This window comes from Hyposmocoma kahamanoa, unplaced genomic scaffold (genome assembly GCF_003589595.1).
Source record: "Hyposmocoma kahamanoa isolate Upper Pololo Valley unplaced genomic scaffold, ASM358959v1 92, whole genome shotgun sequence".
NCBI classification, from domain to species: Eukaryota; Metazoa; Arthropoda; class Insecta; order Lepidoptera; family Cosmopterigidae; genus Hyposmocoma; species Hyposmocoma kahamanoa.
In genome coordinates, this window is record NW_020654748.1 from 7,678,050 (window position 1) to 7,750,138 (window position 72,089).

The following is a 72,089-nucleotide window of genomic DNA, read 5'->3' on the forward strand; positions in this document are numbered from 1 at the left end:
TATTGTCCTTAAGTTAAGACGCACCGTGCGAGTGAGACAAGCGACGGTTTATGTAGGTGCGAATGAAAGAAAAAATATTGTAGAGATATCACGGGATATTGTTTTGTTTGTCAGTCTGCTTTTGTGCTTCGTACATAGTAGATGTGATATCGTTTTGCTCTTTTTCTTGACTTGGCTGTGATTCTGTACTGTTTTTTCCGATTTGTGACTACTGTGCTTGTTAACCGGACTTTGATTTGTATTTGTGCTACGGAAGTGTTGAAGATGACGTCGTACACACCTGAGGAATATGCTGATATGCTTATTTGTTACGGATACTGCGATTGTGTGTCTGCGCAAGCTCGCAACGAATACATAGCTCGATTCCCCGGTCGTCGAGTGCCGGATGTGGCTGTTTTTGACAGAGTTTATCGGAGACTTCGAGAAACTGGCTCTATTTTGAGACGAAATACAGACATGGGCAGACCACGAATTAATGACGACGAAGAACAGGACAATGAGATAGTGCAACGCTTTCGAGCGGATCCGACTACTTCCACTAATATTGTTGCCCGTGATCTGGGGCTTTCGCAATGGAGAGTGTCGTTTACAGTGCATACTGCTGGCCTATACCCGTACCATTACACGCCGGTACACACTATTGAAGAAGGAGACCCCGCGAGAAGGTTGGACTTCTGCAGATTTATGCTAAATGCTGACGTAGAAGACCCAGATTTTCTAAGAAATATCTTGTGGACAGATGAATCCAAATTTGATAAAGATGGCATAACTAATTATCACAATGCGCATTACTGGGCCCCAAAAGAACTTAGGAATCCCAATAAGAAAAGAGTGAAGGGTTCCCAACGAAGATTCAGCGCGAATGTGTGGATGGGTATTATCTCCAATCATTTGATTGGACCTTACTTTCTCCCGGACAATCTAAATGGGGAAAGTTACGAAAATTTTTTGAGTGGAGACTTGAGTGATTTGCTGGATGATCTGCCACTCAACTTGATCAGGGACATGTGGTTCCAACATGATGGCTGCCCTGCCCATTTCAGGAGAAGTGTCAGAGACTGGCTGGACACAAATTATCCAAACAAATGGATAGGACGAGGTGGGCCGTTGCCATGGCCAGCAAGAAGTCCGGACCTAACCCCCATGGATTTTCATGTGTGGGGGCGCATGAAAAGTCTTGTCTACAGCGAGTCAAATCCAGTTTCGTCTGTGGAAGAGTTAAAAGAAAGGATTGTTGTAGCAGCAAATCAAATGAGGACAACGTTGACCACTGGAGTAGTGAAGACTGGTCTCCGTAGAAGAATGCGACAATGTATTAGAAACAGAGGCGGCCATGTTGAACATGAACTGTAGAATAACAAAAAGTTGTGTGAAAACCTGATTTAATAAATACTTTGCATGCTTACGTTTACCTATTGTTTTGTTATACTTTTTAGGGCTAAGTATTAATTTTCTCCTCCACTATCGCCTATGAAACTAAGTTTTTTCAATGCATTTAAATAAAACCCTAGATTGTTATACCTTGTTAGATAGCTGATGAAACGTGGATATTTTATAACTTATCTGCCGATCAACTGCCATAATATTTTTTTTAGATATCCCTTAGAGAAAAATAAACTTTCTAATTTTTTTTTAATTTCTTAACTTTCTCTTTTCTACTACGGCGTATTGAATTAACTTATTCACTATTTTAATGATTGAGGTCCTAAAGCATCTTATCACACATGTAAAAATGCAATAATTATAATAATAAGACACACAAAATAAACAAAATTCAATTTAGTAGCCTAAAAATCGGCAATTTTGAATAAAAAAAATAAAAGTCAAATATCTCGAAAAGGGTTAAGTTTAGGGTAGGGTGTTTCATAGTAAAATAAGTCAGAAATGATGAGTACTCCACGCCCTTAACGGATCTAGCACGACTTTTCCTGTAACCCTGTATAATGTCTAATAGTTATTGTTTTCGATAGCAGTGGAAGTGGCTAACATTAAGATTTAATTTTATTTTTACAATCAGCAAAAATAACTTATTATCTATAGTGCATTTGTTTAGGTACTTAACTAAATATAAACAATCTTGAGATGTCTATTTAATAAAATATACATTTATAAAATTATTTTTACTTACCTTCAAATACAAATACTTAGCTTCTTATGAAAATGCACGCCTACTTTTATACCTATTGATTTGTAAAGTACATATATGTTTCAATAAAAATATGTATCAATATTGCTTACATTTAGTTAAGTACTTAAACAAATGGACTATAATGCAATAAAGATTGCTGTGATGACTGTGATTATGCTGATACAAAAACCTATATTAAAATAAACAATAAACTTTTGGTAATATTTTTTTGGTAAGATTTTATTTTGATTTTTCACATTATACAAATATTAAAATATTTTTTGTTATAGCATCATCTTTGTTTACGTTTTTGATCTCTAGTTCCATCGTAGAGTATAAAAGAAAATCTAAGCCTCGTCTCACTCGAGTTCTCTTTTCTGCATTTTATAATAATGTTTCTAAAATGCTTGAACTTAAACAATAGAGATTTGATTTTAAACAATAGAGAGCAAAAGTTGTGGTAGATTTTTGTTTATAAATGAAAATACATCATCTAACCCTATTTGGCGTGAGTGAAAGCAAAAGGACATATTGACACATTACAGATTGTTACCGAAAACAAAAATTGTGCATTTATATATGTAGTACAAAGAAAATTTAACGAAAAATATATTTAGCGGCGTGCCCGCAGAAATATAAATAAATATCCCAAAATAAGGATGTAAGGAAGAGTATTATAGTTTATGTAAGTAAGGCGATTAACACAATGCACCGCGCTACGCGACGGTGCGCGTGACGCGGAATCACGCGCGCGGCAGCGGCGACGCAGATCTGCGTCAACGCGCGGTTTAATCTGCGCGGGGGCAGCGGTCTAGCGGCCCCGCGCCACTCAAAGTACTCGCTTCGTAGTTGATCGCCGTAGTGATTGCACATGTAGCTGAGATCTTTCTTTGACAAGAATGGTTAATAATACAGAACTCATTCAGGACGCTGCAGTTATACTGTCGATTGTTTTTGTTTACTCCAATAAAAAGACACCGAAGATAACATTTAACTTCATTACAAAGATTTAAAAAAATATGAAGATTAATTTTTCAACTACACACGAATGTCAACTGAATCCTTTGATTATTTGTTAGGGAACATCCGAACAATTACTGGAATAAACACAAATTGATTATAAATCTGCGTGGTAGTGCGGAGCGCAGTGTGCCATACCCTACCGGAGAAGCATTGTCAGTGTGTTCGACGGCGCGTGTTTTCCATACAAACTGAGGTACTTCAGTACAACGTTAAAAAACGCAGCTCCGCGCTCCGTCGCGGGGCGCGGTGCAGTGTGTTAATTGCCTAAGAGTTAAAAATATATGTTGAACATGTATATGTAGCTGATGTTGCGTTATTTTTATGATTGTGGTTAAACTTCGGTTGTGCTCCATGAAGTACCATCTCATTTATTTAGATTTCTGTGAGAGGGCCTGAGGTAAAGAACAATGGCGAACTCTTTTGTATTATACTAACACCCCAAAACGATTAGACTAATGGATGGAAAGTATATGAGCGTTTTATTGTACATCCCAAAATAAGGAGGTAAGGAAATGTATTACAGTTTACGTAAGTAAGAGTTCAAAATATGTGTTGAACTTGAATAAGTAGGTGATGTTGCGTTATTTTTATTATTGTGGTTAAATTTCGGTTGTGCTCCATGAAGTACCATCACCAATAATGTTGCTAAATAAAACAATTAAAATACATATATTAAAAAAATAAAGTAAAATAATACCATCAGGCTGTTTCATGCCCGGCGTAATAGCTCGCAAGAAGTCATCTGGTGTCATATAAACCTCAGTAATGTCTCCATAGGTCAACTTGACTGTCGCAAAGTAGCGAAATATTTTGTCTGGAGTAGAATATGACCTCATACGATTTTCGTATTCTATAATCTGTTGCAATAATAAAATAAAAATACATAAAAAATAAACTGAAAATCAAGTATGAATCATTATACACTAATCATTGACAGTTGATTTATTTTTGGGTAACAATTTTTTGAACTACATTTATAAATTGAGTTTTATATACAGGCAAATTTTGGCTTATGTTCATAATTACGCCTGTATTTGAACTATCAACTAACCTAGCCTTGGCTTAAAGCCTATAATAGTGAGACAAGAATTACCCATTTTTAAAATATTTCTGTTACTAAAAGTAGTTCATCATTTGCCATTATTCATAATAACAATTCATAATTCTCCTCTAAGGAGATGGTTTAGGCATATAGGCCAATCAGTATTATTATTATTATTACTATTATTTAAGTAAATAGAAATGCTACCCTATTACATTGGGATGTTTCTGTAAAAATAGCTGTGGAAAATGAATAAATAAACATAGGCCCAGTGAGAGTTGCAGACTTCACAGAGTATTTTGTGAACCTTCTTTGGCATTATTCTATTTACAATAATAATTTTCTGACATGCATGTTTTACCAATAAGATTTCCTTTATAATGAAGCAAGCAAGTAAAAATTAGTACTAAACTGCATATGATTGAAATAGACCCAATGGTGCACACCCATGGTGTGAATAAACCCAAGATGTGACTAGGAGACAATGTTCTCCTAGAAAAATTAGTTCTACATTTTACTATATGATGAAGATACAAACATAGTAGATTATCTTTTATAAATCTTAGCAGCTTTTTATGTTTTTGACGTACCTTTCTGTCTCTAAATCCAATCTTTTCCTTTCTATATCTTTTCTTCTTTGTGTCTACATCACTGTCAGAGTCAGTGTCTGAGATTTCTTCAGCAGCTGTGATGTGTGGAAACACTTGGTATCTCACCCTATAAAAAAAAAAGGATACTATAACTTCTTATTATATTATACCACTTAAACAAAATACTTTTTTGTATCATGCACTAATGTGTGGAAATACTGGCAGATACGTGGAAAAGTTTTCAGTGTTTAAGCAAGAAAAATGGGCTTGTCAGATGTCTTTCTAAAACTTGATAATAATTTGTGTGCTGTGTATTTTATAGTGAGTAGTACTAAAATTTGACTACACATATTCATGCAAAAGTAAAGTATAAAACTCAATTTTGAAGCATGATTATATACATCATACTTAAAAATTGATTTTCTATTAATTGAAATTAAAGATAAATAATTTTTTGCAATAGTTTTTTGGCCCTGGTGTAAAGTCCTATTTTTCGATATATGACAAGACAAGTAAAGTTATCTTCTGATAGCTTTTTAAATATCATGTATTATTATTATAAGGATAGCTTCAATCCAGGCATATGTAGCACCAATCACTGCGACCATGAGCTGATCTAATTACTGTTCGGAGTCAAGGCCGACAGCATTGAAGAACTGAAGGACTTTACTGGCTGGATCCTGCAAATTTTTTATCCTCTGGTTGTGGCATGTGCCTTACCAGTATGGAGCGTCCTGCTCCCATCAGGGGATAGCATTGGGTGAGAAGATGAACAGGAGTTTCATCCACCTCATAGCAGAATCTACACTCTCTATTCTGTCTCTGCCCAATAATTGAAATCCGCTTGTTAAAGCCACACTTTTTTGTTAAGACTCTAGTGAGCATTCTGATGCCATTCTTGTCCAATCATACAGCTTCTCTACAGTGTTTGACACTGTAGGCAGCTATCAGGGCTCTTGAATGCTCAAGACCCTTGGTCTGTAGCCACACTTCTCGGGAGACGTGTGCGCTCTCCTTCAGCAGAGTGAGCATTGCCAAGCTCTATGCTATCCCTGTAAAGGGTTTGGGTCCAATAAAGATTTCCCTAACAGCAGCCTTGCCAGTTCACCTGCTGCCTCATTTCCCTCGACGTCAGAGTGGCCTGGAACCCAGCATAGGTCCACTTCATTCCTTTCCCCTTATGTAGTATGTACTTAACACATAATAATTTAATGTGACAATGCATCCGTCTTAAAATTCCACCAGAAAAATATCTTTACTGGTGGATCAAGATGTATGAATTATTAAGGATCATGTACACAATTAAATATAACAGGAAAACATTTTTTTTTAAATAATAAGTATTTATTAAGAAGTATTTAAAACTTCTTATATGAGAATACTAATACAGATAAGTAGCCTTTAAGTTCGTTTAATTGTTTGTTATAGTACAATAAATGTGTTATTCAAGGAACTTTCCTTTGAGATTTATTAGACAAGGCCAAATACTGCATTGCAGTGTCACCTAAAGGCTGAACAAATGCCATGATATTTAACTTAATATAAAGTATGAGACAAGCAGCATTGAAACAGAGTAATTTTTAGCACAAGATATTATTATAAATGTAAATTTATAAAAATATAATAAAAATCACTGACCACATATTGTACGAGGTGTAAGCAGCAGCACTGCATAATAATGAATAGCATAGGTATCTGTAGGCATTTTGATGAAGATTTTCAGCTCCATTGTGCTTTTTGTCGTTACTATAATTGCGTAGAAGGATAGTAGAGTTACGAGCCGACTGTGAAACTACAATTTTTGAGGGTTCACGAATCAACGTAAAATTCCGTAAAGGGGCTATCCTTTTAGGTATTTTCAAGAATCCCGGAGACATAGAATACATAATGGAATTTCACGAACTAAAAGAATGTCATCAAACACTTGAATAATTTCTATAAATTCGCACAACACCAAATTACGACAAAAACGGAAAAAATCTCATACTGAATTTTTGACAATAAGAATGAGAACGTGAGGGGAACCTTCAATGTCAAATTATCATTTTTTTTTATTTATTAAGCATTGGCTTCAAGGCCATCAGCTTAAAAAGATAACTAAATAAAAATGTATTACAATAAAAGTGAATGAACTAAAAACTAAACCTTAACTAAACAATAGAATAAATTATTTACAGAGGATTGAAAATATAAACACGAACGAATCAATGAAAAAATAATAAAACTTAAATATGGCCAAAAGTATGACTTACAAAACTATCAATAAATTTATATAACTCTAAATGCTGTAAAAGCTCCTGGGCAGTACTAGGAAATAAACAATCTTTTTTTAAAATGTCTTTACATTGAGCTATGAAAAGTAAACGTTGTAAATTAAAATTGGGACAAACAAAAAATAAATGATCTAATCAGAAAAGCTACTATGGCAAAACAAGCAAGAAGGATTGGATATTAACTTAAGTCTATTTAAATGAGCAGGAAATTTATGAAAATTATTTGTGAATGTCAAACAAAACAAAATAAAACATTTTTTTTTCTTAATGAATGGCTTGTGAGACTACAAAGCCTCAATTCTGCCAGTGTCCGTTTTCTAGGTTCATAAACGTTATGGAGGGTGTGTTAGAATTTTGTTCGGTGACTCGGAGAATCGAAGAGATTTTTGCACAAATTGAATTCTAGAACAAAGGAGATGGCACAAATTAGACAACACAAGTCGTTAGAAACATGTATATATGTTAAATATAGTGTTAGTGCATGAATAATATTTACAGTTTAATATGATTTACATGTATGAATTTAAAAAGAATATGATACATTTTTGGGTGAGAGGATAGGGCCAAAAGGCATTTAAAGGAAGTAGGACGAGGGATAGAAGGAGGGAGGGTGTCATATAGGGAATACCGTAGTTTAGGGCACTAAAAAAATATATGGTCCACGTTTCCTTCGTCTAGACCGCATTCACACAATGAGTTATCTTTTATCCTAAGTTTAGCCAAATGAATAGGAGTACACGCGTAACCTAAGCGAAGCCGGCATATTGTTGACGTAGTTTTTTTAGTTCTGCTGTACGGAATTTGAAAAACCATGGTGTTGTAGGAATTTGGGGTTGGATGTCCGCATAATATTTACCTTTTTCTTTTTGGGATATTTCCCAATACTTAGACCAACGATCACGAAGAAGGGATTCTGGGAGTAGGAAAAGGTAGTGGGAGTACAAATTGGAGTGTTCAGTTGAACCTATGCGGGAAGCCAATTTGGCACAGGAATCTACCGTCTCATTGCCTGGGATTCCAACATGTCCAGGTATCCAAGCTAGCACCACGTTTACACCTTGCTTGTAACACACAAACAGGACTTGTTTAATTTTAAGTATAACTGGGAACCGGAAGGAAGAGTGGAAAGGGTTTGACAGGATGGATTGAAGGCAACTTTTGGAATCAGTAAAGATGATGGAATTATTGAGTTTCTGAGACTCGACATAGAGAATTGCTTCCAGTAAGGCGATTGCTTCACCAGTAAACACAGAAGAGCAGGATGAGCATCTGAAGCTTAAACCTATCTTAGAAGAAGGGATCTATACTGCTGCTCCTACGGAACTTACTACTGAAAGTTTTGAAGCGTCAGTAAACATGCAGCGCCATCCGGAATAGTCGGAAGAGATCCTATGGTTGAAAATCCCTCGAGGGTTAGCGGAGTCCATCTCTATGTCAAAGTGAAGGAGAATGTTGGGCTGGAAAACAAGAGCTTCATAGGAAGTACAATAAAGAGGATTGCGAGGAAAAAATAAAACTTGGATACACGTACACTTGCCGTTGGGTAATTTTCCGAAAAATTTGAAATAGTGGAAATTTTTCCGGAAATCTCTCTAAATCTTCCAAAAAATTGAAAGTAATTATTTGGAAGGCTCATATGTTGTTCTACGTTTAGAAATATCCTTTGAAGTTCTATTTACGTGAATTATAAGATAAACTTGTATTGTAAAAAGCCAATAAAAACCTGTGTGAAAAATGAGGTTTAAAATGATTTCACAACAGCGAAAAAGTTGTTGTTGGAGGTTTTCCAACAACCACACCACCATAACTTATTGGTGGCTCCATCGTTTTCGTTCATTAGTTTCAATTTTTGACAGGTAAAATATGGAAAAATAGAGAAAAATATCCGGAAAAATGTCAATTTTATGAAAAATAAGCTTTGAAAAAAAATGGAAATTTTTCCACGACCCAGCATTAGATACACACATTATTTAATAATCTGTGGAATCGTTACGGGAGATTTATGTGTATTCGATTTATAAAACATAGACAAAGATGGACGGTTTGACAATAGTGATGTCATTAATTATGAAAGATAAAGTGAGGATCTGTTATTTGAGACTAAAATAGTCGTCTGTTATTTAAACTTCTTTTGATTCTCATTTATTACGAGAAAGAAATTCAGGAATAGGTTAACGGTTAGTCAATTGCATTAGCGAGACAATTATTGCATTACTTTACTGAGATTGATGGCAGGATTAAACTTAACGTTTCTTTAAGTTTTCGTCACAAAAAAACAAAATAATAATAAAAATACACAATAATAAATGGTACCTCCAAAATTTTATGCAGTCATATTTTTTTAATTTTTACTTATTTTCTATCACTTTGATCATTATTGAACGTGTCAACACAATTAAAAAACGCGCAAGAAAAATGTGTTTCCGTTGCAGAGTTTAGTACTAAGACGAGTCATGCGAATAATGTGTACTACGGCGAAGGAACTGCTACCTATATTGTTTCCCGACTAATAAACGAGTTATAGCTAGAATTATGCAACCACTAATACAAAAAGTAAATGTTAGCGCAAAAGAACTCTGGCGCCGCTGGGCCGCCCGCGCGCCCCTCACTCGATTCATTCCGCCATCGTAGCTAAACGTGCTCACACACATTACCTTTTACTGTAGCAAATTGGAATACACGCTCCAAAAGGTTTTTCATGTCGTTTTATTTTATTAAGTAGCTGAATCCTTAATAGTAAAGTATGAACAGTAAACTTAAAAATTTCTTTGTAAACAGCTTAATCAATTGCCATAAATTTGATTGTTTATGATTGTTTTTATCAAGTTTCTTTATAATCTTTTTTGTTAATGACAGTTTAGTTATGCAATTTACTTCAATATTATATAATGCTTTTCTGTTAACAAATTGAACATATGTTTTGTGTTGATACAGTTACCATTATTACAAACCTTAGTGGTTTAAAATGCGACTAGAAACATTGTTGTGTATTAAGTTTTAAGTGATAAATAAATTGGAAAAGAAAATGTAGGCAGCAATACTGTTCAATGTTACATCAACAAGTATTTCAATTGTCGCCTCGCCCATTTCCACCGAAGATGGGCTACGAGAGAATTGAAATTTTGTCATACTAATTTTAACAATGCCTCATGCAAATCCTCGTCTCGCCTCATTGATAGAAAACCACTTAAAAGTATGATTCTAGACATTGTATTGGTTTCCACACGTGTGCTTTTAGTTTCCATAATAACTAAAACTTTAAAGTATCGACTTAGAAAATAAGCGCACATAAAAACAATTAAAACCGTATTATTTCGTCATACCTTTTACTAAGCAAACAAGTTGAAATATAAAAAATAATCGAAAAATGTCTTGTAACGACTATTATAATATAACAGTATAATAGCATATATTATATGCAAATATAGATATTCCTGAAACAACTTCTGATTTGCTGGTCCTTTGTAGACAACTGGACAACCTACAACGTGTATTTTTAACAAACAAAACTTTCATAATAATTTAAATAATTCTCAAATAATCCCTATTACGTAATCACAGAATACGAATAGACATCACTATAAAATTGCCATAGACAAAGAAAAAAAATTTGACATGACTACGTCTAACGTCCGACAGTAGTACTGACTGATGAGAGCATATGCACGGGAGGCATGATAATTCTTTGAATTTTTTACAAAATTGACTGCACTTGCGAGACAACTTTCGATTAGTGTCACAGGTAATTAACGTTCAAGACATGAAACAAACGTAAAACGCAATTTATTCTGTAAAAAGTGTAATTACTCTTGCCGTGTCTCTGAAGTGCTAACATTTCATTTTGCTGTAGTGAGTTATATAACCTTGAATCACGGGACTGCTGTATTGATCAGATTCTGAATTTTGTTATTATTCCATCAGTGGACAAGTTTACAGCGGGTACGTATTGTGTTTATTCATTTAGAGCCAGAATCTTCGAGTACACGCGGACTTTCGCGGTCGAAATATATTGACCATCTTTAGGCATTACGAGCGTTTTACAGCAATCGTTTTAGGGCGATCCTGAAATTGATACATACGCTTTTTTACTTTTTGTTGGTGTTTCCTGAGTTCAATGTCAAAAAGATTTAAATACGGGAAAGTAACCTTGAGAGTTACATGCCATGACATAGATTCTGATACATTGCATTCACTTTTCATTATTCTATAGTGCTCATTATAAGAGGAGTTATTTATATTGTGTATCAATTTAATTACCATAATTAAAGTAATGAAATTTTTTTTTGTGTAGAATCAATGATTAATGAAATAAAGATGTTTATCTAGACAACTGTAATCACATTTTATGACAGTGGAAAGTTTGTAAGTAACAAATACCTCCTGTATATACAGGCTGTCCCAAAACTCAATGATAATCTGGGAACAGGATGTTGCCTAGTTTGTAACAACCCAGAAAAAATACATGATTTTTTGTGATATAAGCATTTTAATGAAAAATGTTGAAAATGTACACCTGTACACCATTTTTAGTACTACAATTACAAATTTGCTAATTTTGCTTTTTTAATTTTAATTTTTTGTAACAGTAACCCAAATAGCCCAGTTAATGAACACAATACCAAAGAAAACCCGAATTGATTCAGTTTCAGCACAAAAAAAAATTTCTGTTTATTTTTTTTCTTCAAATTTTTAACAGATTTTTTTCAAGGTAACTTTGACACCCCATACTGTAAAAAAATGTACCTAAACTACCATGGCAACTTCTTACAGAAGTTGGCGCAACTAATTAAGATTTTAAAATGGTATAAAACGTTCTACATCAAGCTTTTTGGAAAACAAATTTTTGGTTTTGCTAAAAACCAAAATTACCTATTCATATCTGGAGAACGGGGTGTCAGATCTACTGGAAGACGTGCCACTTAGCATAATGCGGGAAATGTGGTATCAACATGACGGGTGTCCTGCTCATTATGCCCGTACAGTAGAACATCTCAATGAAGAGTATGCAGGTCAATGGATTGGGCGCCTTGGTCCAATTTTGTGGCCACCCCGTTCTTCAGATTTGAACTCCCTAGACTGTTTTACTGGGATTGTCTGAAAGAAAAAGTTTATGCAAAACCGATATCAAACGTTGCCGAATTACGATGAAGATTCACGGAAGCTGTACATCAGATAAATTTACGACAATATGCACAATTGGTAAAAAGGTCATTGTTAAGGCATTGTCGTGCACATATTGATGCCGGTGGAAAACAGTTGGAGCACTTGCTGAAGTCTGTAATAAAATTATAATCATTTATTCATTACAAACTAGGCAAAATCTTGTTCTCAGGTTATCATTGAGTTTTGGGACACCCTGTATGTAAGGGCCATAGTTTTGAAATCTTAAAAGAACTGAAGTTGATAAACCTATCAAGTACTTATTATGTACAGAGGTTGTCTTCTGACTAAAACTTGTATTACCAATAAATCTCCAAAATCTTATTTTTTATGGTAATAAGTTTCATTAAGTAAAGTTAATCAGACATATTGGTTCTGCATTTGAAAACATTAGCAAAAAGATTTTTAGCCCTTGAACTATTTATTCATTTAAATAGAACATAAACAAGAATAGGCAAAGAAAAATTGATGCTCTGCCAAATACAAAAAAGTTATGTACTGCATTGTTATACACAATGCACGCACAGTGTACTCTTAAATCATGATTAGTGAAATAAAAATATTTTTACTTTGAAGATTCTACTTGTACAAACAATAAAATGATGATATACCAGATCTACTGTAATTGTGCTTGGCTTGACCTGGTTTTATTTAATTACCTTAATTCTTGTCATCAACTACCTATTTAATATAACAGCTTAATGGAGACATTAGTTGTATGCTAAGTGTGTAAGTGTTACATTGGTATATTGGTTTTTTTATGGTTTTCTGACGGTAGCTTTATGGCATTGCTTTTACACAGGGTTAAACAAGGTATGGAATAAACAAGAGTTTCCAAACCCATGACTCTGAACTTGATAATGATTAATAAGTTCTAGAGGGGCAATTAATAAAAATGTGTTTATGTAGAAAAAGTTTATATAGAATAGAGTATATTGTTCTCAGGATTGGCACAACATTATAACAGTACAGAGACACTGTAAGAATGCATCGAGCAAGAGCAGTCTTTGTAGTTTCAAACAAAGTTGGTAGCAGTGAGAGATTTGCATCATGGCTCCTCAACAAACCACAGGTAAGGGAAGCTTTTTTATACTAGTACCATTTTTTTTCACTACATCATTGAGTATTGCTTAAAAAATTTTTTAGCCCACCATACAAAACCGTATTGAAAAGGCAAAAAATTTATATAAAATTGACTAAAATGAAATATTTGAAACTGAATATTTTTTTTTTAAATCTTTGATATTGTAGTGACTGACCGCAATTGGTTTGTTATCATAATGAATCATTTTATTGCTCTTATCACTCTACAATTAAGTATTTGTATAATGAGTAATATTGTCGAAATTTTAGAGATTTGAATACCAATAAATTTGTAACACATTTCTTATATAGTATGTACTTTTATATAATAGTGTAATAAAACTTTTTTTTGGGTTTTCTTAATTTACCTTATGAGAACAGGTATTTTTAATATTTCTAGTTCCATATCCCTGGCTATAGGACTTGTAAAGCTCAAGACAGGATGATTTTTGTTAGCTCATACTAAATAAATGTGGATGTGTACTGTGTACCTGAAAACTGTACATGCAATAGCTAGAGGATCATGACTCCTGTGGAAACATCCTTTATGAAAGTCCTTTAAATAAGATGGGACAAATCAATACCAAGTTAATGTCATTCAAAACATAATAAGTATATAGTAGAATATCGAAATTATATTACTGAAGAGTATGAAACAATTGAAATCCTTGTATTTTAATCTTTAATAGCACAATCCGAAGGTAGTTTCCTTCACGGACGAGCAAGTTTTCCAAATATTGCTTTTGGAAGCTTTATAGAAATCAGACTAGTGCTAAATATTCCACTAGTCTATTCTCTCTAAAGCTTCTTTGATTAAACATATTTTTAACGTTTTTAACTTCCGTAAAGGAACTGGAAAGTTGTTATTATGCAGACCTTTCTTCTACCGTGTGGCTAAGTAACTGTATAAGATATTGTAAGGTACTTACATATTTGACGCGTTTTTTGAGATAAGAGTATCTTTTCACATCCGTCTGATATTGTTCTGATAGATCAAGAGTGCAAATTGTTAGTTCATGTTGTTTTATATCGCGATAAGACATAACTTAGTCATGCTCTGTCATTATTATCAGACCTTGAAAATATTATAAATTTGAAAGCAATGTTCTAAAATGTAATTTTCGCGTACACTTGCTAATGTGAATATCAATTAATTTACATTATATTTATTTACGTTACTGTGTTGCTTATTTACTTTATTGTTTATTTTCTTTATATGAACTATTTAGCAACTGTTTATCTCCTTTTAAATAATCTTATCATATGCTGAGGCGTTGGTAAAAAACAATAACAATAGATGATATCGGCACCTATGGGACGAGCCTCCGCTGCTATGTACTTTGGAATTGTGATAAAAATAAAGTGGGCGCTACTGAAATAGTAAGTTGTATGTGTCAGTGGAAATGAAATTTTTTGTAACATTTGCGTAGAGTGGTATCGTAATTTTTTTAGTGGGATTTATTCTAAGACTAGTAACAGCTGTAGTTAGACACTAGCTTGGCCTAATAATAAAGATATTAGGAACTATATGTAACGTAAAGATGAAATAAGGCATCAAAATATCAATTAATATAAAGAACGAATGTGCGCACGTACTTATTTGAATCACTTCTTATATTTAGATATTTGTCATTTCTTAGATGTACGGACAACAAAATTGTCAAGGGCATGACAAGCTTGACATTTTGATAAACAAATTCAACTCTATGACGCTTACTACGCTTAAGGACATATAATTCGAGCCAACCTGTATATTTATTCTTAAAAGGGCTAGAATACAAAAATAGTATTTTCACCAAAGAAGTTTTCCCCGCTGTTACAAATGCAAATTTTCAATAAGCACTTATGGAAATGTTTGCTAAACCAGTTTTAAAATGGCATAATAGCACATTGTTTAAACTTAGGGCATTTAATATTGAAAATGTTATTTATAAAATGGAATAATGGAATTTGCACCGTTAATTTCAAAATGTCAGGCTTCACGTGAATATGATTGTATATCTCGTATTCCACTTAATATTTAAAGGAACTCTATACGGCTTACAATAAAAAAGCAAAAATCCCAGCGAGCTGTTGATTTTACCTCAGCCGATTGTTGTCAAATTAACTAACATGTATATTGTGATTCTGCTACGTAATGCAAAAGATTTTTTGTAAACATGGGCTCTTAATTTTTATCATTATGGAGAACCCGCGCAATCACACATATATCTATATATATAATATCAAGTGACGGGCCGAATAAGTAGTGCGCCTGATGGTAAGCTACACGCATGTCCATAACACTAACAGTGCCACTCAGAGCTTTAAATCGCAAAGATTTGAGGGGCACTGCCGCTGCGCCCGTCACCCTGAGACATAAGTTGACAAGTTCCATGTGCCGGTTATTTCACCAGCACCTTTACCCTTCAAAACCGGAACACAGTAATGCTGACAATACTGCTTGGCGGCAGAAATAGGTAAGGTGGCAGTACTTCCCTGGGCGAAATGTTTCACAGAGAGCTCTACTGCTACTCTAATTAGGCTTTTAATAGTTTTAGGTTTTAATTGTTACGCATAATGTATTAGGGTCGAAACATAAAATTACGATGCGACGCCGCATAGCAGTCTACGAGCACGCACGACACATCGCAAGAATCAGCGAATTGCTCCGCATCGCGCATTCCTGCGATGTTATTCTTCTTTGCGTTTTTTTCCTGTACTTTCTTATCAATAACAGCAGTGCAACATTCTTTTACGATCCATGTTGCTACCTACTTTAAAAAATACGATCAGTACGGTTGATGATCGACGGAGGAATGGTTACCCGAACTCAGTGTTGGGTGTTAATCAATTAAATTTCAATCAGACATTCTATCAGACTAAAAAATCAATTAAATTAATTATTACAATTAAGTTTTTTGATTGTTTTAAGAAACAATTGAAACTAACAATTAAAACCTACATAATAAAAGTATCATTACGAATATGACACTCATTTCTAAATCCAAGATGGCGTGCACTATTTTGTTAGGGAGTTGGGTTAGGGGTGGGTACTCTTTCACCCACTCACTCACACACTCACTCACTCACCCACTCACTCACCCACTCACTCACTCACACACTAACCCACTCAGTCACTCACTCACCCACCCACTCACTCGCCCATTCACCCACTCACTCACAAACTAGCTCACTCACTCACCCACTCACACTCTCACTCACTCACCCACTCACTTACCCACTCACTCACCAACTCACTCACCCACTTACTCACCCACTCACCCACTCACTCACCCACTCACTCGCCCATATGAATTTATCATAATTGTCAGTTTTAATTGTTAATTGTTAATCAAAAACATTGAAAAGATTGAAAATTGATTAATTGTTAGTTGCGAGAACCGCAATTAACAATTAATCAATTGTTAATTGCTGTTTCGCAATTGACAATTAATTAATTGTCAATCTTTAATTGCCTGAACAATTAAATTTTGCCCAACACTGCCCGAACTGTGGCAGTGAGATGCTTTGCCGCATCGCGCCGATTCGTAGTTTCGTGTTTCGAACCTTAAGCCACTGCTTATGACAAGATAAAAGTGGCTGTAGTTAAAATACCGAGAAGATCTTTTACTTTAACCTGTTGTAACTCTAGTGACTAAATTAAATGTTCGTGTTAAATTCTAACTGGCAAGTAGTCAAATGGTTCGTCTCTGTTGAAAAAGACGCCGTCTCTATTGTATATATATTGCTGTATTAACGTAGTATTCTTAACGTGCGTTGGTCAAAATATCTTGTTATATCAAGTTTCTTGTGTCTGTGATTCCGTGGGCACTCACACAGAAAGTATACCTACCACTGTAGCAAACTGCATAATTCAAAACATGCCTTTCATGATTTATTCAATAAAGTTACTCACTTAAGGTTTCCCTAACATTTCTTTGCACTTGATAATGTTAATTTACGTTTGCGCAGACCGCCGCTGTGACAGTAAACGCCAATAGGCTGAAGAGTTCGACAGCGGCAGAACCCTTCCTCAATGGCTCCAGTTCGGCATACGTCGAGACTATGTACAACACATGGCTCTCAGATCCCAACTCTGTACACGCGGTAAGTATTTTAAGTAACTATTATTATTGTATTGCATGCTGTCAGCACTTTTATGTTGGGCGCTGTGAGGACTAAGGCAATGTTAGTTATTTGCTCTTTCATTCTTCCGTCAACTCGTTAAACGGTAAATTGTCACGTGTTACTTGATAGGACACAAATTATGGTGTTCCATGTCGGCCTCATTATTACTTTCTATGGCTTTAGTTGTCTTCATTCATTATTCGGTCAATCGCCTGATGAAGAGATAAATCTATTATAATCGGAACTTCGGTCATAGTCTAAAGTGCTCCTTAAAATGGGTAATTTTCAGGTTAGTGTCCTCTACTCCATTTCGGTGGTTATCATGAATTATTATTTAGAAGTAAAATTTAAATTTAGTATTCTGAAATATTATTTAATATTCCAGAATATTATACTCGAATATTAAATAAAAAAATAGTCACCGAAATTAAATAGAGGCAAATCATACTTTGTTTTTAACTGACTTTAAAAAAGGGAGGTTCTCAATTCGACTGTTTTTTTTGTTTGTATGTTACACGATAACTCCGGTATTTGTGAACCGATTTTCATGATTCTTTTTTTTTGTTGGAAAGAGGGTACCTCCATAGTGGTCCCATTTAATTTTTAAGAAAATCATCCACCTCTCAGAGTGGCTGTTCACGCACGAAGATTCATTTTTATAAATAGCGCCTTAATTTTATTATAAGGAGCAATTATTTTATTGGTTGATTTTGCTATTCTCCAATTCAAGGCGTTTTTATGTCTCAATATACTTTGAGTAGTGAGAACCGATTGTTATTATCTCCTGTGTCAAGTCCCGTATGGTGGCGAACTAGGGGATGAATCATGAGCGACCCGTGCCGGAGAGACCCGTTCCCAGCAGTGGGACGTATAAATGGGTTGATGATGTTTACAAAAGCTGTTATTCTTCATTTTATCATATCGTTGACTTGCATATAATAATGCTTGCCATCGTGGTGGAAGGATTTGCCTATCGGTGTAAGGTATTCGCCGATTGTAGCCCAGGGTGCGCCAGACGTATAGAAAAGGATGGTATACTTATGCTGGGAGGCTCCTTTCGTGCGCCCCAATACTCTTGTTTACACAGTTTGAATTGAAGGTATCGAAATCGAGTAGTTGTTCTATTCTTGTTTCCGAAATATAGGCAATCAACATTCTAACTGAATTGTCATATTTCCATGTAAATATCTCTATATAAATCAAATCATATACATTTATGTATAGGCATGTTTTCATTGGGAACCTTCTTCCTTCTAAAGTTGACTGTAGTCGAAAGAACACAAGGTATTTCAAAGAAAAGATAACAGGTAGAAAAACAATGATGAAATAATCAACGGTGTATCACAATGCTAACAATATGATACTGTTTTCAGTGGACCATGTGGGGTACATATGTTTATGGATTCATTGAATTCATTGTTGACCTTGCCAATGACCTGATCAAGTGTTGAGTGACAAACTTATCAAGTTACACATTCTTGCCATCGGAATTAGAATCAAAGTGCAATGTCGCTGTGCGACCGTGACACAGTAATAATGCAGTAACAGAAAAAGAATTGATTTCATTGACCTACCAAGTTTAAAAAACAATACTTCAGTGCATCACTTGTTTTAATCGGAGTTTATTCAAGAACACAAGGAACATTTCTACGAATTGAATCTGTATAGGCACTGGTGATTCATACATGAACTTTACCAAGGAGAAACGTTTTCCTCAAGCGTACGAATATATTATTAATTTCACGATTTTACCTGGCCATGTTACTGCTATAAACGTCAAATGTTTTACGTAGATATTTTAAAGAAACGTAGTTTTTTTCTAAAACACTCAATGTCGCATACTTCACGGTTGTGGACAGCGTTTAAAAATAACAGATTATTGACGATTTGCCTAGAACAATCTATCGACTGGAAACGACACCAGATACTGATGCCACTATACTGATTGCGATTTAATAACAATAATAGGGTCACTGATATGCTGTAATAGAAACGTCTGATAAAGGTCTAGACATTCCCGAGTATGCGACCGCCGCCGTTTATTACGTAAGCGTTTATAGAAACATTCAAGACGGAATGCCATGGCATATTTTTCAAAGTAATTATTGAATTATGAGGCATATTGACTTTGAGAATCTTCGCTTTCATAGAAATCACGATCGCTTGATATAAAGGTACAGATTCTTAACAACGTGCCGTTGGCGTGTAATGGAAAAACGACAAATTGTTTGTTCACGGGACGAACACTATTTGGCCGGATGAATGTACTTATAACCACATGACAGTAAAATTGAATAGTCATAGCGTGCAAGGTCACTTTGTTAGCTGGTCCTAATTTAATATGGTTATCACTCGAAACCGACATCTATTATGTAAAACCGGTAAATCTGATAATTAACATACTAGTATTGTTTGGAAATGATGATAACCATGTGGTTCAAGAAATTAAACTTTTTACGAGGTTCTAATTGGTCACAAGGCAATTAAAATGATAATATTTTTATACAGGGTGGCCAATTTACAGTGATCCAAAATTTTTTTTTTTTGATGGAGTACATTGTAACTACTCATTTAAAATAAACATTAGTTAGGCAAAAATCAACTGTTTAGAAGTTATGATTTTTTACATACTTTTTTGAAAAGTTTCTACTCGTCACTAAAACCACTTTAGTTTGAAAACTATTCCACTAAATTATTTTTAATATGGTATGGAAGTAGTGTGATAAGATGTAGATAGCATGCAATGGGCCATTTTTGTGTTTGTTCTCAGATTGCGTCGTTATTTTTGACCTTTAGATTTTTTGATTTGTACACGAATATAATGTTAATTTTCCAAAAATTCCTAACTGTGAAAAATGTACAATCACAATTTGCTAATGAAAACTACCATACATGTAGGGATTGTTTACAAATAAAATTGTAGTGTTGCAACTATTGCAACATCTTCATAAATTGACATGACGTGTACTGAGTCACAAAAAACCGTTAATATAATAATAAATAATCGTTATTCGAACAATTTGAACTTAATTTCTTAGAAGAAAATATTAGTACAACTCATATTTACCTTTATTATTCTCAAACCAATCTATTTATTATCAATCTACGAATAAACACAAAAATGGCTGCTAGACATGCTAGCTACATGATCACACTGTTACGGTTATTTGATATCGGGCAAACATGTAATAATTTATATTTAAAGAAGCAAAATGAACACACATATCACTCAGAGAGAATTTTTATATATTTTTGTTAAGTTTGACGTATAAAAGAGCGGTAACAAAGTAGGCAAAGGTGTGTCAATTATACAGCCTCTTCATTATTTAACACGCCCTCTTAATTGTCACATCTTTGTCTCATATGTAATACAAAGTACATATTCCTAATAAAAATTAACAATAGGGACTTATAAAGTTGATACAATTATATTAAATCTTAATGACAACTTATCTAAGTTTTATTACACATTATCTTTTACATTGTGACATTATCTTTTACAAATATTTTCAAACCAAGTTGGTATTAATACAATGTGTTATATGTTACTATTCTATAGTAGTCTATAGAATTTAATGTTATCTTTTAAATTGTAGAAATATGTTAGTATACAAAAATGTTTCACTTAATTACTAGTATTACACTCATTTTACGTGTTTTACAGTTATGTAAATAAATCAAATACTTAAAAATATAATTAAAGTAAAACTAGTTCAGTATTACATTTACAAACTTATAAAATTTTTCAGAACCCAAGCTTTTAGTCATTAAATCAGAGAAATTATCATTAGTACTAACATAATCAATCTGTAATAACTTCTTTTCAATAATATCTTTTAGAAAGTGATATTTTATATCAATATGCTTGGTTCTTTTTGAGTTTTCATAGCTTTTTGACATGCAGATGGCACTCTGGTTATCTACTAACAAAGTATTTACTTTACCAGAACATTGAAGGTGTTTAGCTACCCCTTTGATGTTCAGAAGTTCCTGAGCAGTTACTGCAGCAGCCACGAACTCCGCTTCAGCTGTTGACAGCGCCACGCAGTGCTGTTTCTTTGATGACCATGCCACTAGATTATTGCCATGAAATATCATGGAGCCACTAACACTTTTTCGATCTATGTTGTCACCTGCCCAGTCTGCATCCGAGTAGGCATATATATTATTATCTGATGATTTCTTGAATACTAATCCTATATCTTTTGTAGCTTTTAGGTATCTCAGTATTCTCTTTCCTGCTTTCCAGGTTTGTTCATTTGATTTGTCTAGATATCTGCTTAAATATGCCACAGAATATGCTATATCAGGTCTTGACATTGTTGTTAGGTATAACAAACTTCCAATGAGTTCACGGTACAAGTCCTTCTTATCTTCTTGTTCTATCTTATTTTCAGTTTTTACTTTAAAATTAATTTCCATAGGTGTTTTCATCTCTTTGCAATCTGTCATCTGGTATTTCTTTAGTATTTGGTTTATTAAGTTAGTTTGTTTCATTGTTATAGTATCTTTGTTTCTTTCAATATCCATCCCTAAAAACTTCTTTGCTTCTCCTAAATCTTTAGCTTTGTAAACCTTTTTTAAGTCTTTTATAGTATCTTCACAGTCAGCTCCAATTAAAAGAATGTCATCAACATAAATTATCATCCAACAGTCCTTTTTGTAGTACAAACAGGAATCATACTCTGATCTCTTGAAGCCTCTTTCTATTGCAAAGTTGTTTATGGTTTCATTCCAGCAACGGGGCGATTCAGTTAAACCATAGAGTGCTCTTTTAAGTTTTAATACTCTGTTCTTTTTTGTACTGAAACCTTCTGGAGGTTTAATATAAATTTCAGATTTTAATTCTCCATTTAGAAATGCTGTTGGTATGTCGAGCTGTCTTATAGGAAGATTTTCATTCAATGCTTTTGATATTATCATTCTTATACTTGGCATTCTAGCTACAGGTGAATATTTATCATACTGATTTTCATATTTTTGCTGAAATCCTCTTACGACAAGTCTAGCCTTTTTTTGTTCCATCCTCCTTTTCTTTGAAAATCCATTTTGTGTCTATAGCCCTTTTATTAATTGGTAGTTTCTCTTCAGTCCAAGTTTCTAGATCATTTAGTGCTTCTAATTCTTTGTTTATAGCTTTTCTCCATTCTTCATTCTCTACAGCTTCTCTGTATGTAGTTGGAACTGAATTATGTTCACAATTACTTTGTGCTATATTGGTTTCATAATTTTTTAGGTATGTTGGTCGTTTAATTATTCGTCCAAATCTCGTTTTCTGAATATCTTCATCTTGTTGTTTCTCTTCATTTGGTTCAGAGTCCCTCGGTTCTATTTCGTTTGGTTCATTTTCACTTAGTTCAGTTTCATTAGGTTCATTTTCAATTAGTTCAGTTTCATTAGGTTCATTTTCAATTAGTTCATTTTCATTAGGTTCATCTTCAATAGACTGATTTTGTTGAAGTTCTTTCTCCATATATTGGTTATTTGTTAGTATTATTATTCGATTAGATTGGTGTTCTTGGAATTTATTTTCTTTATTCTTTATTGTGCTAAATACAACATCTCGTCTAACAGTTATTTTTCTCTTTATAGGGTCCCACAATCTGTAACCTGTTGGAGCGTAGCCAACCATGATCAGTTTTTTACTCCTTTCTTCAAGTTTTTTCAATTGTGTAAGATTTTTAGTATACGCTTCACATCCAAAAGCTTGTATATTTTTAACATTTGGTCTTTTGTTTGTCCATTTTTCTATTGGTGTTTTTGTTTGACCCTGTTTTGGTGTTCTATTTAGTAAGTATGTTGCAGAATATACAGCTTCTCCCCACATCTCATGGTCAACATTAGATTCATAGAGCATAGCTCGTACCTTTTCCAAAAGGGTTCGGTTATAGCGTTCTGCTTTGCCATTCTGTTGTGGAGTGTGAGAGACCGTATAATCCAGTCTTATTCCTTGCCTTTTACACCAATCTTTTAGATCTGAGCCTGTATATTCTCCTCCTTGGTCACACCTGATTATACTCACTTTTTGGCTGGTGTGTCTTTCTATTTCTTGTATATAGCCTTTTAAATTTTTGAAAACTTGATGTTTATTTTGTATGAGATAAGTCTGTGTATAATCAGTATAGTCATCAGTAAAGGTCAGTATGTACCTGTTGCCGTCCCAAGTGGGTGGAGTGATCGGACCACAAACATCTGTATGTATAGTATGTATTATTCGTTCAGCTTTCTGACGCGTATGAAATGGCAACCTTGTTTGTTTGGCTCTCATACAGATATCACATGTTGAAGTAAGGGCCTCTATTTCTTCTTTAGTTATATTTATACCATCCACTGTTTTCAAAATGTTTTTTAATGTTTCTTTGCCTGGATGACCATATTTTATATGCCAATCTTTTGCAGTTTCCTTTTTATATGACAGGAAAGCATCATCTTTTTTACTTGTTAATTGTACAGTGTACAGGCCATTTTCATTTTTCTTACCTTCGAGTACTATAGCGTTATTTTTCTTTATAATTACTTGTTGTTTTGTAAATGTCACTTCTCCATCTTTATTTGTAATCGCTGCCACAGACAAAAGATTTTGTTTCAGGTTAGGAATATATAGTACATCTTCAAAATTCACATTTTCGGTGTGTATTGTACCTTTCATTGTACATTCTAAGGTATCATTTCTTTTGGCTGTATGTATTTGAATAGAACAATCTTTCTCGTCTCTTATCATTGTTTTAGTATTTGTCATGTGTGATGAACACCCAGAATCTATTATGAAGTTTTCAGTCTGAGCGCACAATGCCATTCTTTCTATATTTTCTGTCTGTGTGAAGAATGAAACAGCATTTTTATTAGGATTTATGTTCTTGTTATTTTTATTTTTGTTCCAGAAACAATCCTTTTCTGGATGATTAAACTTTTTACAAATGTTACATTGCTGTTTTCCTTTATAATAACAATCCTTCTCCACATGATTAGTTTTATGACAAATTGAGCACTTTCTCTTATTTACAAACCTTTTAGGTTTATTTGTTGATGCTTTATATGCAATTGAGTCTGTAGTTATACTGTTTTTATTTCTATTTTGCTCACTAATTAAACGGGATGATAAATTACTTAAAGTTTGATCTGCAGCCGGTGTAGACTCCCAAGCAGTCAAAAATGTTCTGTATTCATCTGGCAAGGTAACAAGTATCTTTGATATTAACATTTTTTCGTTTATTTCTTCACCTAAGCCTGTCAATTGATGTGCCAAACCTTCTAATATACTTATATTTTGTGTCATGTCTTTGGTTATGTCAAATTTATATTGAAAAAATTCTTGCAACAAATGACATTTTTGTTGATCGGTTTTTTGTTCATACAGTAATACAAGTTTGTCATACATAATCTTTGCGTTTGTACATGACATCAGCATTGGTAGAAGCTTTTTATCCACTGTGTTTGTTATAATTCTCTGAGCCTGTGCGTCAAGTTTTGAATCTTCTTTTTTGTCGGAAAGACCTTTCATGACGATATGTTCTATCCCTTCGCTCCTGAATAGGATATTTATTTGGAATTTCCATATTGGAAACGTTTTTTCGTCCACCAAGCACTCGATGGATTTTATATTTTCTGCTGCCATTTTACGGTATTATTACACCAATTTACCACTTCTTATTTATATAATTTTGAGTAACTACGCTCTGCTACCATGTTACGGTTATTTGATATCGGGCAAACATGTAATAATTTATATTTAAAGAAGCAAAATGAACACACATATCACTCAGAGAAAATTTTTATATATTTTTGTTAAGTTTGACGTATAAAAGAGCGGTAACAAAGTAGGCAAAGGTGTGTCAATTATACAGCCTCTTCATTATTTAACACACACTACTTCCATATCAAATTTCAATTAATTTAGTGGAATAGTTTTCAAACTTGAGTGCTTTTAATGATTAGAGTAGAACATTTTCAAAAAGTATAGCAAAAAAATTTACTACTTTAAATTATGAGAAATCTAAAATTTCGCGGAACTAATGTTTATTTTAAATAGGTTCTTGCAATGTCCTCTATCTAAAAAAAATTTAGACACTGTAAATGGGCCACCTGTATATACGCAAACTTACACCCACAGAACATAGACATACTATCAAACTTACACCCGCAGAACATAGACATACATTTCAAACTTACACCCACAGAACATATGTAGACATACATTTAAGTTATAATGTAGGTTTGTAAACTTAACATAAATTTAAAATTTTTGTTTCCTTATGTAAATTTTAGAATGTTACACTATACACAATTTTGCTCTATGATCGAAAAAAGGAACATTAGATTAAATGACTGTTTATATATATATATATATATATATATATATATATATATATTAATTTAAGATACAGGTTCGCCTAGTTTGAGAGACAGGGTTTTACGTTGTTAGCTTACCTGATCCACAAAGTGTCATGTTCACTTAATAATAGATTTTTTTTAGTATTTCTGTAATTTGCATTTCGTGGAAATAAATAAATAAATATTATTATATACTTTCGATAAATACGTTACAGGAAATTGGTAAAGTCTTCAAATATTATCAATGTTTGGCTATCCATTAGGCTGTAACAACACAGAGTATGCCATCAACACGCAAAGAAGTAATGTTACAAATGCAGAAAAAACTTTCCATAATTTATATTATCATTATTTAAACAGTCTACACTGCACTACGTATAACTACACTAACATATATATGCACGAACTACACTGGTATCGGCTGACATTGATAGATAACATATGTACCGTGTACACTGCATACTTGTCTACGTCTTTCATATAACGTTGTTTATTTGCTTAATTTTGTTATGCTACTCGGATACAGATTCTCTTCACTTTTTTAATTTATAAATATAGCTCTAGGCAAATAGTTTACAGGCAGACTTACATCTGGTTTAAACAGTGTTTTAATTGAGATTTTTTTTGTAGTCGTGGGATGCATTCTTCAGAAATGCAACCAACGGCGCTCAGCCCGGAGCCGCATACCAATCTCCACCAAATCTCGCTCCGTACTCCAAAAATGAAGTCCCTCTCACATCCCTTGTACCAGCGTCTGGTGGCATGCCTTCTATTTCCGCAGGTGATTATTAACTATCTGTTTTTGGATAAGAACACCGACAAAATAAACGGTATAACTGAAGTTATAAATAAAATATTTACGATTAAAGGTATGTGAAATGTGTTTAAATAATTGCGAAATTTCTCAGGATCTCCTATCAACGAAAAGATCATCGATGACCATCTTGCTGTTCAAGCCATCATTAGAAGTTACCAGGTGAATGACGTCATGGACTACCTTTATATTATTTGTTCTTGGTTGCACATTTTGTTTACATACTTATTGTATGTATTTCCCTAATATTTTGAATATGAAGTGACTTGTGATTGATCCCGAACCGTGAATATAGAGTAGAATTTGTAATTGTTGTTATGTATGCCTAGGTTTAGATTTCAACACATAAAATTGTTTAACAGTTACTTTTTAACATCCGTGTACACAATTAGGTGTATGATCCGTTGCTTTAGGTAGGGGTTTCATTTATACACAATTACACTGATTTATTTATCGCTGTGTAAGTAATTTTTATAGCATCCATTATGCACACCACTTTTACGTGTTCTTTTTTTAACACAAATTGTACTTTAGGAATACTCTTCTAGGTTTTCTAGCTGGGTGAAAATTTTGCAATTGGTCTTACAGTTGGTTGGTAAAAGTAGATGGCAATGACGCGTAACGTACCATTTATTGAAACTGCATTTAACTAGACATTGGCATTGCGCTCCCAATATTAATTATAATTATTTTTAAATTGAAAATTTACTTAGATTGAATGGCACTTTTAGCGACTTTACAAAATAAAGCCCCATGATGGGCGCCAATATTTCAATACTACCTGTGGATGTTGAACACAAACGTGTAATGTCGCTGGAGTGTGGCCTTTCGATTGGGGCTAAGTGATGACGTGGTGGCGGGTGCGTGGCAGGCTCGCGGTCACCTGGCTGCCGACGTGGACCCGCTCGGGATCACCACAGCCAACCTGCCCGATCTGGGCATGCGCGCGCCAAGCTCCGAGCTCATCATGAGGAAATATTTCAAATTCGGTACGCAGGCCTAAGGTCGCCGATTATTTGGAAGCAATCACTTGCGTAAAAGATCGTGTTGTTACTTATTACTAGTTGAACATTGCCTTGCGTGTCATTTATTGTTTTCCATGCGGCGATATTGACATATGTATGCAAGTATAATATACGATCTGTGTATTTAAATTTTACTACGTACAAGTTTCAAAGTGATAAATATATTTCACAATTTCCTACTTTTAAATTTACATCCCACACTGCCATATTTTTACTTTAACTGGTATCCAGATATAAGGTACTTTTAATACAGATATATAATATCATAAGCTTTTAAAAACTTGACGAAAGCTCGAGGTCGAACGAAATATTTTTTAATTATATTTGCATACGTATGATTGTAATCGCCTGCCATTATGGATTTGACTAATTTGTTTGCCATAGCGTTTAATTTGATAGTATTTTAGTTATATCTCACTTATTTGTGCGTACGTGAAGTTTTGAAATGATTTTGTCATTAACATTTTTCTTTTTTCAAAAGATCATCCAGCGGTTATTTTTGAATAATTCATGTTGTGTTAATTGAATGCTATCCAAATAATACTCGTTGATTTAAACTTAACAGTTCCTGCATGTACATGAAAATTCCGATAGCTATTCTTGGTAGCAGGTTTCAATATTCCTTTAAAGTAAAAGTGTTTTCTACGTGTTAAAGATTAACCAAATAATGCTGCATACGGTTAAGGCCGATCAAAAAATTGCTAGTCTCAAAATAAAGTTGAAACGTATTGCATTTTCCTCTAGAATTTATTTTGTTTGTATTTATTTATTGTAGATGGGATTTTTTTAGGAGTATACTTTTATTGCATTTCGATTCTTATTCGTTTGTTTTAATAAAGAAATAGTAATCCGAAACATTAGGAATATATCGTGGGGTTACAAATAGATTTTTTGTATTTACTCTTAACAACCCTGTTAACACAAAAATCTGCTTGGTTTAATCATCCCGAAATGACCCCGAAGAAAATATAAGGCTGCCAGAATACCTAAAAGCATTTATAAAGAATCTTCATGGCTGTGGTATTTATAATACGCTTAAGGGATTACGATAGATAAGTATTTGCATCAGGCACGGATCCATAGACTCTAGAAATGTTACGTTTTAATAATAATTGGCAATTTTAACATGCTTTCTTTATGTTGTACATGAAGCGTGCTAATATGAAGTGACGTACCTCCAAATTGTATGCGTACGTTAAACTTGTATATGGATCCGTCACTGATTAAGTGGATTGTTTTTCACGTGATGTAGTCGAGGGGTCACCTCGTGGCGCAACTAGATCCACTCGGGATTGCAACCGGGGATCCTGTGTCGAGCTGCGACTGGCACGGGGGCATGCGCGCCTTCGCTAACGAGGCCGTCATTAGACAACAGTGTCGTTTTGGTATGAACATATCCAGTCTTTCGCATTGCTATTGACGTTTAGCAGAATGTACATTCTCCATAATTTGAATTTTTACTTTAAACGCATTCTGCGTGCTATGATGTATAGGAAACAATGATCCATTCACCTAATAATTAAATTTCGCTTTTGTGTTAATACTGTTATTTGCATAATGTTTGTAAAAAATATATATCACTGCATTTTTATGATCATACACAATATATCAGATAAAACTTTGAATTTTACTTCAAAATAATACAATGTACTTTGATTGTGGTGGCATATGGTGTATATTCTTTTAAATTTCAATATGCAATACGATTATAAAATTGGTTTAGGGTTCTTAAGCTTCACTTACGCTCTTGATGAGTCTCGCACTGTGTATATTTTAACGTTATGGGGTTGTATGGTACTCCCCTAACTCCTAAGAGAGTTTTGTATCTTGTAGTTACTTAAAATGTATACTATGCTTTTACCCAATGCTTATTCTGTAGTTTAGCTGCTTTTAACTAGAACTTGCCAAGTTTGTTAAAACTAAAACTTGTAGTGTTGTTAATGGCGCAAGGGACAATATGATAATTATACGTAATTTTTATTTTATTTTTATTCTAATTTCTTTTATTGTTTTGGTATTTTCACACAGTTAATGTAGTTAATGTATAATATTATAATGTATTATTATTTACTTAATCAAAATTGAGACTAGCTTTTTGAAGTATTCGGTCAATTAACAATAATAAAATTAACATATCATATTTACTAACTTATCACCATATACATACCATACGCTTAAATTGTAATGTACAATTTCGCATTTTGGTACCCACACTATTTAGCAATGTTTATACTAACTTAGATCCATAGTTACCCAAATATAGCGACTAATGCCTTGTAGTCATATTCCTTTACTAGACCAGAAATGTGTTTTACATTCTATAAAACTATATGTGTTTAGTTATATAGGTCAATTACTCATGGTATTGTGCATATCTAGGCTATACTTTCAGGTCATGCAGATTACGGCGTAGGTCTGTGATATTTGCGCGGCAACGGTTCAGAAATTACACACGTATCGCATACGTAACACATATTAAAACACACCATCTACATTCAGTGCGTTGTAAGATAAATCAGCATTGTTTTATTATAATTAATTTGTTGCGATTTTCATTTGCTTTGAGTCGGATGTTCGTACACATAAGCTTGAAATTACTTGAAACAAATGCACATTGTAAACGAAATTAATTTTGTCGTACAATTTTTGTATACAAACATTTTACACGGTCACTAGCGAGTCTAGCGATTATTTACCCTTTAATCTCATAGTAGAGGTGCTGGTATTAAATGTTGCATTACATTAACTACTGTTGACGATTTCATATTATAGATTTAGAAACCACAGGAAGTCCCCGTATTTAATCGCACATTGAAACGATTTTGTTGCCTTTTGCAATGCACGTCAAAATGTTCTATTAACATTTAACAATAATAGCATATACAATTTTATCTATTCTTTTTACGTAAAGTTTTTGCAATCGATTGAAAATCACTTAGATTGCATTCACATGATTGATGTGCTATTTATGTATATCTTTTCAGTTGTGTTGTCGTGTGATAAATAATTGTCCCGTTTTAAAAGTTCTTTCTAGTGTTTGTTTTATGACTAACACTAACCAATATAGAGGTGTTTATATATTGATATAGTCACAATCATTGGCATTTGACGATGCAAATTGCAAATATATAATAATGAACAAAATATGTACATTATTCCGTTTATTTACTTATGTGCATTCGTAAGCACATAAATAAGCAGGTGTTTTTTTTATAACTTACAAAATGTTGTGTTTCTTTCTGCTTCTTCTATTATTTTTCTTCCAATTAACTGATAGGTGCTGAAATATTTTCACACACTAAACCGTTAACTAAAAAACAGATCCGAGGACATCATATAGCGAAACTCGACCCGTTGGGAATAGCAAACTTCGATTTTTCCGCTAAAAATCCACGGGAGGTGATTCACAACAGCTACAGGTTTGGTAAGAAGAAAGAACCAGTCGTATCAGCACCCTTGCCGCTCGATCTAGCTCATTTAGTAGTTATGGCGGCTCAGAATCTACACACGTAAATTGCGATCACAACTTCGTATCGGTGCAATTTGAATCTGTCTACCAAATCTGTTTTGAAACGGCGAACGGTCCACACACTTGTGGCTTTAGCGTTTCACCCTCTGGCGAATATAATTTTTCTTTCAGCAGATTCACACAATTATGTTTTATTTGCAATTATTTTAGTTTGTTTACCAACTGGACGCCATAACTACAATAGGGGTTTATGAATGTATAGCATACGGTCCTCGGCTCGCACGCCATTTACTCATCTCTCATATCTCCGTATCTCGGTGTAGACATTTTGCACATTATATTTTATAATCTCATATTTTTGTTGCACTTGTTTAGTCATTTGTTGCCCTGTATATGGATACTTGCCTAAGTTGCATGGTTGTTAACTTTTATGCGTAATTTTTCTTTTAAGTGGGTTTAAATTATTACTGCATTTCGTTTTTGTGTATCATAATTATGACTTAATTCATATTACTTGTGCGTAAAGATATATCGCTCATACCCAAAACGAACACTTAATTTTAATTGATGATTCCGATTTTTTAAATTTTGCGGACGCATTATTTACAGGATTATTTGTAAAATACTAGCAACCCCACAGAGCTATTAGTAATATACTGACGTGAGGACGCTTGCATGTTTGAACCTCCATTTGGGTAAATACAGATCAAAAAGTTTCAGGTACTTCGATAAAAACTGAAAAACTTTTTAGTTTTTATCGACGTACCTGGCTTTTGGTTAATCTATCATGTTTGTAAAAAGTTATGGAAAAACATTAATGTTTATGATATTAGTAATAAAGTCTTACGAGGTTGTTAATATTTTACAAATCATGGAAGTCTAATATATGAAATATTGAAAGTCAGGTTTTTCGTTTTTTTTTTAAAGAGAGGACAATTGGATCACTCAGGCAAACACAAACAACTGTATCGTCGAACCCGTTACTCTGTAAAAATGCAAAAGTGGATTTTAAGTGGATATGTCACCGTTGATTTGTTTATAAATTTCATTAGCAGTTTTCATCATAAACTTACTAATTTAAAGTTTCGTAACATGAATACCGTTATTTAATGTATAGAATGCGTTTGCACAATTTAAAAGTAAACCGGATCATTAATCATAATAAAAAAAAACCACCCTGTTGGACACAGAAGAGCCATATTGTATTTATTTGTATATATTCTAACATTGAGTGGTGAGGTTTATGAAAATGTACAGTTGAGTTGTTTTTAGGTGACTTTGAGCGGCGTGTAAAAGTCACGTGGAGGTACATCGTTTGCTTTGGCTGAAGGCCAAGTCACCTCGTCATACTTATAGTATCACTAACTCTGAATTCAGATTAGTACAGCCGCCAATACATTCGCTTTTGGAAAACTATTCTCCCATACTTCGATAACAATCAATTATTTATTTCTCTTCAATAGCACATCGATTTTTAAGTATAAACTTACGCACTGCAAATATGATATTTGAAGAGCTATATGTATATACTTGAATTGTATAAATTTATTCAGAATAAATGTACTTGAGATTGATAACATTATCTAGGTATTCGATATAATTATTGGCCCGTCACAACAAATACATAGTCATTTGTAGTATCTAAAATTTATTTTACATCATGTAAGAAACGTTGGACGCCTATATGCTAATCCACCAATTTATCTATAATACTAATAAGGAATAAAATCGTACTAACTCTCTTATATTGGAAAATTGACCAATGAAAAGCACCATAACTTTCAACATAAGTTCATCGTTCTGTGATGCAATGGAAATGGCGGATGAGAAAAATTAGGTTAAAATTTGTTTATATAAATAATATCGAGTTCTTAGGTTTTCGCGATTGTTACACATAGGAAATGAAACTATTTTTCCGGATTTAAATCGCGTATATTGTTTTTTCAAACAAACCGACGTTTCGGGCCCTTTACAGGTCCATGGTCACGGTTGTCGAAACGTCGGTTTGTTTGAAAAAACAAATATACGCGATTTAAATCCGGAAAAACATATTCATTTCCTATACATAATATATTCGTTATTGCCTGCTAAAATATCAAAACTACACTTAAGAAACATCTGTGATTGTATATAATATATTCATAATACTATATTTATTTAGCATAATGGGACTACATATAGGATAGTGCCATTTTCGGTTGTTTATACTTAAGTTTGAATGGGACTCATTGTTGTGATGTTAATAACTCTGTACTAGTAAAGGGATATGAAACTGCTTTTAATGTGCTTGTTATTATATCGAATTTTGCTGTGATATTATTATTATTATTCTTATATTCTTTACGAACTTTGTAATTGACGGACAGTACTGCTGTTAAGTTGACATTCAATCTCTTATAAGCACATTGTGTATTGTAGATGAAGCTGATATGGACAGAGTATTCAAACTTCCATCAACGACATTCATTGGTGAAAAGGAAAAAGCCTTGCCTCTAAGGTAAGTGTTGTAATCAGTAGGCTGGTCCAAATGGTTAGATCTACATATGATTGTCTACGTATGAGGTTGGGACGGGAGTGGTTTGTATTCCATGAATATAAAGGTATCTTCCTTGTGAAATTACAGGCACGTGGGATTTGTCAGCTTATGGCTCAGGGTGACGGGCGCAGTGGCAGTGCCCTTCAGATCTTTGCGATTTAAAGCTCTGAGTGGCACTCAACTGCAATGGACAGGCGTGTAGTATACCAAGAGGCGCATGACTTGTTCGACCCATCGCTTGATATTATTTTAAAAAATGTACTATATCTGCATTAGTCAAAACTTGCTATTTCTTAAAGTTGATAAAAAAATTTTACTATGGTGAAAGACCAGTTAGTTATCTACTGCATTTTTTTACATGGCGCTGCTAGAATTACTTTAAGATTCAACTTCAGCTTCCTAGGTGAGCAGTTTTATGCTACGATGATGTAGTGAAACTATTTTTATCAAAGTACTTAATTAACATTTGGCGATTTTAACCACTCCGTGTCACTCCTTGTAGTGAGTGATATGTAGACATTTATCCGCTCATTTGGAACAGCCTATTTCGATCACTGATTATAATCTTGCGAGATTTCAATTCCTTTAGTATAAAAATATTTTTGTTAATCATCACGAAATCGGTGTGAGTTGAGGAAAAAAAGATATTTTAATGTATATTAAGGAAAAATACTTTTATTTTCGTCTAAGTCTTTTTTTTTTATTATAGGGAAATCTTAAACCGTCTAGAACAGGCTTATTGTAACAACATCGGTATCGAGTTTATGTTCATTAACTCGTTGGAACAATGTAACTGGATCAGACAGCGGATGGAGCCACCTAATGTTACCAAAATGAGCAACGACCAGAAGAGATTGATTCTTGCTCGTCTTACTAGATCTACCGGGTAAGAGATCGTTTTATTTGGTCTTTAGTAGTCTAGCCTTAGCGGAAGGAAAGGCTCGGTCCACATAATTTATTTACAAAATGAAAAGGCTGTAACAATAAAATGATATAAAAAAGTACAATTAATATAAAACACTCCCTACTAAACTCAATCCAGACAACACGCACCCTTAAGGGCCTGTATATCTATACGATTTAACAGTAATGTCCTCTTGTTTTGAGAATTTTGATGGGAGTGATGACTTAACGAACCTAAACTAACCTAAAAATAGTGAAGGAAAAGGAAAGAAATTCGAGAACGAATCATAATTTTAAAAGTAAGTGGCCAAGAACCAATAAAGAGGGTGATAAAGAGGTGGGATGATGATGAAGGAGGTCAGCATCGTTACAAGTATAATAAAAGTATTACTGGATTCGAAAAAGCAAAGATGATGCAGATTGACACATATTCAGTTTTCTATAATCTGGGCAAACAAGGGCAGTACGAAGAGGGTTCAAGTCATTTTGGTTATGCATACTTCTCCAAGTAATTTGATCAGTCACTCAATAGTATTTGCACTGAATTTCGGATTACTTCTGACTACAATAGTCTTTGTTGTTATCCGCATTATGTCTACTTTGAGGATGAGACTTTTTTACGACTGAATACTGCATTATGAGTAAGAAGTTTTGAAAAATGCTCAAACAATTTTATAATCCTATAGATTCGAGAACTTCCTAGCAAAGAAATGGTCGTCAGAGAAGCGTTTCGGCCTGGAGGGCTGTGAAATCCTGATCCCGGCCATGAAGCAGGTCATCGACGTCTCCACGCGCCTTGGAGTCGAGTCTATCATCATGGGAATGCCGCACAGAGGTGTGTATAGGAGTTAATTTTATTTGTGTAATCATTCTCATACGATAATAAATAATAAAAAGGTATGTATTTCTCAAATTTGATGCATATCGTAGATGAGGTTCACCCATTAAACAAAGTTATGCTTGTGTTGGAAAAGCCTCGCAACTTCCCTGAATTTATATTGAGACCTTACAGCGAATCAATGGCTTATTAACTTATTTTCGCCCTAAATGTGACTTGGATCTTTTTTATTATAACTACGTTCATTCATAATAATTACATTAATCAAAGGAGCTTCTCGGGCTCGGCCGTGCGTGCGTGCGTGCGTGCGTGCGTGCGTGCGTGCGTGCGTGCGTGCGTGTGTATTATAGATATAGAAAAAAAGGGGAGATTTGGTACGGGGGCGTGGTTCGTGTCGCCCCAATATGATCAAAATGATCATATCGAGGTGACACGCCTACAAACATCGCCACAGTGACGTGGCGATCGTTGTATATACAAGATCTCTCGTAAAACGTGAAAATGCCAAGTTGTAGCGATACACCTTGTAAAAATTTGAGTGAAAATAAAAATTTTAAAACCAGTGAGATAACATTCCACCGGCTATTTGTATTTTTAGTTACTATTTCTATTATTATTCAATGTTTTCTTTTTGTCTCCATAGAAATTTCTAAACTCAAATATAGTGATGTTCATTTACGATGATTGATATTTATCGATGATTGATGTTTATCGACAATAAATTTTTACTGAAATGTTTGAATTTCTTACTATGATTTCTGTAATTACAGTCCCTAAAATATCGAAAAAGCAAAGCCGAAGCGAAAAGCAATCACGTTAAATTTATTTCTTTTATTTTATTATTATTATTATTACTAAACATTTTATTTCGAGTAACTAACACAACTCATATTTTGGACAACCGTTTCAATTTCATGTCAATTTGTATGTTGCTGTTGCTTGAAAAAAAATGTGTGTGTATTATTGTTTTAGATAATTTACATATTTAAATTCCATTATACTCATAGATTAAACGTACAGTATTTCTAATTATTAAGTTTTTCCAATGAGTTCAAAATAAGAGAAGGTTGAATTGAAGCTGCAGGAAAATCCAAATATTGGTTTTCTTATTACTATTTCTGACTTTGTTTAAATTTCCATAGCTAATGCATTTATAAAATAAATGAAATAAAATCGGCTTTATTTTGACATGTGCATGCAAAATAAATTAGAAACAATTATAAAAAATTACACAAATCCTTCATAAAAAACAACGTAACTTAATTTATTAAATACGTTGATGGTTTCAGTTAACTCTTGACAGTGACAGCTTCACCAACCCGTGGTAACGTATAATGGAAAACTGACACTGGCGACTATCGCCATATTTTTTATATAAAACTGACACTGGCCCTAGCCTAGTGGCGGCCATTAAGAAAATAATAATAATTTATATTAATTTAATTATACACCAGTACCAGTGGGGTATAAGTATGAAAAATGGAATATTTTTTTAATATTAAAAACAGCCACTTGGTTTCTACTATCGGTTAGGTAGGACCACATCCCTCGTTGAGTAGCGTCAGTTTAAGGTTAATAAGGTTAAGAATTCACTGAGCGGTTTCCATTCGCGCCTGCCGGTGCTGCGGGACAGCAGTTTTATTTCAATACTCACGACCCTACAAGTTTATGCAGGTACGAAGCCGCTGCGATTGCGGAACGGACCGTGAACTTAGTTGGAGATAATGGCAAGTCGCGCGGTTAATAGAGAACTCATCCCGCGTGCGCCTGCACCACATTACACCTGAACCGACCGCCAAAGTACGCGGGCGACGACGGTCGCCAAGCGCGCAGGTCCTGCGCGGCTCTACTAGTACCCCGCCGCGCTAACCGCGAGCAACCGTCACTACTACAGTCGTAAAACGCGCGGTGAAATGTGCTACTAATTTTACATCCTTAACTATCACATTCTATAGATGCCGCGGTCCCGCGACAGGCGCGGGTTAAAACAGCTCCGTGAGTTCTTAGTGTAACGAAAAATGAGTTTCAGCGCCATCTACTGTGTAATAGTTAGGTATTATATACTAGTAGAATTTTTACTACAACGCCACCTGATGGTGATTGGCTGAGCCAGGATGAAAAAAATATTGAAATATTACAATAGAACTGTTACTCAAGTGACTGTAAGTTTAATTTTAAAATTATGTTACGTCGTTTTCACGTTTTAGGCCCTATTGCACACAAGCTAAAAAATGGCGACATCGGTACCCGATCTTACATAGCGTCATTGCATATCTCCCCTTTTTTCTATATCTTTGGTATATATATATATATATATATATATATATATATATATATATTATGTCTTTGTGTGCGTGTGTGTGTTCGTACTTTAAATGTACGAAACCGATACCGTTCTAACGACACGTCAGACAAATGTAAATCCGGCTTTACTAACTTTTGCGTATTATTCTTATTACTCCGCTTAGCAAGTATAAAACAAATACGTGCCTTACTTTATTTCAACATACTTAAATACAAGTAAATCAAATCTAAAAGAAGTTAACATAATATTTTAAAAAAGCAAAAGAAGGAACCTTAATTATACAATCATTATAATGTCATACAGTTAGATCTTAGAACTCTAATAGTGTAGTTGCGATGCTTTTGCGATGCGATGCTTCCTTTTAAGTGAGACGGTTAAGAGACTGGTAGACCAGAGAAGAGTTAGAAGTTTTGGTGATTTTAATAATGGTTGGAGGCGCACTCTAGAGCATAACAAACCAATATAATAGTGTGTTAAAAAATTTTGAATATTAGGATAGCCCAACTGTGAGCAATTGTATGTTGAGAAACTAGACAAAGAAGCAATGTTATGGTTCTTATATGAAATTCCAATATTTTGGAAGACTTCATATATCTGTGCTACGTTACTAAGTTCTATGCAAATATTGATGACAGGTCGCCTGAACGTGCTGGCCAACGTATGCCGCAAACCTCTTCACCAGCTATTCACCCAGTTCGCCGGTCTCGAAGCAGAAGACGACGTAAGTATCGAAGTAGTAGTAGAATGTTGCTTTTTTTTCGGTCTGGTTGCACTGTGTTTCTTAATTGAACTTTGATACCTTATTCTAAGCCTATAAAATGAGGCTGGCAGTCGACTACTTCTCTTTCCGGTGCTACACATACTACTATATTAAACGCAGCGACCTCTACAGGATATGACCCGCGAATCGTACAAGGCGGAAGCGATAGCTCTATCTTTGCTTCTCATTCAAGGACTGTTAAGGCATTGTTGTCATGTAATTATGTCGTCAAATGTTAAGATAAATTACTGCCTGCTATGAAAATTAATAAGCTGGACCAAATAATTTATCATCTGTCAGCAGAAACGGCTAAAATTTACTTAGAATAAAACCGAATTGTATTTTGGAGGTAACTGAAACTATTTACTCATTTGAATCGCAAAGAATTTAAGTTTTAATTTATTCTTTCTATTCATAATTGATAAGGCTGTACTTTATCAAATATGCAGTATTTTTTTATTGCTCACGTTTACATACAAATGCTTGCATTACATGAAAAAGAGCTTCGTTCCTATTTTTATTTTATTCAACAGAGTTTAAATTAAAATGTTAAGATAACAATCATATTTACTGTCAAAGCAATACATCAGGTAAAGATTTTTCGTAGATAATAAAAACACGATAACAGTTATTTGTGTGCCAGAATCAGATGTAAAATGGGGAAATTGGGAATTGTTATCTGGTACACCAGTGGTAAGATAAGTATTAATTGCGTTGATTCAGTGGTGTGATTGGATTCTTAATTTATTACAGATATCGTACATTGCACTCTTCCCCTACATAAATGGGTATATAGAAAGCGAAGTAACTTTTGTATTTACCGTACATTTATAAGGGTCAAACGTATTTAATTTTAGTTACTGGTCAAATTGGAGATGTCAAACTAAGTTGACCGTAAGATTTTAGTAAAAATAACATACATAGATAACATGGCTATGAAATTATATCAATAGTCTTAGTATTGTTTTTAGTGGCAGAAAAGACTTATGTCTTACATACAATTGTGCCCAATGGATGATTATGATTATCGATATAGTTTCTGAATTATCGTTCAATCAATTAATTTTTTTTCATATCAGGGTTCCGGTGACGTAAAATACCACTTGGGCACATACATCGAGCGCTTGAACCGCGTTACAAATAAGAACATTCGCTTGGCCGTGTGCGCCAATCCTTCGCATTTGGAGGCTGTTGACCCTGTCGTGCAGGGCAAGACTCGTGCTGAGCAGTTCTACAGAGGTGACAATGAGGGCAAGAAGGTTTGTGTTAATTCCTCTCCATATTTTCAATTTATTTGTGACTTCTCGTCAGTGTTATTCATCATTTACAAAATGCGATGTTTGATTAAATATTTTAAGTATACTTATGGAGGGTTAACTTTGTTGGATTTCATCACATTATCTTCCTGTATAAGTGTTAATAGAAATTAAGGCCGTTCTTCGTCTCGGACTCTAGCTCAATTCGTAACGTATCCAAGGAGAGTTCATGGTGGCCACCACGTGTGAATAATATTAATTATATAATAATAACGCACACACATGGCCCCGCAACTTACTAGATAAATAAATGTAGGCCATACAAATATATCTCCCGGCCCGGGAATCGAAGCAGCCCAGCATGGTAACCGTTCGCCCACTGAGGCAGTTAATGCCGCCAGTGTATGCTAATTATGAATATTAATACAGAAGAGGTTTTTCATTATTAATTGGTGTAATTTGTAGGTGATGTCAATTCTCCTCCACGGAGATGCGGCGTTCGCCGGCCAGGGCGTGGTGTTTGAGACCATGCACTTGTCAGACCTGCCCGCGTACACAACGCACGGTACCATCCACATTGTCGCCAACAACCAGATTGGCTTCACCACTGATCCTAGGCATTCAAGATCTTCTGCCTATTGTACTGGTACGTTATTTGTATTTCTGAATTTTAAAATATTAAAACAGATGTTTTAAATAATAAAGGTTTCCTTCATTATTCTAAACGTCATATTTAGTTTTCTAGTTAGAGGCTTTTTACACACGTCTGTGTCAAGATACCAAGTGTTACAATAAAAATAATAATGAAACTAGATACAGTGAGACGCAGACAGCGTGTCGCGCAAAAATTCGCATGACAAGAGAAGCTATATTTTATACCTATGATATGCCTATATTGTTGTAGAAACCAAATACTTGTCCATAAATATAATAAACACTACGTTAAGAAGAAGAAGAGGCATTAAAGATGATACAGCTAGGACGATTTGAATGTTACTGTACATTTTGTGAACATGATGTCTTGCGAATATTATGTTTTGCGAACATGATATTTTGTGAATATGATGTTCAGCGACAGAGGCCAGGATTTTACCTAATACGATAGATAGTAAGCTACATATGAAATATCTACCTATAACTAAACTAATATATATTTTCGTGACATATTACAAATAGTCACTAAGATCATATATATCATGCAATCACGACAGAACATGATGGATTGATTTAATTGACTGAATGAATGAATGAAATCGATGAAATGTTGCTTAATTTTAGGCTTAGAGTATAGGGATTTATAGATTATATATTATTATTTATTGGTTTATTATATATAGCCTTTATTTCTGCGCTTAAACGTTTTATTTCGCGTAGAGGCCTTCCTTCAGATATATTTTGCGACAATGATCAAATCTTCAAGGGTGCTGATTAGCAATTAAAAGAGTTGTATCGTCTACATAATAGTGTCACGTTTCAAAGGACACGTAATGAATACACTTCTATCAAGGGCATTCAATTTCATTACATTCCTGCTTGCAGTCCTCACCAAAGGTGGATTATGGGAGGCAGCAGTAAAATCATTCAAGTATCATTTTAAAAGTTTTAGGTGCTAAATTATTTACATTCGAACAATTAGTTTTACATTGACGCGATTGAATTGAAGCGATTTTAAATTCGCGCCCTATTTGTCCGTTGACAAATGGTCCATCAGATTTCAGTGTTACAGCCATCTTTATTGAATGTTCCTAATAACCACTTAAATTTTTTGAGGTTCATTGAACAATTCAGGCAGCATTTTTGGCAGGTGTGGTCGAACGAGTATCTAGTCACTTTGAACAAAAAGACAAAATGGCAAAATAATCAACCAAATGTATATGAAGGTGATTTGGTTTTATTAAAGGATGATATGGTTCATCCACAATTCTGGCCATTGGGTCGTGTAGTAAGAATCTTTCCAGGGATTCTTAAGTTAGAGTTGTTGAAGTAATGATATGTGATAAGAAATTGCATCCCAAGGCCTTTTCTAAAGTCGTATGTTGCCAATATAATTTTGTATTATACTGTGACTACTACTTGTTATGAACACTAGAGAAATATTTATTCTAATATATGTAGTTATATATTTTGTTTAAATGTATTTTATATATTTTAGTATTTAAGTTTGATTGAAGTGTCAATAGGTCGTTTATTTTAATTTCATGCGCGGGCGCAATTATGTCAACGACATTCAATTTTTTTTTGTTAAATACTTCTTTATTCCTTTGCAATTTATTTTTTTGTTTCTTTTGTTTAATCATTATTGTTTTTCTTCTTTTCATATCATTTTTTACATTTTCAGTAGGTTTTATAATTACAATACAATTTTACAAAATCGGGCATGCTGGTTTGTGGGAGACTGGTGATAAGTATATACAGGCTTCCACTTTGCAGATGAGCAATAAGGTTATTATAGCACAGTGGTTGTGGTACAGGAGAAAAATTATATAAAATACTTTAATATTTCTAAGTTAAAATAAAACTAGTAGTTACTGTAGTCTGTTCCAATCCATTTTAAACAAAAAGTAAACAAACCTGTTTGATTAAAATTGTACTTGCCGCTTGCCGTGATGAGGAAATCCCTTGTCAATTCTAGTGTCATTGACAGAGAAAGCGCTTTTTTGCGAGAGCAACTATCTGCTTTTTAGAATAATGGCTTAGACTTTTTACATAGCTGTATTCGTGGGCTAAAATACTTGTATGGAAATAGTATGGAACTTGGTACTTTATTTCCAGCAAAATTTAACCAGCCTCAAATTTTTTGCTAGAAAGCTTGAAATTAACCAAAATTATAAAAAAATATTGTGACCTGCATTTTTTATTTAAAAAAAGTGTAGTAAATATGTTTAATTAATTACCAACAACACTGCGGTGAAAAAAAGACCAAAAAGCAGCAACACTTGAACTACTACAAACTACTACTACTTAAACAACTATCCAAAATCTTAATTCTAATTCTTCTTCTTCTTTTAAATGCTCTGGCTCCATCGAAACAAACTATGATTTCGCCAATGCCGAGTAAAAATGACTATGTGCGGTACTTCTACTTTATAATGTTACAACCCCATCGATACCATATCGGTAAACCCGCCATGCCAAGTTGAGGAACGCATGCGTTTTTAACTCAAAGATTGACCGGTAAACTCCGAAAAAATTCCCTGAGGAGGGAATCTACAACAACAGAGTACATACACAGACTATTACAGAAACGAATTATTGTTTTTAATAAACTTACTCAGGACAAAGACGAAGGAAGAGTGGACTAACGTTAAGAGGAAGTTGATATTAACGGGACGGGATTGGTTAATAATATTATTGCAATATTGCAACAAGAATGACATTGACATCTGATTTGTCAATATTTTTTTATGGTATCGGCCACTAGTACATTAGCCAAAAAATGACATAGAAATCCGTTCTGTTTCGTGGGATTGAGCTCCATTTTACTTTAAGGGATTTTTAACATTATGTAATTAAAAATCCCTAACGATTTTCTGGAAATTGTAGGTCAAAAATAATTTGTTTTCAATACAGACTTTCTAGATTTTGAGAGCTCTTTACAAAAAACCAACTAATAGCCTGGTTAAATTTTCCATTTATTTTAGTACCACTAAAGGAACAACTCCTTTTATTGCTAATAAGGTAATTGAGCTTTCCATTGACTTAAAATAATCACTTGACAATATTCTTTGCGCGCCCAGTACGCTTTAGTTTTATTTCATACCAATTTCATTATAAGTTAAGTATTTTTGAGATAGGCCGTTATTCTAGATATCCATTGAAGTGAAATCCTCTCTCTTTCTTTATCCACATTATTGAATTCATCATGATAATTATTCATTTTATTTGCTGTGAAGTTAGTCCACTAGTTTGCTACAATTATTGGTACAAAAATGGAACACAAAGAAAGAAAAAATGGTTCTAGCTGGCAGGTCTCGAACCTGTGTCTGTGCCAAACCAGGGCTACGTTCTACCAACTGAGCTACAGGTCGAGTCAGCAGACCTTACGAATTTCGAGTGTTTGTTACAGATCTTTTGTATTGAGTTTTTTCGGTAGTCAGGTCGAAGGAATTTCTGTTAGATCTTAGTATTAATAATTACAAATAGTCCGTTATTTTTAATGAAACCATTTTCGAATGCAATAAATTTAATCTCTAAAAATTTGTTTATTTTTCAAGACGTGGCTCGTGTCGTAAACGCACCAATCTTCCACGTCAACGGTGATAATCCAGAAGCGGTGATGCATGTGTGTAATGTTGCCGCGGAATGGCGCGCGACCTTCCACAAGGACGTGGTCATCGACATCGTGAGTTACCGTCGCAACGGACACAATGAGGTGGATGAGCCCATGTTTACGCAGCCGCTTATGTACCGCACCATTCGTAAAACAAAGCCGGGTAAGTATCATCAAGTAGTAAAGACATTTTTGTTATTGCATTGATTTAGCGAACTTGGTGGACTGTGGCCTAAATTATGGTAGTACTTCACATGGTTATTTGTATTTACGTATTCGATATATTTGGCAAACAATCACCATGTGTAGATAGCATGTGTGACAAAATATTTGCCTTGTTTGCCTATTCCACAAATGCAGCAAGCACCAAACTCGGGTTACCGCGTGTTGGTCGGTTTTTCGACGCACATCAAAGGAGCGAAGTAGGCAAATACGCAAGTAAACCGTTCACACTTTGTCATATTCATTATATTAACTCCTTATTTAGTTCCATGTGTAGACGGTTATAATTATCAGTGCTTGCATGTTTGTCTGTACGTCAAATATTTTCCAAACACATCAAGCACTCAATAGCAAATACAAGTAGCCACGTGCCGCCTTTACAAAGTACATGTTTTCGTTTCCTATTTGATTGTTGATTCAAGGAGAACTTCAAAATAGTATAGCTTGTATATCAATACGGCATATATCGCAACCGAGTGCTGTCGTAACTCAAACTGGTTTGAAAATTTTTTATTTTTGCATGAATCTTATTGCGGCGAATAATGAGATTGTTTGTATATACACATAATAGTTAGTTATCCATTTATAAACGAGAATATAAATTTATTGGTTACATTCAGTAATTTTTTGAACGTTGTTAGTGTGTTCGTGTTTTCTCAATTCCATCATTTTTGAGTTACTACAGTATTAGGTTTCATGTGCGATATGAGCGTCGACATAGTATAGAAAACCAAGGAAAACGTTTCTTGATTAAAGGTTTTTGGAGACATGATTGATTGATTGATTGATTGATTAATTTCACAATGATTGATAACTCGTTTGCCCGGTCAACGCGTTACGAAAGTACGTTATTATTATTATTACATTGCAAATTAGTAACGCTAAATAATCTAAATTCTTTCTAGTATTGGAGAAATACGCTGATCAACTCATTTCCGAAGGCGTAGTCACGGCTGAGGAAGTTAAAGACGTCAAAGATAAATATGAGAAGATCTGCGAGGACGCGTACAACCAGGCCAAGCAGGAAACTCACATTAAGTACAAAGATTGGCTCGACTCGCCGTGGTCCGGCTTCTTTGAGGGCAAAGACCCTCTCAAAGTAAGTTAACACCAATGTCTTATGTGCATTATTTTGTCTTGGAATAACTTCCAAAATGCCAATAAAAGATACTTCCCTTTTGATCTTTAAATCGCGAGGAAACCTCTGAACCACTTTGATTAGATTTATAAAGACCAATTGAATGGCTGGGAGGAGTAGACTAGGAAATAGATACTTTGCATAAAAGTAGTTGAGGTTATGATTGTAAAAAAAAATCTTTCACGCTATGCCATATAAATACACTTCTATAAAAACACTTTATAAATACAGATGTCTGCAACGGGGGTAGTAGAAGAAACCCTCGTACACATCGGCAAGCGTTTCTCGTCACCCCCACCCAATGCGGCCGAGTTCGAGATCCACAAAGGTCTGCTGCGTATCCTCAAATCTCGCATGGAGATGGTTGAAAACCGTACAGTGGACTGGGCGTTGGCTGAGGCCATGGCTTTCGGCTCTTTGCTGAAGGAAGGCATCCATGTCCGCTTATCTGGAGAGGACGTAGAGAGAGGCACCTTCTCCCACAGGTAATTTAAAAAATGGCATTGATTTTTCACTCGAGTTCGTAAAAATGCTAGCGTTTATTGTAGTATACGATATTTCTTATTGTAGTGAAAGCAAATGAGACATTACTTATTTCTCTTTCTACAGGCATCACGTGCTGCACCACCAGAAAGTTGACAAGGCAACGTACTGCCCTCTGGCACATCTCTACCCCGATCAAGCTCCTTACACTGTCTGCAACAGCTCACTCTCAGAATACGGTGTGTACATATTTATAGGATTTAACATTTCGGATGTACATATGTATGTATTGTATGTATATTTATTTACTTCCTTATTTTTCCTACAACACATCCTCCTATTAGATATGTTTTGAGACAAGCTCCGTGCCCACCTGGGCGTTTTCAGACACGCTTCATACGGGGTAAGAGCCTTCAGCTAGTTTGTGGTCTACAAAATATCCTTAAGAAAACACTATTAAATTATGACTGTCGTTTAGTCCCCTCCTTCCAGTATCAAATACACTAAGATAAACTAACAATAGAACTAATCACAACATTTACTTAAATTTCAGGTGTACTCGGTTTCGAAGTAGGCTACTCAGTAACAAACCCCAACGCTTTAGTGCTGTGGGAGGCCCAGTTCGGTGACTTTAACAACGTAGCTCAATGCATCATCGATCAGTTCATCTCCAGTGGTCAGGCCAAGTGGGTGCGCCAGTCTGGCCTCGTGTTGCTGCAACCACACGGCATGGAGGGAATGGTTAGTTTATCTTTTTCTGTTGAAACTTGCTTGATATACAGCGAACTCCTCGTTTATTTTGTTTAATTATGACCTGGGAGTTTTTAAGGATGTCCTCAACAATCTGGCTGAGATATTTATACCGAAGTCGGTCTTTCCCTACGTTTCCATTCACTTTCACTCTATTTATGTATTTCAGCCGTTACTCTACTACTTCCCATCATTTCCACGTGATTGCAATATCCTGGGGTTCCTATTTGTATCCTAGTTGACTTCACACAACAACGCTCTTATTAGAGGGCGATATCGCCACGTATACAATCTAAAAAACAATTTTAATAGACATTATGAAAAATTTTAGGACGTTCTGTTTGTTGCTTACGACATATTGATTTTTTTATAGGGTCCCGAGCACTCGTCGGCTCGTCTCGAACGATTCCTGCAAATGAGCGCTGATGATCCTGACTACATGCCACCGGAGTGCTCTGATTACGAAGGTGTGTGGAGAAACAGGTTTCTAAGGAAATGTGTTATTTATTTAGTCCTAAAAAGTAACAACGGCTTATCTCCTGGACACTGAACATTTAAAAATCAACTCCAAATATTGCACTATGCCAAAGTGTAAAAGCCCATCGTGTTAGTGTCGAAAGTTTACAAGTTACTTTACTATGACTGAATTAGGGTGATGTTAACTTTCGCGTTAAAGTTCGTGTTGCCACTAGAAACAAATCGATTCCTTACATTCTCAAACTCGTATCTTATAAAGAGCGATTATTCAGGTGATGGCAAAACTTTCTATTTATTTAAAATTTCTTATCAAGGGTGTTAATTTGGATGCGTTACTTTGAGAATAGGTAATAAATAGCCAGTGTGTAAATACGATGTGAATTCAGCCTGCAAAATTTGTATATACAATCCATTTCTTGCATTTCAGTAACTGTGTTCTTTAAGGTACGAGTTTGAGAAAGTGAGGCGAGGAAATCGTTCTTTAAAATTTCGCAAGATGGCGAAGATCCAACTCTAACTTGTTAACTTTTACTTGGTGCGATTGTCTGGCACATATCTTACTTTATATATTTCTCTGACAGTACGCCAACTGCACGATTGCAACTGGATCGTGGCGAACTGCTCCACACCGGCATCGTATTTCCACATTCTGCGTCGCCAGATTGCATTGCCGTTCCGCAAGCCGTTGATCATCATGACGCCCAAATCGTTGCTGCGTCACCCCGAGGCCAGGTCCTCCTTCGATGAGATGGTTGACGGCACTAATTTCAGACGGTAACTCTTCTTTTTCGTATAATAATATATTATGTTACATAAATATATACATACATACGCAAATCTCCCACTGGGGTAGGCAGAAATCATATACATTTACTCGCAACGCTAAGAGCAAAACAAGTCTCGTCAGATGGTTTCATTATTTTGTATTAACATGCTCCAAACAGTGGTATCCATATTAAATCAATACCGTATTTTGTCTTTTTTGCGTAGGAACCACATTGTGTGGCATTCGTTACACTCGATTAGATAATTGAATGCTACGAAATCGGTAACAATTTAATTTTTTTTGGGAATTGTGAAATACCGTTAATGAGCGTAATTTACTTATTAACTTATTAAAGATTAATTTATTAATGATGGAATAATGTTTGTTTACAATAGAGTGATCACGGATGATGGACCAGCGGCCAAGGACCCTTCGAGCGTGCGCAAGCTCTCGTTCTGTACGGGCCGCGTCTACTACGACTTGTTGAAGGAGCGCCGCGATAGGGGCTTGGAGAAGGATATTGCCATTTGCAGGTAACCACAGGCGGTTAAACTTGTGTTGGCCTGTTCAGATGTGACGCCCAGCGTACATAGTAGATTAAACCGACGGCACTGCTGTACCTGTCACGACTGCATTATTCCACGAAGTCTGAGGAGATAATAGAGTACATCACACTTATAGCCAAATACAACCTGATGGTCGAGCGCTTTGTAGTTTCGCCATAACGTAAATTTTAATTCGTTTGTAGTGAGATTGCCAACCGATTTATCTGTCGACTTTCTTCACGTAGCAAGAGTTTTGAACAAAGGGTGTCATACACGGAAGAAAAAAAAAAACAATGGAATGAAATTACTATTTGAACCGCTGTCGCCAAAACTCACACATTCATATTTTGAAAGACTATGAAATCTTGACAATGACTGGTCGTAGATAGTTATAAATTTATTAAAATTAAGAAAAAAAAAAGACTTAACGATGTTAGGAAACACCACCATGGATAATAATTAAAAGTGCGACTATAATTTTTACACTCCAAAGTAGGAAAATAAGGCATTTTTCGACTATTTTTGAGATTTTGCGGGAGGTAGTTGAGACTGAGCTTAAGTATGTGGAACTTGGCGTACTTGTGTCACGCGAACTGAGCACTTCTACTGTATTTATTGTTCTGTGGTGTCGTGTACCGGCAATTCCGAGGTCGGTCAACGGTCACCATGTAGCGCCATACATCGCCGACAAGTGCAAATTATTATTTAGTTTTTAAATTATATGTATGTTATAGTCGTCATAAAATAACATTTGACATTGACATTGTCATCGCAACGTAAATAGGGATGTGAACTAAACATATTGGTAACCATACTAAACGGTTCTCTCGAGAAATCGATTCAAAATGTTATGAGTCTGCCATCGTTTGGATTATTTTTCGGGTCATTGGTTTTCAGTTCTAGATATACAATTAACATTTATTTATGCAATATAGAGTTTAATATAAATATAAAAGTAAGTATTTTGAAACAGCAGCAACAATATCTAATTTTTTTTACAGAGTGGAGCAAATTTCGCCGTTCCCGTACGACCTGATCAAGGCTGAAGTAGCGAAGTACCCGAACGCGCAGCTGGTCTGGACTCAGGAGGAGCACAAGAACATGGGCTCCTGGAGTTACATCGAGCCACGTTTCCGCACGCTGTTGCAGAACCAGAAGCATATCAGGTAAGACTTAAACCTTTGTAATACACGTGTGATAGGAACATCATGTGATCGTACCTCCGTATCGTTTAGGCTTAAGCTTATGCGAGTGAGAGACCATTGTGTAGAGAAAAAGTACACAGACAAGGCTGTATTACTTTCCTTCTCTCGTGTAGCTGGAACTCAAGTTCAATCGAAATCAATGGATTTTTTACAGAAATACGTCGACCAGTTTAACGCACAGGGATGTTTTTAAAGTTTGTTAACTTTATATTTTGTTTTGTTAGACAACTTGCAGCTTGAATTCATTAAATCGTGCATGTTTTTTTTTTATTTAGTGCATGAGTGGACATTTTTTCATGAGTGCTAGTCTATATTTCGGGATAATTTGTCAAAGTATCGTTATTAATACATAAAGTATGGGCTTTTTGTTATACTATGGCTGGTTTCAGCGCAGCCTATGATACTCAGCTCCGATCCACCTGCATGTATGTACCACGCAGATTGATCAAGCGGACATGTGGGGTTGGAGTACTTCGCGAAATGCTCTGAAACCCGATTAAACTTAAATAAGTTGAATAACTCCACTAGTTTCCATAGAGAGGTAAAAGTATCTCTGTGTAAATAAAAAGTTGTTTCCCGTTTTAATCATACTAACACCCATGCCCTGCCATAACCTAACCTGCTGTTGATTGCAGGGCAAAGTCCCATTCACAGGAGGGTAGTTGGTTTAGCCAGCTTTTCGGCCGGTCACAGCCCGCCCGGCAAACTGTTGAGACGGACTGTGAAAAGCCACGCACCATTAGGTGAGAGTCAATGGCATGCGCTTTAGTAACTAACCCGTAACTACCATTAGGTGTTTCAAAAGAGGACGAAGCAATAGGTTTTCTGAGCTCTTGTTCATTACTGAAATTGAAAATCGCTAAATTCAGTCAGCATTCAAATACGCGATCAAATTGACTAAAGATATGTAGATTTCCATGTGGTTAAATTACAGCGTGTAACAAAAGCTCCTAACGTAAATTATATCTGACATAAATTATATCTGATGCTAATAGGTATGTAAGACAAAAATAATTTTAGCAAATAATAAATAGTTCTAAATCCGAAATAAAATATTGATACCACGTACAGTTAAGAGCAGGTCAAGCTTGATACTTTGTACTTTGGACCGTTTTTATCGTAAGCGGCATAGAGTTGGATTTAAATCTTAAGTGTCAAGTGTGAACCCTGTACCAATCTGCGATTTTTTTACTGAAGTTGTTTTTTTGTTACTTTATAACTACATTTTCTAATCACACGTCTGGCATCAATTTTGAACACTACATAATTGACATTCCACTTTGGTTTATTTTAAGGAAATGTGCAGATATTTTGAGCTCGAACTAAACGATAGAAATAGCCACTTAGCTCTTTTTGTAATTTTGGTTTTCCATTTGATCGCTTAAAATATTTTGATAAAGAATGCTAACTTCAATATGTTTGAGAAGCACATTCAATACTTTCCTAAACATTTTTCCAACAATACCTCTTGTATTGATTTATCATCTATAACGTCGTGTGCATTATAACTATTCCTCGTTTGTTTCAGCGCAATACCTTGTTTCTTGTTTAATAATATAGGACATATTATTTCGTTCACGTGGTTGGTTCTTGACCACAATAACCAGTTTCCATAAAATAAATATGATTTACAGAATTCACTTTTCCCTAAAACAAGAGTTTGATGAGAAGAAAGTGTGTACATCTGAAATGTACTACTCGAACCTTTTGTCAACTCTGGTATGATTTTTTTATTCCATCTACACTAGAAATTATCATCAATTCCCTGGATGCCTTTGAGCGGGCTGCATGTGCTTTATGATCATCTTATTATCATCATTGCAATAAATTAGTGATAATTCAAGTTGCAAGTTAAATTTTCCAAATCTCTTTAGAAATAAAAATCAAACTTCATTGCACTTCCTACGTCGTAACTCGGTACTTTATTTCTGTTGTTTCGTTTTTGGACAAGTTGTAACGTCTCAGTTAGGTATAATTTTTCTCCGATGATATTGGAACTTCTAATAGTTTTGACTACGTCGTGCTGAGCGAGGAAGCGTCGCGTTTTAGTATGGCATGTTGTGTCGTATTGTGTTCCTAGTGAAGATCTTTGATGATAGTACTAGAGTAATGCAACAGAATGTTTATGTTAACATGTGTTTCAGCTACAACGGCCGAGCGACTGCAGCGTCGCCTGCCACCGGCTCCAAGGCTGCTCACAACAAGGAGCTCAAGAACCTTCTTGACGAGTTTTGCGTACTCTAAGTCAAGTCTTAACTGAACGCCCCCCTAGCAACTTTTAACTTTGGTATTGGTCTGTTCAAAGATATAGGTTTATACAGGTTCTTTTACCTTTTATTAGAATCCAATTTATCACATTGTGCGATCTTTATAAACTGTATTTTTACGTAACGAGCTATCATCTCGAAAACGAAATTTAACTGATCGTAAAATATCGATTCTTTGACACAAGTATCGATTTAATTTATTTTAACTTCGTTACCTTCAGTATTTTGCTGTAATTCTCTTCACGATTAGGTAGAGTAGTTAGTTAAATTTTATTTATTTATTCAATGTAGCATAATATCTGACTTGTAGTTTCTACATAACTTAATTTTAATAGTAGAAGCAATGTAACTTAGAATCACGTAGTCTCCACTTGGTAAGATGATTTTAATTTTAATTTGTTTGTTTGCTTCGGTGAAACAAAACCGTACATTGTAAAATTAGGAATAGCGCTAATATTGCGCTGGTTGTGTTGATTTTGTACATATTAGTGTGAACATTTATTTTTGTACTTTTATTTTACGTAAATCAAAGTTTTTTAATTGTAACGGGTTTTAAGTTCGTACGTTCCTTTTGCTAGTCCGAAACGATTATAAATTGTTCGTGTACGATACATACACAATTGTGTGAAGCCTATGTAATTTTCTTTTGTCTTTACAATATTGCGATCACAAAAATTATCTTGCAGGTAAATTGTCCATACTTTATTGAAGCGATAATAATGTAATGTAAATTACATGCCACGTAAATGATACGATAAATAACATCTTACAAGTTGAAAGACTATATAATAAAAACAACAAAAAAATGGAAAAGAAAATAATAGTAAACGCCGCCCCACAAATTTATGTATCGAAGAAATTGAAGATAGGCAACAGTGAGGCTGTGGAAACAAACATGTATTTTTGATATGATCTACACAACGGTTTCTCTGAGTACACTGAGTACAAAATTCACCATAACACCGCTTAGCAACGTTTCTAAAACGTTTTTGTTGTTTTCTGACGAGACTCGCAAAAGCTATTTGTACATAACATATTATGACTTCTCATGGCACTAGTTCTGAACTAAATAGCACTAAAGTTATTATATCTATGTAATTACTTGTTAGTGGTACTAAGGTCGTTATATTTTGCAACCAACCGACCCCTGTACGTGCGCCAATCTGCGAAATTGAAACCGCAAAGAGTGGAAACATCTTTTCTCACTCAGATTGTAGATTTACTTCGCTTGTAGTGACTGTCGTTTCAAACGGCACTTGTAAGGAGTAACACCAACGTCCAATGCTTTGTAAAAACCAACGCGTATTATTATCTTCTTAATCTTCGAATTAGTGTCTTTTCGTAATACTAAATTAATGTATAATAAACAGTTTCACTGATCTGATGGTTAAGTAATTGAAAATGAGAAAATGCGTAATGTCAAATTTATGAATACCAATTTGTCAGTGAAAATATATTGTTAATTTTCGTGCGGTATATTAATTTCTACTCTGTATTTATACGCATGTTTAATATGCACTATTTTTCTGTTAATTTGGCTATTTTGATGTTTATATGTATTTGGTAGTAGCTCAGGGCGGTAGGCTAGGAATGTATGGTGGTAAATAAGATTGATTGTTTGAATGGCTTGTCTGGTAGGAACATACTGAGCCAATTTATTGCTATGCTAGTTTGAAATAGTTCATTTACAAATAAATACTACACAATATTATAACAAAGTTTCATTTAAACCCTTCGGAAGCCCTACATTTACTAAAATAGTTCATCGCAAATACTGAAAAAGTGATAATTTTAGATGACGAGAAAGTCTTCACGTGGTACCATTAAATTAAAAGCGCAATACATATACGTCCTTGACGGGTTCGCGGCTCACCGCGGAGTTGGAGCACTTTCAAGATTGTTATCTGGCGCTAGTCTCATTTCAGCTCACAAAGCGCTCTATTTATAAGCCGCTTGGCCGGCCAGGCCACACGAAAAGGTGCGAAGATTAAAGATGGTATCAGATCCAAGTGCGTTTGCACTTCACGCGAGACACTTCAAAGACGCTTGTTTGAATAAGCGCTGCGTATTGTCGGACTTTTTTCTAAGATGCGGGCTTTTAATCTCCGACCTCCATGCGGGCTGCGTTAATTCTACATAAAAATATTTTTACATTTTGTAGTGAGTGATGCCTCGTCGTTACTTCGCATTTGTTTACTGGTGCATAACGAGGTCCTTATTAGGGCGTTAGTTGATGTGATTATAGCAAAGTAGGTATAATTACCTTTTCAATGTACGATTACTTTTATCACCGTTACAAGTTACTCAATACAAAACGAATTGAACGTACAAAAGGTATAACACACAATTTTCTCTAGACGCTTTTCTACAGAAATGTATTAAATGACGAATGGGAACTCTTAAAATATCTCATGTCAATTTCCAAAGAATAAGGAATAAAATAAAACGAATTGAGAAGAAAGACGTAGTACGCGACTATTTATCTCGACCTCGGTTGTACCGCAAAGAGATTTCGCTTTAAACTAAAATGTCATCCTCGAAGACTACTCCGTAGAAGTATCATACCACTTTGTTGTTCCCCTCGGCGCTTAGTCCTTTGTTTTCTAAAACTCCCTGAGCTCCTTTAATACTTTGTAATGGCGGGACAAATTCTGTGTCTTGTAAGCTGTCTGGCGGCGAGCGAGTCTAGATGAGCCGAGATATTCATAGGTACTACTCTTATATGCTCCTGTGTGAGACGTTGTTGCACATATGTGGAGACTGTGTTTTGTAGAGCAGTCATTTGTTTCATTTTTCATAACTCCCTTAAGAGCTTGTCGAGGATGCAAAATGTACGCTGCGGATTACAATCTTTGGATATCACATTTTATTATTAATTCATGTTTATATTTTAAAATTGGAACCATTAAACAAACAGATTTTTTATCTCTCGTAATGTTTCTTATACACGAGTACGATCGTCATAATATGGTGGCTATATTAAAACTTTTGAGTTTTCTAAGCTTGCTTGTGTTTTCTAAGTTCGTGTACCCTTTATCATTCTTTGTATTCGTTAAAAAAGTGCTTGGTGTAGTTTAATGTATGGCGCGGTTGCGTGCGTGTGAGCCGTCGTACTTAAGGAGATAGCATCTTTAATCTTCACACCGTAGCACTGAAAAGTTATTCTTTCTGAGAACACACTGGTGGAGGAAACATGCTAGTAATACATAATTTTGCGCTCATTATCTAAGAATGTAATGATTGTTTTCATATAATTTTAGCCTAGTTCTTTCTTTAGGTGTATGTATTTACCGACTTCAAAAAAGGTGGAGGTCCTTAGCTCGACTATTTTTTATTTATGTTGCGCGATTAATCCGACATTTTGTGAACCGATTTCGACGAGTCTTTTTTGTTAGAAAGGGGATTCCTCAGTAGTGGTCTCATTCACATTTGAAGAACATTCCATCTATCAAGGGTGGCGAACTGGGGGATGAATCCGGTTTATTTGATTTCACCCACTTTCCGTTAACGGATTTCAATAAAACTTGGCAAACAGATATATTTGCACAAACTTGTGAGTTTGGTTGTTTATATAAAAATGTATAATTATTGATCATCTGATGTTCTTTTCTCTTAGAGGATGGAAAAAAATATCCTTAAGTCTTTTCGTCACAATAGCTGTCATAGTTATATCGGATCTTAGGGCGCGTTCCCATTATGTCGTAACGTTTTATTTATCGTTGGACGACAGACGCGTCTAGCATGTTCCCATAACTATATTGTCGTGGATATTTATTTTATCTTTGAACGATTGTCTTGTCTAGCTGTTTCCACTAGACCGTGACGACAATTTATTGGTTCACAGCAGCCGCCTTGTCGTTTGCACGACAGAATTGTTTGAAGCTGCGATTATTTGTCTTCACATTTTTGTCGTGATGGTTTGTTTATCGTCTGACGACTGTCGTACTAGCTCTTCCTATGGTCACGACAGTCTGTCGTCGTAACATCAACGTGAACGACAGTTAATCGTGTTATTCTATTTGAGAACAACTTAATTTAAATATACAAAGCACGACACTTTAAACTGCACGACTATCGGTTGTCACGACGTAATGGGAACGAGTCCTTAGGAAGTTGTGGTGAATTAATCCACGCTGGACCACTAAACAGTTGACAACAATTATCTGTTTGTATCATATTGATTGTCCAAATATCATATAGAATAAATTTGTAGTCACGAGTATACGGTATACGGTCGACAAGTGTAGGTATGATGTAAAACTCCTTCATCTTTGTGTGGATTCATTAAGAGAGCGTAGTAATTTATATTTTAATATATACGAGACAACTCGTGTGATACACATTTTTCTATTTTTTTTCCTACTGATTTGGCGCAAATGGGTCAGTACATCAAACCGTGTGTTAATGCCTCTATAGTTTCTTTGGTCTCCTCGGTCTCGACAACAGCTCGTAACTCGTCATTATTCACATTAGTTCATCTAGTTGTACATACCTAAGGTTCATTTGCTGTGTTAAAATTTCCACTGCTGCGGAATCAGGTAAATCATAAACATTATAGTGCGTTCATTAGATGTGTTCGCTCCATGCACGTCATTAAAGTTTCGAGTGGTTTGTGCGGCATTAGTGCAACGTCGGAAATGATATTCAAAAATTACATTAATTTTAATTGTATCTGTGTTTGATTTCAAAGCAAAATCAACCAAAACGAGAACAAAAGACTGGTGTCGAAATTTTAATTGAAAAACATTAAAAAACAAGGTCTTTATTTCCAATTAAATTGGTCAGAATCTGAAATGAACGAAAATTTTATACTCTAACCTCTATAAAGTGAGAACTTATTGTAAAAAAATATTTTGAGACACAATAATACAACTAAATACCTACTTAAGTTGGAGAACGAGATCTAGTTATGCTCTACTTATACGATTATACCCATAAATCGCGAACCCACCTTTGTTATTAAGTACAATGGAGCGTTAATTCTACGCTTTTTTATCCTGTCATACTGTCCCATAATATTTTTATTATTATTTAGCACATTGCGGTTGGAATCACTCTACAATGCCCTGTTCAGACTATGAAAGCTTTATAAAAAGACTACCCGCGCCTTTGTGAAAGCATTGGAGCGCACCTACCTATTAATTCCTTTCTACGGAGGAAATATAAAGCTCTTTTATGTACCTGTTTTCCTGTATTAGAGAGATAGAAATATTTAATATAAAATATATTCGTGGCTCATGTCTAACTTTAGTATTGTTAAAGCAATCAAAATGGTTACCCTGTGGCCTTTCCGGGTTGTTTTCCAGTTTGTGAAACCCAAAACTTTTTCCGAGTTTTGTTTCAGTAATTTTGTTTGGTATTCAACTGCCTCGAACGTGTTCTGTGATAATAATTATGATGTCTATAAATATGTATATACGTGTTATAGCTTTTAAGAAATAATTTATGGTTTGTTTTGCTTAAAAATAATTTATTTCTTTTACGTATAAATAGTAATGTTTTTGAAACTATCGACTATATGTGGGGTAGTAATAAAAGCTCCAAAAAGTAAATTAAAAATGAGCTTGTTCAAAATATGAATATTACTGCTGTATTTACCAAGTTACTGAAACTCTTATGCAAATAAACAAACGAATAAAATACTGAAAGTTCTGAAAAACCTTATTGACGTAGTATTACTATACCATTTTAATTTATATTTTACCGAAAACTAGTTAGCTATTTTTATCGGAAACGTTTGAAAGCGGACTTACACATATACATTTCACAAACTTGTTAAACTATTCCACCAATCGGAAATACTATTATGATTGAGAACACGAACTCCTAAGAAATATCAATATTTACTTATAATAAATCATTATATATTATAACGCTACATACTGAAAAAAAATCTTAAAATTACATTATACATATACTTGACACTAAACGGATGGGGATGATTGCAAATGAATAGGTGAGGGAAATTAGTTTGTGTCCAGAAAGACTTATCATCATCATCAACAAATTTATACGTCCCACTGATAGACACTGATCTCGCCTCAGGCGAGGGTTTAGGCCATAGTCCGCCACGCTGCAGCGCCGGCCTAATGCGGGTTGGGGACTTCACACGTTTTCCGAGCGTGGTGAACCTTCTTCGACGCTCAGGTTTCATCACGATGTTTTTCTTCATCGAAAAGCTCATGGCATCTAAATTTCGCATATAAATTCTGAGAAACTCTGAGGTGAGAGCCCGGATTCGAACCGTCGACCTCTGCTTGAGAGGCGGTGAGTCAGACCATTAGACTACCACGTCTATATAACATTATGATACTGATAGCCTTGTTGTTAAAGCTAAAATAAAAAAATGTCAAGATGGCGTCGCGTTTCTAACTCGCACGACGACGCGTCGTCATCGCGGGCCGAAACGGTAATAATTATTTTTACTAGAATAATAACGCATAGAATGATAGTTTCATATCAAACGAACTGTCACAAGTGAGGCAAAAACCAAATTCATGTAGGCGTAAGCAACTTGTAACTACGCTCGTCGGCACGCACACAAATATACAAATAATGATGCCATGGAATAACATTTCCCTCAAAAGTGGGGAAATTGTATCTTGCTTAACTCATCATTAAGTTAAAGGTGCCTACAGATTTGCCCGACATTGTCGATCAGGTGCCTACAGATGTGCTCGGTTTTGTCCATGAAAAACGAATATAGCACTTATTTGTAAATCCAAGATGGCGGGCACGATTTTTTCAAAAAAATGCAATATGGGTATTTTCGAGGCATTTTCGAGGTATTTGGGGATGCTCATTACGAATATGGCACTCATTTCTAAATCCAAGATGGCGGACACGAGTTTTCAAATAAATGCAATATGGGTATCATTTTCGAGGTACTTGGGGGAGCTCATTACGAATGTGGCACTCATTTCTAAATCCAAGATGGCGGGCACGATTTTTTCAAAAAAATGCTATGTGGGTATCATTTTCGAGGTATTTGGGGATGCTCAATGTGAATATGGCACTATTTGTAAATCCAAGATGGCGGGCACGATTTTTCAAATAATGGCAAGTTGGGTATCGTTTTCGAGGTATTTGGGGGTGCTCATTACGAATATTGCTTTTGTTTGAACTGTCGTGTTTGCCATCTTGGATTTAGAAATTAGTGCCATATTTGTATTGAACATTCCCAAACATCTCGAAAACGATACCCAACTTGCCATTATTCGAAAAATCGCGCCCGCATCTTGGATTTAGAAATAAGTGCCATATTCGAAACCTAAAACCGAAAATGCCATAAGCAAACATTAAAGAAAATAACTGTTAAAATAGATTAAAAAATCGCTTAAGAATGTTCCCCTTTTAAGAAAATAAAATATTTTAATATAAAATATTTCGCTTGAGTTACGAAAAGAAAGACATATAATAAGCTATCAAAGTTGTACTGGTGGTGCCAACACTATAGTAGAAACAAATACATAAGTACTGTAAATTTGTTGCAATATGTGCTCCAATTCAAATAAAATTAAAATAAATAATTATTCAATAAAGCATGAACGCAGAGCCGTTAAAAGTATTATAAAATAATTAAGTGTCCCAATCACTTACAGGAGTTAACGAAAACATTTAATGTTTATTAAAGTAAATATTAGTTCAAGATGCGCAAATAAATCTAAATTACAGGCACCACTAAAATTTACGTAATATAATTATTTTGATACAGAATAGCAAAATGGGGAGAAAAAAAATTCGTTACTTTGCAACACTTTCGTATCTTGTTGCCGCGAAATTATTTTTCTGTTTTAGTGAATATTTACATAAAAATATGAGTTGAAACGCATTACTTACTTGTGGAATGCGATGTTAGTGTCTATTTTATGTTTGTCTGTTGTATTTTTACACCCATTTACCGCACATTTCGTCATTTTTAGCAAAAAATTTTGGAGCTGTTCGCGGTGCAATATGACCTTGAGCACTAACAGCCCGCGCGCTCCTGAGACGCGTTTGGAACCCTCTAACTTGCCTCACTTAGCGTGTGCGGGCTAGGTTTCTATGCGTTATTATTCTAAGTATTTTTATTTAAATTGATAGTTAAATGAGTAAACCTGTAACGAATAATGTAAATTAAGTTGGTTACTAGTGGTAAAAAAAAATTAGAGAAGAATATATATTTTCACTAAGTTACTTAGTAGGTTTCTATCAGAAGTTTAATTGAAGTGTGAAGTACAGTTTTAATACAAATGGAAGTAGAAAAATGTGAGGTTTATTTACAGTATAGGTCCAATTATTCTCTATCAAGAAAAAAATAATCCATCTGCAGGTACTTGCAGCTTTACGAGTAAAAAGGTGGCAAATTTTTAGATTTGTTGTTTATTTTTTAACACAATATACTAGTTTCTACTTAACTTTCGTATTATTGTTATAACGCTCTCTAAATTACACTAAAATTAATTTTTCTTTAGTCGTAGCTCATGTATTCTGTTAAAAAAGCATATAAAAAAGTTAGCAATTTTGCCGCACCTTTACTTACAAAGCCACAAGTACATGCAGACGGATTATTTTTTTCTATATAGAAAATTATAGGAACTATACTATAACTAACCCACGCACATTACATTTTCGTATATTTTGAGATAAAAAATAAAATGTATATTTCTCCATACAAAAAAAATAAAAATTTTGTTTTTCTCCGAAACTATCAACTTTTCAAGAAATTATACAAATAAGAATAAAATAAATTAAAAAAAATTAAAATAAAATAAGAATAAAAGTTGTTAGGAATGTTATCTATCACTTAAAAAAACATTAGCTCGATACTCCACAAGTTATTCGTATGTTCAAGAATTATCAATTTGGGCCCATTGTGCGTCGCGGCGCGTCTTGTCTTTCAACTACAACAACCTTTCAACCAAAATCAGCGCGCGACGACGCTCGCATTGGTGCGCCCGGATCACAATATGGTCGGCGTCTGATGCCTCACTGCGCTCAAGTGACGTGGCGACGAAGCCACTCGACTGCATCCAAAGGTCGATGCCCGTTTCCATATTTGCGTAACATAAATTTGTACCTTAATTATGGGAAAATAGAGATGAATATACTATAGGCGAAAAACATGACGCGTCGCGATGCTTCGACTCTGCGCCAGTGTGAGTTGAGCCTTCAATGTCTTTTTTTACTGTTTTTTTTCTAATCGTTCCAAAATATAGGTTATCTGATATTTACGTTTTAAATGGTTACAGTATTTCAATATGTAAGTACCTACCTACCTAAAATATAATTTTTTGAGATAATAATTTGTAGCAAATACCTAATAGGAAGTAATAATTTGTCGCTAATGTACCCAAATATCAATAAATAATACGCATATTCAATTTTTTTTATGATATGAAGTAACGGGACGAACAAGTCGTGCGGCTGATTGTAAGCTCTACGCCTGTCCATAACAGTTGCAGTGCAACTCAGAGCTTTAAGTCGCAAAGATCTGAGGGGCACTTCCACTGCACCCATCACCTTGAGACGTAAATTGACAAGTTCCATGTGCCTGTAATTTCACTAGCACCCTTACACTTTAACTTCCTAAATTCCGATCACTGCTCATTTATAACGCAGCTTATTATTATACAGTTAGCCATAGTTAGCTGTAATTTAATTTGTTTTTAGTTACTTTTATTATTTCCCCTATACATACTTAAATGCCATCGAAAAGTTTTTGCTTTTTACGCACCCACTACGCATTCTGTAATCCTGTCAGCACTTTTGCCCCGGAAACTGAGTTATGTGTTTTTGTATTGTTTGTCACGTTCCTGGGGTCAAGAGGGATTTTAATTTTTTACTTTAATTTCTACCAACGTCTTAGAAAAGAAGTTAAATTTCGTTTGAACTTGTATAGAAAATTAGTAATAGAGAAAGATAAACAGAACTTAAAAATATTGTCACTAGCAGGGGCGAGTGTTTCCTAGGCTATTGAAGTAGCAATAACAAAAACACTCGAGGCCGTCGTCACACGTCTACCCGCAGCTGTTGCGGTCCCGTAAAAAGACCGAAATTGTCCTCTTTGCGTTCTGAGTGAGGCGTAGGATGGAATCCCAAGCAGCTGTCTTTGAAACATATCCCTTTATATCTCATAAAAAGAGATGTTTACTGAACCTTTTACAAACTAATGCACATAATATGAGCCTTTTGTTAGTCAATTCGACTCTAACACGAGATTTGGACTGTACTAACTAGATCAGTTATCAGTTTATCACTGACCTAGTAACCGGGTATCGTTTGTATAGGCATTAACTGTAAATTATAAGAATTGTAAGAAAATAAATATTATAATAACGCACACACTAAATAATATTAGTAAGTAGGTACGCACTGTAGCGTATGTAGGTGCGGAGGCAACTCTTATAATAAATACTAACTAAATCAAGGTTTTGATTTATTACTTAATATACTTAAAGTCTTTAACTGTCGAAGTTCATGATAAATTGGATTTGTTGACCTAATTTTAAATGTCGACTTTAATTATTTATATAATTACCTACCAACGATCTCGCGGTTAGTTTTATTTACACTCGAAGTCATAGCATTTTTGTCGTAAGTTCTGATCGTTTTGATGCACGACTAATTCTCTAATTGAGTGACAATTAGAGCTTGAATGAATTCAGATAAAAATACAATTTATTTCACAAACTTGAATACTCGACAATGTTTAGGCTTATGCGCATTTTAGTATCTGTCGCTGCTGAATCATTCAATCTGACATTTAATTAACGGGATAGTCGTTTTACTAAACGGCGCTATTCAATCAAAGCCTTAACTGACGAGTATTTTTTTACAATATCAAGTGACGGGACGAACAAGTCTTGCGACTGATGGTAAGCTACACGCCGTCCATAACAGTTGTAGTGCCACTCAGAGCTTTAAATCGCAAAGATTTGAAAATCACTCCCGCTGCGCCCGTCACCCTGAGACATAATTTGACAAGTCCCATGCGCCTGTAATTTCACCATCACTCTTACTTTTCAATACCGGAACGCAGTAATGCTTGGTTGCAGAAATTAGTTAAGGTGGCAGTACTTCTCTGGACGAACTCTTTCACAAGGAGCTCTACTGCTACAAAAAATGTATTTAATATAACATACAATACAATAGTAGATTGTACAACAAGTGCATAAAACGCGTGATTTTACCCGAGACGAGTATAGAGTGGATACTTAAGTCGAAGTAAAATGGATTTTATGAACGAGTTATACACTCTGCTTTTCACTTCGATTGCGAGGAAATTGAACAGCAATATTACAAATAAACGATTATTTAATTAAAATTGAATGTAAAATTATAACAATTAGACATATTGAATGTGATGGCTTTTTTATTTTATGCACTAGAGCATAAAATCCTATTTTATGCACTAGAGCACAAAATCCTATTTTATGCAGCCTACACCCAGCATAAATACGAGCTTTAAGAGCATGAGAAGTGAAAAGTATATTAAACACCCTTCTTGCCCGTGGGTCACCTTAGTTATCCAATATGCTTTTTTCAATTGTTTTCAGTTATAATCATATTGTTATCGTGAAATTATAGATACAAGATTATAATGAGACTGTACATAATATGACGTAATTTTTGCATGGACATTTAAAAATAATTTACCATAGGAATTAAAATAATATTCATTTACTGCAACATTAATTGAATGGCGTCGTTTAGTGAAACGGCTAGAAAACAATTTAATGCGGCAGGTATGTTGGCAAGCACATTACGTTTTGACTAAATCTTATTCGTGTAGGTATGTACCTACTTCAAAGTTCCTGAGATTTGCTACCTAATCGCGCATTCACGCGTTATCTGAGTCTAAGTTTGTTCTGTTACCTTGAAATCCGATTATTATGTATCGTACCGAAGTTTACCTTGAACCTATCCAGTAGGTAACATATAAGTATATGTTTAATGTATTGTACAGGACATGTCGGGTCGCGTACGAGCGAATAGCATGTCGGTGACATTCATCCCTATAGTTGAACAACAAAGGAGTCAGATTTGTTGTGTTATAATGTCGTTGTATTTTACAAAAGGTCCGCCTATTGTTTCAGTTTACTATGTAAACATATTACTGGACTTTTTGTATACAATGCTGTAAACTTGTTTACTTACAGTTGTCGCTAGTTTTAGTTTTTTTTATAATATCTAGTGATGGGACGAATAAGTCGTGCTCGCCTGTCCAACAGTTGCAGTGCCACTCAGAGCTTTAAATCGCAAAGATCGGAGTGGCACTGCCACTGCGCCCGACACCTTGAGGCAAAAGTTGACACACCTCATGTGCCAGTAGTTTTATTGCATCCTTACCCTTAAAAACCGGAAGACTGTAATGCCGACATTACTACTTGGCGGCAGAAATAGGTAAGTTTAGTAATAGGCAGTTAAAACTATAATGCGAGACAGTTTAAGTGACATCTAACAATTCATTATTTATGTGAATAAGTGAAATCTGCCCGACGCTGTGCAAAGTAAGATTACAACAAACGACTTTAAAATACGACAGATATTTCTAAGCAATTTAGACCTAATTAGGGTGAAACTCAAGCTATATTGCGGCTTCAAGAACAAGTCTCAGTTATAAATGGCCTTTTAAGATGTTAAGGGAACGCCGAGATAAAAACTTGGGATATTCAATACTTTTATCAAGAGTATCCTTGGGGAGACATTCGGAGCTCTTGCACCTTACAGCTGAGAGTTCAGTTAACGCCAGTATCGCATTTACAAAATTCTAAAATAACGAAATGCATAATTAATGGCCACAGAGGTTTAACAGAATACTCTAGCGTGATTTGTTCTGACGCTTAAGATTTTGAACTTCTTAACAAGTTTGGAATGTTTCGTAACTGCATATATAATATTTTTATTTTTAACGTTGTAGCGGACTGTATCAATGGTTTCGGGTGGGAGCTAACAAAGTGTGAGCAAGATGAAAGCAAATTTAGTTACAGTTTATTATTTGCTACAAAAACACGTACAGCTATCAATCCAAAACAAAAGGCGCCAAAAACACAATTAAGTTTAGAATTTAAATATAAAACAAACCTAAAAAGTCATTGACCTACCAACAAATAAAAAGTCTATAAAATTTATGTATGTACAAAAGAGATTTGTAGCGACCGCTGCGATTCGCTACAAACGTTAATTATGTGAGATGACAGTTCTAAATTCGCTATGTTTTCAGATGTCGACTAAATATTTTAAAAATTTAATTGATATTGGTTCCAAAAAATTTCAAAAAAAGGTATCAATTATATATAACTGAGATTTTGAATTTTGAATTTTGAATTAGATACCTTTGAGGTATTATTTGGAAAATATTTTTCTGTGTGGGTTGGCAACACAGTACCTCTTCGAATTATTATTCCTGTACCCACGTTCTTGTTAATGTAATTCAATTTTCATCTTCAACATAACGATGGTTTCACAGAGCAGACTTAACGAGATGTTAAAGCGACTCAAAGAAAAAATGATAAAAAGTTTTCCGCCGCGGCACCAATATCGGATAGGGTGCGGGGGCATGGTGCGAGGGGCTGGACGTGAGTCCGTTCTTCTGTAAAAATAAAATTTGTAAAAGACTCGTTAAAATTCTTGAAAAATTCTTCTTTGATAAATTACACTTGTAATTCGATTCTATGAATAAAAAATAAACCTGTCCGCGCAGATTAGAGAAGGTACCTTTACGAACTTCGTATAAGTACAACTATTTATTTATCGACTTTAGTTGCTCACTTATAAACGAACTTCATTTTTTCCTAATTGAATAACTCGTACGTGTAAACTTTTGAACTCCTCTATCACTGACGTAAAGAAAGCTCAAGTATTAATAAAAGGATTGGAAGAAATGTGCCAAATCTATTATTACAGATATCTCAATTCCGTCATTACCATAAATTCTCTTTGAAGATATTGTGGCTGGAAGATCCTCGTCGATAATTCAAGGTTTGAATAATTCAGCAGTCGTTTTAGGATAATTCCCAAATTGAAGGTTTCACGCTACGCGGCTGACTGTAATGAAGTGAACTTTTTGCTCCATCAGTTGGTCCTGTCGTACGAACCGGGAAAATGCCTACTTATTGCAAACGGTTATGCGACAAAGGGACTCTATGTTAAGTAACGTGATACGACGCTTCTTACGTTAATACTCGAGCTGACACGACACTATCAGTGTAAATACGTTAGGCAGAAGGGGTGTGAACTTTCCAAATACATTATCTGTATTAAGTAGGTAGCTTTAAAACGTCGTAACTTTTGTAAGCGAAGTTAAAGTTAATTCGGTTCGTCTGTTGTTAGACTATTAGATCATTTTAAGATTTATCGACGCAGAGTTAATAAATAAATATAAAAACAAAAGAATGATGTCAAAAGTGATTTGATAAAAGTATTAACTTTCAGTTACTTTTTATCTCTCCCTTCGATCTTGATTTAACGTCCTTTGAGGTCATTACTGAGGCTCACCGGAATGGCTTCGCTTAATGAAGTCGTGAAAGAAAATTGAGTTTAGTTAAAGGGGCGAATTTAATTCGATTTCAAACTTTTTGAATGAATGTCTGAGTTTAAGAACGCTCAAGAAGCCGCAAAATAAGATGGGAGCGAAAAATGGAACTGTCGTTGGTGGTTAATTAAAATTAATTATTCACTGGCTTTTTAGATAGATTGCTAGACGTCTTCATTACAAATCGTTCCAACTTAGATTGCTATTCTCCGAGTTGATTCTATTAAATTCTGACAATATCTGTGGCCTTAATACTGCTTATTCTTTCCGGTTTTCGTTTTAATGAGTGTCAGAAAATTTGTTGGTTCGCCTGCGGGAATACGTAGCAAGTCGGTTTGACATAGGTCACAGCTCTGTAATAAACGGTCGCAAATGGACAAAGAGTTTCAAATTTTTCACGAGTACGATATCGTCACATATTTATTATTATATAAAGTATTTCCTTCTACATACTTGTAGTGGTTCTTAGAGCAAACACGCGTTCGTAAAACGCGCGTTTGCATCGCTACACTTGCGATTTATAGTCGATTGCATCGATGCAAACGCGCGACTGCATCGATACAGTCGCGCGTTGCATTGAATCATTATGTACGAAAAATTTTATAGGTTTATGCACATTGTTTTGTTTTGTTAATTGTAAATTTAAAAGTGAAATTAATACATTAAATAAGTTAATTAGTTAATTTAAAATGTGCATCGCGTTTGCATCGTGTTTGTATCGCGTTTGCATCGCTGTTTAAAGTCGCCATGTGTAACCACTCTTAAAATGTTTCTGATCTCTCTATTAGCACAATTCTATTAATTCTTACTAATTTTCAAATTTTAATTTAGATTCCCTCCGTTAATGTAAACTTTATAACGGATATACAACTAGGTGCTGAAATCTATCTACTGAACGAATCTGTAGCAACTCATCACAAAGGTACTTGTATGACGTCGCCACCAGCACGCGAACTTCCGACGTTTTAACTAGCGCAAAGTTGTTAAGCCCCCATTGATTTTATAACAGCTTGTGCCGTGTGTCGGCGGCGCCACCAACTTAAGGTCTTTAAAAAGCAAGCCTTAGAAAACTTAGATAGTTTAACAAAAGTAGTTTGCAATGCAAGTAGTTTAGGTGTGGATATTATAAGATTTTCGTAACTAACGCGATAGTTATTGTTATTTGTACCGAAAATGCTATAGGGACATTTGACAGCTATATATTTACAAACTTAGTACATGTACAACGAAGGTTGTGCAATTACTCTGAGTATTAAATTTATGAATCGCTCTGCATCACAACGGCAAAAGTTAAAAATTAGACCATCTACTTTACTTTTACCTTTTCCTGTTCGTACTTTCTTTGTATCGTATCATTGAGATGGGTGGTTCTTACGGATAGACAGAGGCTTTTAAGCTAATTGTATCTAATTAGAAAACTAGCAGATGTCCTCAGCCGGTTTGCTATAGCGTAAAGGGGAGTTAACAGAAAAGCTGGGTTATTAAGCACAAGCGTGTATCTTCAAAAACTTTTCGTTTTTATTTCTGTTTATTCCGCGGAATAAGTGTCCTCAATGTACACTATTTAATTTTTTTCACAATTAAGTAGGTATTATAATTTTTAACAGGAAAACTTAATAAAATGCAGCAAATAAAACAGTGAAACGATATTTCAAAGTATTGTTGCTTAGTGCTAAATATCTAAATACATAAAGACTTCATTACTATTTAAGGCTGGAGAGGCGGCGGTCGTGGGGCGGCTGATACAGGTGGCTGCGGCGTCCTCCTACCTACGTCTATAAACTGTATTCTATGCGCCGGTGCAATGGACACATTTTACTCTCTTTACCGTCTGATAAAGTCCGACAGTCCTTTGTTCTCAGCGCGGTTCTTGAAAATTTAAAAGCGGTCCTTGCAGTAAATTCGCGTTCAGACGTCCGGACCGAGATACCGACCGATGAATAAATTATTTTCACACACATGCACATTGAACTGTTCGGGTCAACTGTTTTAATGCGTATAATTGAATTTTCCCTGGCAGTGTGTATTTGTACTGTTAATCCTTTATACGGGTAGGCTAATTATTCCTATAGGGAACGTACTGCATTTGAATAATTGAGAAGTACCCTAAAATTTTCAATATAAAAGCAGGACAAAACAGATTAGGTAAGAACCTCCAAAACCTTTAAGGGTATTACTGAAACACTAGAATTTTAATAATATTACTGAATCAGAAAAGCGTACGAAATCTAAACATTCTGTGCGAAAATGGGAAAAGAATATACGTAAAAGTGTACAAATCGAAGCCGACAGTCAAGCAAGATAGTTTATAGAAAACAAAAGTCGAAGATGGAAGAAGATAGTTACTGTCTACTGGACCCTATAATAGCAGAAAACGATACAATAGCGACGGCCTATGCTTTTTCTGTGGAGTGGCGATGATGATGAAAATGTAACAATATGACATGGGCATTAAAATTATTTTGTTTTGTCATCAAATATTGTTTGGATTTCAGTGCATCGCAGTTGCGTATCTTTATTCCAAGAAAAATAAATCAATAGTATCTAACAAATTTTTAAAGCAAATGTGCTTTTCGACCCATTACTTGTATAATAAATAACATTATGCGATATTTACCATGTGAAATCAGAAAATAATTGTTTCCAGTAAAAATAAACAACAGTTTTTAGTATTTTTGTCTGTTTGTCTATGCGTTTGTTCACGTCTAACTCCACAAAGAATTTGTATGTGGTTTTCAATAATAATTATATTAAAATAAGCTTTAGTTAATATTTAATGGATGTTTCATTTAAATTGGTTGACAAATAAAAAAGATAACATTATATAAATTTAAAAGCGTTATTCGCGCGCGCTCGATATGACGCGTCCACAGTTCACTATACGTAGACACTGCGTGCGTAGACACAATATACCTAGCTTCTGTATTCAAACTAGATTTTAATGTTACCTAAAATTAATTTAAAATTGTATTATCTTTAAGTGTACTTATTCGATATTATAACAAATTGACAATTTAGAAGGTTATCTGTAACTGTAGCTACTTATTTTTATGTTCGAGCATATGAAATCGCGTGGACAGGATTATTTATTATTTTAAAAAAGAAAATTAGGTAAACAAAATTATATTGTAATCCTTTTGTTACATTGTCTAAATACAGCTGTTAATTTATACTCAATCTTAATAGATAATTTCACAAAACTTTTTTTTGTAAATAAATCAAAATTCAATGTCATACTTAGACAGATTTGTGATTTAGATAGATTTGTGACAGATTTGTCACGTTTCTCTCAATGTTTGCGTTTTTTCGTTCCAAGGCTCAATTGGTGCGATATTTGCCGATCCTCTTCGCAGGACCCGATAATATACGGTGTCCGTGTTTACCTGATGCCTTTCTTATTTTCGTTCAGAGCAGATTTACGTCCGCCCGCCAGCATGCACATTTATTTACGGAATACTGAGAAAAGAGCTACGGGCACAGTTGTGCGGCATTAATCGTATTTAATAAGCTTAGTTTTTATAACAAATTCTATTTATTTTGTCTTTTATGAGCCATATTTACACTGCTTATATTAGTTAAATGGAAACTGAGGTATATAAATTTCGTTACAACTGAGTCTACGGTATAAAGGCGAAATTGAAGTTCTATAAGTTTATACCAATTGTACAACTTTATCCGAGGTACGACAAACAGTTAAGCCTGTCTTATTGTGTGGCTGCTTCACATATTATGTCGAAACAGGTCGGTACAGTATGGTTTCAAGAAAATACGACGCTGCTCTCACGGTGCCGGCCGATAATACCGATCATACTGTGAGCCCCGACTCGCATTCCGGCACGCGTAGCATCGCTTCTCAAGCCAGATTGTCTGCTCTAAAGTGGCATTAAAATTGTACTGGTGCACTTGGATAGAACGCTTCGACAGTGGGTGGTAAGGGGGTCTGGAAAATTGTTATGCAGCGTTTTTCCAATCTTACAATAGCTGCTTTTACTATGAGGACGCTTCGAATAATTTTGTAATGCTTTTCAAAACGATTTATTCCATTGATAGGTGTAAGGCCGCGTTCCCATTATGTCGTAACGTTCTATTTAACATTAAAGGACTGTCGCGTCTAGCCTGTTATCATATCACGACTATCTGTCGTGACTATGTCGTAGAATTTTTTTATCACTGAACGACAGTCATGCTTAGCTGTTCTCACTGAAACGTGACGGCAATTTCACGGCAACCACTTTGTCATTTGCAGATATGAGACAACGATAATATAAAACGTGACGACAATAGTAACTGCGATCATCTGTCGTGACGTTTTATTTGTCGTCAGACGACTGCCGTTCTAGCTCTTCCCATTGTCTTAACAGTCTGTCGTCGTAACGTCAAAAAAGTCGTAAACGACAGTAAGTTGTGTTGTATATGTGAACAACTTCATTTAAATATACAAGTCACGACACTTTAAATTGCACGACTAAATTTCGTCTCTACATAATGGGAACGCGCCATAAGGGTTTATTTCAAATTGCATTAAAAAATATCTTTATTTTATAGAAAATCAAATTTTATTAAAATCAGTTTGAAATCCTCAATTAGACTAAATATTGTCGCACTAGTAAAGCAAAAGTTCCTAAAAAGAACGAGTTAAAAACACGGGTTGCTCTTTGTAAATATATTTTACCAAGTACAACAAACATAGCCATTTATGATTTGCTCTTTTATATATTACGAGCTTTTAGAGTTTGTTTTTAATTTATTTAGAATTCGTTTTAACATTTCAAGTGCGTATAGCGCTTAAAAATGTCTAAGAATAAAATACACACATCCTTGGTGTGGGTGTAGTGTTGTTAGCTCCTTGAAATTAAGAGCTTTAGAAAATTATTTTCCACTTGTTACAACGTACAAACAGTTCCTTAAATTGCATGCTCTGTAAATTTGCCGCTCCACTTGTTCTTTAGTGTCTTCGTGACGTTCTGCATTCAAGAAAGACTTTTTTGATTCTGAGGTGAAAATTTGAAAATTTCCTCTAATTGAGTATACGATAAAGTTTTAGGCAGTGTGCCTAATCGACGACAACTTACTATTTTTTTCTGTCTAATAATATTTCGCAAAGTTTTGACTTTTGAAGCGTCGCGACGAGTCATGTTTTTCGTCTATAGCATATTCGTCTCTATTTTCCCTTTATAAAGGTACACATTTGTCTTCAGCAAATATGGAATCGAGTGACGACGCTTGGTTGTAGTCGAGCGGTTACTTGGGCGTAGCGTCGATGCGCGTTCCCAGGCGGTGTAGTTGAAAAACAGGACACACGCGACGCTTCGACTTTGCGCCATTGTGTGTTGAGCCTAAGACAGTTAAAAAAACAAAGACTAGAGCTGTAAACCCATGAATACAGTACCAAGAATGTTTGAACCATATATTTAGTGTTGTTAGCAAACAAACGTAATGTTGTTAGCCCCAGGTCCCGAGCATTCAGTTGAAAGAAGGTTTGGAGACTAGAGCTGCATGGGCCGGCTGCTATGAATTACTTCCGATATTGATCTTATATGATCTACAAAAGCTTTGTAATAACATAATTATGCCCTATGTACTATTAATACATTATTAGGTAATATTACTATTTCAGTTATTTAACTCCCTTTTAATAATATTCGCCCTGCGACTTTCTTTTAAATATTAAAAAAAAAGAATTGTGTAGATGTTGTAGAGCTAAAATATTTTATTAAAAATGTAATAATAATTTATTAAAGTTTCACACACTAATATCAAACATAAACAATAGATACAATTCCCCTTATATACAGTGATGTGAAC

General features: G+C 34.8%; 2 protein-coding genes across 7 annotated transcripts in view; one reads left to right on the plus strand and one right to left on the minus strand.

Annotated features, from left to right (window-relative positions):
- The window catches only part of LOC113236668 (calcium uptake protein 1 homolog, mitochondrial-like), a 40,288-nt gene extending 33,485 nt beyond the window's left edge, over positions 1-6,803 (minus strand). Inside the window, exons 1-2 of the mRNA XM_026472829.1 lie at positions 6,422-6,803; positions 4,784-4,910 (exon numbers count right to left, since the gene is read on the minus strand). Coding sequence (XP_026328614.1) covers positions 4,784-4,910; positions 6,422-6,669 — 375 coding nt within the window. The 5' untranslated portion in view covers positions 6,670-6,803. The remainder of the gene's footprint in view (positions 1-4,783; positions 4,911-6,421) is intronic.
- Positions 6,804-10,877: 4,074 nt separating this feature from the next.
- LOC113236898 (2-oxoglutarate dehydrogenase, mitochondrial) lies at positions 10,878-53,450 on the plus strand. Of its 6 annotated transcripts, none has more exons than XM_026473113.1 (23): positions 10,878-10,995; positions 13,162-13,288; positions 17,254-17,388; positions 26,371-26,521; positions 26,649-26,716; positions 28,832-28,964; positions 33,467-33,545; positions 34,294-34,470; positions 35,174-35,322; positions 38,266-38,351; positions 39,470-39,649; positions 40,112-40,292; positions 43,861-44,079; positions 45,044-45,237; positions 45,508-45,761; positions 45,886-45,998; positions 46,313-46,500; positions 46,883-46,976; positions 47,568-47,760; positions 48,148-48,285; positions 49,299-49,463; positions 50,138-50,245; positions 51,647-51,746. In XM_026473113.1, the coding sequence occupies exons 2-23, from the start codon at positions 13,202-13,204 to the stop codon at positions 51,744-51,746; spliced, it is 3,192 nt and encodes a 1,063-aa protein (XP_026328898.1). In that variant the 5' UTR covers positions 10,878-10,995; positions 13,162-13,201. The 6 variants fall into 6 exon arrangements, with proteins under 6 accessions (XP_026328898.1, XP_026328900.1, XP_026328901.1 ...); XM_026473115.1 differs by lacking the exon at positions 28,832-28,964 and adding an exon at positions 27,426-27,543 and having other exon boundaries at positions 10,879-10,995; positions 51,647-53,449; XM_026473116.1 differs by lacking the exon at positions 28,832-28,964 and adding an exon at positions 30,901-31,003 and having other exon boundaries at positions 10,880-10,995; positions 51,647-53,449.
- Positions 53,451-72,089: the final 18,639 nt, after the last annotated feature.

Bases quoted from the DNA above. Each gene is read 5' to 3' on its own strand.
- LOC113236898 (XM_026473113.1), top strand. From the start codon at position 13,202: ATGCATCGAGCAAGAGCAGTCTTTGTAGTTTCAAACAAAGTTGGTAGC. The intron at 13,289-17,253 runs GTAAGGGAAGCT...ACGTTTGCGCAG, and splicing joins GGCTCCTCAACAAACCACAG to ACCGCCGCTGTGACAGTAAA. The intron at 17,389-26,370 runs GTAAGTATTTTA...TTTTTTTTGTAG, and splicing joins ATCCCAACTCTGTACACGCG to TCGTGGGATGCATTCTTCAG.